We start from the raw sequence: 50,769 nt of genomic DNA on the forward strand, positions 1-50,769 counted from the left end.
TTAGTTAATAAATAGATAAATAATATGACGAAAATAAGGCGAAATTGATTGGAATAAGTTATATATAGATTAATAATACATCAAACCAAACAATGCTTAAACATTCATATTACCTTGACTGCTGAATGTCCTCGATAACCAAGCTTTTCCATATCCAAATTTTATTTGTTGAGACCTTTTTTCCTGTTAATCCAAGTACCATTTGAAATTCTGGAGATGCCAAAGTTGAGGCATCTTATCATAGAACACTCTTTTGTTACGTTTTATCCCATCCTTCTAACGTTATAAGATTTGTCCAAGAAAGTGATATATAAACACTTTGGCAAGTGCAAAATTTCAAATTTACTCAAGAGGCAATTAAACTGATCGTGAATACAAAAAGTATGCGTCTCTTTATCGCATATATATAGTTGCTGGGATGATCTGCGTCTTGACAATCTTTTTCATCTACCAAACCTTGAAGAACTACGAGTGACATCTGATAATGATATACCTCCAAAGAATATGGGAACTATGAGTTTCCAATCAGCCTTAGGATCTTAACTTTATGGTATGTTTGCTTGCCTTGGGATAAAATCATGACCATAATTGGGTCACTTCCAAATCTTCAAGTGCTCGAGATAATATTCCACAATCGTAGACCGTGTAGAGTGTAGATTTTCAACTTTACATTCAATTTTGTGTTATCGAACCAAACCATAAAAAATATTATTTTTCATTATAAATATTTATCCAATCAATTCATTTGACGAATATATATCCGTACGTAATTGTGTCACAAGAAACATACTATTATTATTATTATTATTATTATTATGCACAAGGATAGGGAGAGTTTGAAAAATGATCTTGGTCAACCAAATTTTTTGATTTATTACCTTTTTTCAAAAAAAATTTGCAAAATAACCTTCAAATACAAAGAAAATGCAAAAACAAAATAAAGGAAAAAAAATTGAGAAGGTTATATTTCCAAATCATGGTCAAACGGAGGTTATTTAGTTAAATAAATCCCACAAAACAAACAAAAAGGATATATACGTGAAATAAGTTCTCCCTCGATTAATATCGTTGAATTTCCAAGATTTAACTTGGGGCAGACTTACCCATAGATGTTGAAGTGACAATTTCTTATTTGTAGTTTTTATATTATATATATATATATAATTAAATGGATTAGCATTTTTACGAATAACAATACATTTTCTTAAAAAAAAATAATATTATCGAATTATTCTTCTCTCACATTTTGCGTGGTTCTGTAATTTTGTTACTTTTAAGGGTTGGGTTCTTTAAGTCGGGTTTATGGCCGCTCAGCCCAAATATACAAATTATTTAGGCCCAAACGTCACTCAACCCAATAAGACTCATATAAATCTGTTACCTTAATACACGGTTGACAAAATCTGTATTTCGAGCGATACTCGGGATGCCCAACAGCCCAAGTAGGATATATCTAATATTTGTACATAAAATTATTAATTATACGAACAATCAATTCATGATCCTACTATTGGTACTTCAAATTTCCAAAAAAAATAAAATAAAAAATAAAGTCAGTCATAAAAGTCTCTGCTTTCCATGCAAATCGACAAATTATACTCTAATCTACTAGTATTAGACTCGAATTAAGAAAATATCCGTTTAAGTATTTTTGTTACATCTATTAGTGCAATTTAAAACTCAAATTATTTAAAGACAATGGCTTCTGAAAAGAGTGATGCTATAGGTATAACGAAATTTGTACATCAAATCTTACAACACAAAAAATTCAATATAAGAATTTATTTTATCAAAATCTTACGATACATTAAATACAAAATCTCGTGATAAAATAGCAAAAGATCACGATATTATTATTGTAAATATCGTTGTACACGATATTTATTGTACATATATGTAGCATTTTTGTCTAAAAATACATGCTCTTAGAAACAAAGACAACATCAAATCCATCTTCACTCGCAATTTTCGTTGAAATAAAATGATGATCAGTTAGATCTCAAATTTACGAGAAACTTGGTCCGACTTTTTATCGGATCGAGTGGGGCGACGAGTTCGACCCACTCGTGACGTTGCTAGAACTTTCATGACACGATCTAGATGAAAAGTACCTAGCTATAGTAAGACTAAATGAATTGCCAAGATTTATGGTCGACATGTAGTTTGGTATGCTTGCAAGTGGTGCATGGAGGGAACATCAACCATGGAAACCTATCCCCTCAAGTCTTTTTATCTTTATTCAGTTTGAGGTTGACAATTTGACATTAATTATTCTACTTCACTACAGATTTTTTTAATTGATGTTGAAAGTTGAACATTAATGTTTCTTTCTTTAGACGAAACCTAGTAATTTACAAAGCATCGACATCTTTGGTCATATCCACGCCTATTTAGTACTAGATATCAACCCCAAATGGGATGGACCGAGATGTAGACCCCGGACGACCGTGGACATAGGGTCGACTCGTCGGAGGTGGGTGAAAATCAAACGTTGATCGGGACAAATACATTATTTCGATTTTTTTCACGAAATATAATTTTTATTTTGGAAGTCCAACATTGTAGTCATGTGTTTTTTTTAAAAAAAAAATAGAATAAATTAAAAGTATTCCAATTCGAACTTAAGACATGAGGTCGTTTTTGGTCCTTTGCCTATAATCTAGGGAATTGATTGGCGGGCTAAAGCGTTGGTAGTTAATCCCATACAATTTTTCAACTATTGAATAATTGAATTAGAGGGTCTTCTTTATTTAATTTTTGCGATAACCATTTTTGGACGAGCTAGATGATCATAAGCTCTTGTAACACAATCTTTGACCTTTTTGAGAGTTTATAAGATCTAAAAAAACTTTTGGTAAATTTTTTTTATAAGATGTTGAAAATACAATGTTTGACATCTAATATCATCTTAAATTTTATCACCCCAAAATATATCTTGTTGGAAAAAATGAGTTTTGAGACCCATTAACCTTTGAGAATTAATTGAGGATGATTCGTCTTATGAAATCCGAAATTGACTTAAGGATTAGAATCTACATTTAGAGAAGATATTTTAGAATATTAATTTGCTCAAAACATATTTGGAGTGAATGAGAAATAAATTATTTAATATTGATGTATAATTAAGACCCAATTGATTGTAAAGTATGAAAAATGAGAGTTGTCTCACATTGAAAGAATTTCATTCTATTCCTACATATGTAGCCAATTAATACATACGCATCCTCGCGAGAAGCTTTTATTTATGCTACTCAAAAATGAGCTTGATGATGTGGCAGGTTGCTGACGTGCATGGCACGTGGTACAGTCGATGTTTACGTTGCATTGATTGGATGATGTGGCAATCGAGTGTACGCCACTAGGACATGACATGGCAGCAGTTGATGGTCGTTTGGTCGAAGGACAAGATGAAGGGTTGTGATGGTTTGGTAGTTAGATGAAATCCGAACTGTTGGATGGCTAGATTGATCTATATCAAGGAGATTGAATCTGAGACGTTGGATTAGGTAGTTGTGATCTGATGCATCTAGAGTTGCATCCAAAGGGTGTGATCAATCCAAAGAGGTGCGATCTGGATCGTCCAATTCGAAATGAACGCATGAGATTAAATTTGATCAAGGGATATGATCTAATGGTTATGGCTCACCAAAAGAGACTGTGATCTACACCATTGGATTAAGATCTGACGTATCAGATTGAATATAAAGCCTAGAGACACAACTAATCGCGAAAAGACCTCTCTAATCTTTGGACATCTATAAATAGACCCTAAGTCATAATGGAAAATGTTAGACATTCTGGAACCAGAAATTAACGTTCATTTTGTCCACAACATATTTCTGCATAAAAAATTTTGTTCATCATTTTTCAAAAAGTTCAAAAATCATCTTAAAGTTCGCAGGGTTTTGTAATTTAGAGTGCTCCTATTACAAAATGAATTCGTTGTATCTTGGGACAAGAATTTCATATTTCATAAGCACCGTGTGTGGAAAAAAAAATCATATTAAGGACATAAAGTCTAACTCTAACATCAACTTTAGCTTTCTGTTGATGTCGTGTTTCAGTACGTGTTGCAACATATGCCAAGACACAAGTCAAACTGTTTTAATTTTGCACAGGATCCAAACCCAACATATCCAACAATGTCTATTTGTATTGCTTTCATATATCGTGTATATTTTTCTAATAATGATATTATATTTATTTTTTAAAAAATCTAGTAATACAAAAAATAAACGTTATTATCTTATATCACTCAACCTTTGAACAAATTTGTTTTAAAATAAGATATACAACTTACAATCTCCAGAATAAGCCATTTAAAACAAGTTTAACCAAACATCTTGCAACATTTTTCGCCTTAAATTTTCAAAATCATTATTACATTTTAGGAAAAATAACTCTTTTGGTCCAATAAATTATTCTTTTGACCTTTGGGTTTGGTTCCCTATTTTTCACTTTTTCGTCTTGATACAATAACTTCTGGATGTTTTTACAACCGAAATTGTAGTGATTCGTTCCGGATCACCTACTAATTAGAAATTTAAAACATGAAATTCACTTAAACACCTAAAAATAATCATAGTAAACTGCAGAAAATTAAATAAACACCAATCCGACAGTATACAACCAGAAATAAAACTGAAAACTTAATATGACAATTATACAATCCAATCGAATAAAATAAATGTCACAAATAAACTTAAACTAATCACCAGCAAGCTCTGCTCCAAAGCCCTGGTTACCGACCAACCACTGATCTAATACCTGGTCAATCTTTCAATTGTCCCATCGAATGAGATGTCCAAGAATAAAAATCGAGGATGTGAACAACACTTACTCGGTATGAGATCATGCGTATACAAATGTTATGTGATGCATGTATGCAAGTGAACGAGTACCAAAGATCCAAACTAAACAACTCTGCTCAGTCTGAAGACGCCATGGTATTTAACACTCCGCGTCGTGACACCGGGAGGTGACTCCCATACTAGAAAATATGTGGATACTATAATGGTGACCTGACCAGAGTAGTCATCAAGGCGATTAACGGGGTCCAACCATCCACTGAGAAGAGAGCTGAGCACCCTCACTAACCGGCCATGTCAAGGATATAAGATCAACATGATAATATATGAAACATAATTAGCATAACACAAACTATGCATATAAGAACATGTCATATAAAATATAAGACATAGAACATGCATATTCAACCAATATATATCGTATAGTATTTGCGTACCTCACTGACCTGCCTAGATGTACAAGCGTCTACAATTCATCATTGCGTATCAAATGAATATCATATCATTATTACTAGTCTAAAAGTTTTAAATAGTCTAATATATACTCCCAAATAATATTAAGGATCTCGAATTATACCAACGTCCATAGTAAGTCCGCTGATGTCGAAGGCCACAACTTCGGCACAGTTCCGCTACTACTTCTGTAGCACCACGCTATTGTTCGACCCTCGATTATATGACTAGAAACACTCAAAATATACATTGTATTTCGAGCACACCTCAAACACACACCAACCATGAGGATTCGGCCTATTTATAGACAGAGTTCGAAAGGTTCAAACCCTGGATCGGATGGTCCGATTCTGCATGTATGCCACGTCTCAGGACATTTATCTTCGGAAGCTTTGATCTCAACTTCAGAAAGTCTAATTACGATCGAAACTTCTGATCTCTTACTTCGGACGTTTCTATATTGCATGAATCTTACGTGTCAATAACCATTTGACACCTCACTATGCATGCAGTTCGGAAGATCCGAACTCCCCTTCGGAGGGTCCGAACTCGCCACTTGTCAAGCTTCTTTTGACAACGTTTAGAAAACTCAGCTGCTAGGGATGGTTCGAACTGTGTTCGAAAGTTCCAAACTCAACTTACTGCTTCCGAACCACTTTGGATGGATCCAAACTACTCGGGTCCCTGGACTTCACGGACCATTTTGGGACATCTTGAAATTGATTTCTCACGTGGTTTTCACATAATAAAATCCCTTAATTCATGTTTTATCATTTTAAACACGTTTAGATATTTTAATTACGAAAAAAGGAGTTCGGATTATTACAGAAATGCTCAATTTTCGCTTAAAAACGCTGAATAGATGATGGCTATAGCTGACATAGAAAAAAATTTGGAGACTTCTTGATTTTGAAGGGAAATTAATTTACTGGGTAGCAACTTAATATAAAAAAATGGAACAAATCAACAAATTTTACAAGTTTTATGCATTTCACTAGAAAAAAAAAAAAAAATCAACGATTGTGACCCAAAATGTGCTTTAGTCACTATCGAAACAACATTTTCTTACAAAATTTGGATATTCCGGTAGTAAATAAGCCAAAATAATCGAAATTGATAAGTTAATGAATCAAGATCGAAAATTGAAATGTTAGTAAAACAAAACCCAAAAAAGGACAAGTTAGGGGACTATAAAAATATTTTCTCATACATTTAATTGACTTATATTATATATATATATATATATATATATATATATATATATATATATATATATATATAAGTATATATTCCCAAAATAATGTCTATTTGCAATAATTTCCTGTTATCATGTTTCCTTTCTGTATGGTGATTTAAAAAAAGTTCTAATAGTACCCAACTTTATTAAGCTTTATTATTTTATTTCACGCAACATTTAATAGACTTTGTTTTAAAATAAGATCCACAACTTAAAAACCTTAGAACTTTTTGCCAAACATCGTCTAATAATATCATGATCACTAAGCTTTTCAACTCGTGTTTTCAAAATCACTAATATATATTATTTGACTTCTATATTTTTTTTGTCCAAGAAATCATTTTACTGAAATTAGAGGTTCTGCACTAGTGGATGCAATATTTTTTTGCATTCAATGAAGACGCTATAAATATGCGGCTCCTAAAGCAATGCCAATCTTGAAATGATATACTAGTATAACGTATTCATTTGACTTTATTAGCATGCATATGTCTAGAGAAGGTCAGCCAATCCATTCTTTTTGCATTATTATTATTATTTGTCAAATATTTGAAAGGGTTGACAATAAACTCAATTTCCATATATTAAATCAAGACAATAAAGATGGAGATATAGTTGGGGTTTGAATCAGTCTTTCCCTATTCTTGGTGCAAATTTTGTGCCTAATTAAAAACATTTGACTTTGACCTTTGCAATGTTATCATGAACTTTGATTGTTTTTTTTTTCTAGATCAATTTAACTAAGGTTTTATTCGATATAATAGGCTGAAAATGATAATAATAAAAAAAAAAAACGATTCGAATCGGAATTATAGATGCCGAGAAAATCGAGATAGATAAGTTTTTTTTTTCTCTGAACCGATGTTGCGTTTCAATTCGAAAAATCAGAAGATATGGTTGTCATTTCTAATCCGATTATTCAACTAAAACTTGTGTTGTTTTTCTCCCCACGTGCATGTTAATTATTATGTTATAAGATCGAGTTTGACTCGTTTATGTTCTTATTAAGTATCATTAACTATGTTAGGACAGATTTTATAATTGGCATTTTTACAAATTTTACGAATATTATATTGACTTTTATATCATAAAATAAAAAATAATAAATATTATATATGTTATCTAAATGGTGAAATGACATGTTTTGATAATTAATTAAAAAACGAAATATTAGTTATTAGAAATTAAATGTATGAAATATGAATTGTTGTAGTTCAACATACATTTAACAAAAATAAACTAGAAAATATGTAATCTTATTTTATAACTGCTGTAGAAATTAAATTTATGAAATTTACGAAATTGATTTTCAAATTGATCAATATCTTTGTATCATACAAACTAGCGGTTACGCACAGAAATGCATGTACAAAAATGAATGAACAGTTTTGAAAGATTGTGGGAGAACGTGTGTTAGTGTATTGGCTTTGGAAGAGTTTTCAAATTTACATTAATAACTCATAAAAATTATTTTTTTTTTATTGTTGATATGAAGGATTTATTTGGCAAATCACATAAAAATACCAAATATTGTTACTATCACCTCCTTTTACTTTATTAAATAGTAATAGATAGTAAGAAATAATAGAAAAAGTAAGTGAAAGGATATATAACTATATATCATATACACAATCGATATCGAACAACGAATAAACAAATTCAGGCGTTTGTGGCAGATACATTGTAGAAATTGGAAAAAAAAAAAATTAATATGGATCGACATCAATATCTAATCACCAGTTTTCTTCTATATACTGTGATAAAATTAAACCACTTGAACATTTGAATAAACAAATTTTTTTTAAAAGAAAATAACGTGATATTTTGTCACAATAATTTAATTTTCTCACAATAATTTAATTTTTAATAATGAAACGGTGGAGTTGACATGCTCACCATTTTAGTTTACATAGAAAATAGAAAGAAAAATAGAGGGTCCTCCAACATCGTTGGCGGACACTGGCACACTGCAAGTCTGCAACACATGAGTCTACTTTATTTTAGCAAACCAAATTGGCTTTTGGGTTAATTTTTCTAACACGATTTGAGCCTTTAAACTATGAATAAGTATAAATGTTGTTTGATATATAGTACTATTGAATAGAAGTATTTCATTCTATCACAAATTAAGAGAAGAAACAGATATTTGATGTGGGTGATGGAGCATTTACGGTTTCACCAAATAAACTCTATAGTTGATAGTAATTATACCATTTAATAAGCTCTATAGTTTATAGTAATTATACCATTTCAATCTTTTTAAATGGTTGATCACTTTCTTAATATGGACAATTATTATACGTGAATAATACCCCTCCCAATAAATCGTAATCCTTGCCATTCATGAAATTGAACACGTGATCTTGGTTCTAATATCAATTATAAAACTTAGAGTTTTTCGTTTGTCAAAAAATATAATTGATGATAAGAGTGCAATTCCAATATCATAAATTGTACAACAGTCCAAACACCACTGTTCGATTGTCCTACTAACATAAACAATTATTGTGCCCAGCACAATGTAACCAATGTTTGACTGTACGATGTAATTACACTGATCATGTTTCTAAGTATGTTCGGTGTCAATATATTAATGAAGCTTTTCTATACCAAAAAATAACAATTACCAAAACGTTTTGTTAGCTTGATGAAAGTGGACTAAAAGATTCAGCTTCGAAACATTGCCCCATTTTATTACACTTACATAAAAATAAATACATAAATTGAATTGAATTTTTTTGTTACGAAAAAAATATAAATTCTGGCCATCTAGTGCGCGAAACTTGCGCCCATCAAAAGTTTCTTGGGTCTAGTTTTCCCTAATTATTTGCACATATTGCGCTGGGTTTTCCTGGTGTAAGTGAGAGTTTACACTATAAATTATTCGAAAATGGTTCTCTTGTAAAAAATTAATTTTTTTAATATAAAATGTGAAATCTATACCATATATATATTCATACTATAATATACAAACTAACTTTTAGGTAGTGTTTGCAATCTATAAAAATAAGTGATTGTGAAAATTTTATTAATAAATTTGTTAAAAGAATATCCACAATCACTTATTTTTAAAGCTTGCAAACACTACCTTAGTTTCACTCGAAAGTTTTGGATAAATACGGATAATTTCATCTTACCTGTACAAGCACTACCCAAATGATGTATTTAAGGGTGAAGATTTATAAATATGTGTGGGATCCGCTGAAAAATATTCGACCCCACATATATTGATAAATTTCAACACTTAAATGTGCACTGAGACCGTGCCTATAAGTAGCAGGATCTCACTTATCAATAAATACCTAATACCTAATATCAAGTGTGGTACTAAGAAAAATGAGGTTACAAGCGAAACAAAAAAATACAAAACATCATTGACTTGAAAACTCGAATATATATATATATATATATATATATATATATATAGAGTTTTTCTATCCTGCCCACCCACAGTGCCCACCTAATGTGCCCACCATGAGGTGACACTCAACTATTGGACGCACAATTCATCACATCCAAAAATAGTAAAATCATAATCAAAATAAAACATAATATATAATTAAAAAGTTATATATTAAAAATAATTTTTTACATAATTTCTCAAAATAACTTCTTCAAAAATCAATATTATTTAAAATTTATTTTATTTACAATAAAAATTAATATTTTTGGCATGAAAAAAAAATATTTTCCATGATCGAGTTGAAATTCCATCTCACAAAATTATTTCGTGAGTCAATCTCACAATAGTTTTTATGTATAAATATTATGCTTACACAACACATCTGCATTGACAGCTAGTTACATATTAATAAGTATCAATCCCTTAATTTTGTAAATTTATTTTAAATTCACATACTTTCTTAAGTTATTATTATTATAATTATCGAAATATTTATTTATCCTTATCTAAACTTCTGAATCTAGAATACATTATATAAACAAACATTATTGTTAATTACAAATAAAAGTAAAAAAATCTCAACATTATTAATCAGATTGAAAGATCTATACATAAATGGTCGTGTACGTGAATTTTTAGTATCCAATGAATTTCGAACGCATAATATATACTTATATAAAAAGGTGACTTTTTTAAAAAAAAAATTTAATTTATCATTATTGTCATAATAATATTTTTTTAAAGAAAAATTTGAAATCGAATTTAGACTTTAAATCTCATGTAATCTGATTCAAGGTTGATTTCAACCAGTTTACACTTGGATGCAACATGGCCTGACCTTTTATTCTTTCTGTTTTCCGTTAATTTTAATAGCAAATTGGATCTTATCCTCTACGACTAAACCGCGTCGTAGAGTGGTGCCGTTGACTCAAGTCAACGTTGACCAAACAACAGCCATCTAACAATCGAATTCTCCTACTTCCTTACAGAGGGCCCCACTAGTGTTATTTAATGTCTTTTTTATAAAATATATATTTTTAATTAAATCAATTAATATAAAAAAATTAAAATTTTATTTTATAATAAATTTTTTTTGTATGGGTTGTTTTTTTTTATAAGATTATTAGTTCTTTAAAATCACTTTGTTATTATGATAGTTTTAGTTATTTTAGCGTGTAATCACAGTTACGTATATTTGAGTATTTAAAAATTAACATGAACCTAACACCAAAATTAATTATTTTAGTCGACCTCAAATCGAAAAGTAAACCTCTTCAAATTTAGACCACCAAACTAATAAAACGGTTATTTTGGTAACCCAGTTAGGTATCTCCAATTCATTACGCTATCTTGATGTAATACTAACTTCAAGATAGTGTAATTCCAACATCAAATACAAAATGCATTTCCAACTCATTCACTCTAAACTATACACTAAAAAGAATATTATCGAAATATTATCTATTATTTTATTCACATAAATTAATTTATTCCACTAAATATTTTTAAACACAATAATTAAATAGCATTAATATTTAAAATAATAATTGCATATAAATTTTCATTAGAAATATTAATGAATTAAAAAATTTAGCTAAATATATTCTAAGAATTATTTTAAAAAAATTAATTTTATTTTTTTTAATATGTGCGTCCTACTAAACGTAGTAGGACGCCTTTATAACTTCAGTTTTTTTATTAAAAAAAAATTGTTTTATTTAAAATATATCATAATATTTTTTATATAAGATTTTAATTAATATTTATATTTCAATATTATTTTTTTCTATAATTTAAAATGTATATTTAGTTATTTATTACATAAATAAAGTTTTTAACTAATTTATTTCATAAAATATTTATAAGCACAATAATTTATAAATTTATTATTATTCTATTAATTAATATAGTATTATAAAAAAATAATTAAGTGATGTAATTATCTATAAATATTTTTTAAAAAAATATTATACATTTATTGAAAATATAATCTGATTATTGAAATTTTAAATCAAAATATCTTAAAATTAACAATTACAACAAATATATTAAATTTAAATATATGATTTTTTTTTTTAAAAAAAAAGGAAACAAACCTATACAATTACAAAAGAAAATGAAAAAAAATTAAAAAAAATGCTACGTTATTGCTACGGTGTTACACCATTGTAGCATTCCTCTAACATAGCGCTAAGTATAATGGTGGGTTGGAGAAATGAATCCAACACCAAATTGGCGTTTTACACCAATTTGGTGTTGGGTTGGAGAAGTTCTTACTACTTTTGTAATATATTATTTTCGCATAGCCAAGTAGACCGTATACATCGAATTCGAGGGGAAGTTTTTAAGATATGTTTTGATTAAATTTTGGGTTAATTTGATATTTTTGTAAGATTTATTTGTTATATATATATATATAAAGAATTCAACAAATTTATATTTTATTATTCGATTTCACAAGTAGCCAAATAAATGCAATATATAATCAGACAAAAACTGGCCATACAAATCACCATACCCTCAATATTGTCTTATTGGTTTCAGACGAGCTATTGGATTTCTCGGGCTCCACATGAATTTAGACTAGGATCACACAGTAATTTACACAATCGAGGAATGGTTGACATCGAAAAAAAGATTGGAAAATGTTTATTTACATAACGAAAATTTATAAATAAACATTTTCACCCTCGAAGGACCTAAGGAAATTTTATAAATAAACATTTTTCAAAACCTATTTTTTTCGACATGTATTTAAACATATATATATATATATATATATTATCTTTCATGTTCCCAAGATTCCATGATCCGCTTTACTTATCTATTGTTCAATTTTTTATTATTTAAAATATTGATATGACATTGCATACGTAAACACGTATTCGATGTCGCATCAACATTACATAAAAAAAAAAAAAAAAGATCAAAATTAGAAAAAAAAAAATACAAATATGAATATATGGAACTAAAATTGAATATGATAACAAATATTTGGGGGTATGCTCTGAGAATTTGACCATGTTGTTCCCTCTTTCGGGTTCCTGCTTACTCATGCACATCCATCGATTTAACTCATCCATTAATCAATGGGTCTCTGACTCATGTGGGATGAGATCACTTTCGATGTCAACCCTTTTTTTTTTTTTTTGAATAAAGCAAGAGATAATATAATAACTACTTTTGGTATATTTATGTGAACTTCCATATTTACCCTTATTAACTACCACTAATTCAAATATATCCTTATAAAATACCGTTATTTTTATATATTATCAATTAATTTTCTCATAAATTGGTCAATTTATTTTATAATTTAAAATTATAATATATAAAAATCAAATTTTTTCAATCAAATTTTTTATTTCACAAAATATAATATTTTAAAATATAAATAATATACGTGTGCAAAGACGCTAGTGTTAATTAGTGAAGAAAGTTACAATTAATATGATAAACGAGTTTCCCTCAAAAAAAAAAAAAAGGTTATTTGCATCAATTATCCCTGTAAAATATTGAAAATGCACATTTCTCCCCTGTGAAATTTTAATAGTCATCTTCAACCCCGACCTTTTAAAAAATTAGCACATTCGCCCCTTCAAATGAGTGATTGTTGCGCACGCACCCCTCATGCGACTAGACAAGTATTTTGATATTTTTTTGCACCAAATACCTTTGTGAAATATTAAAAATGCATATTTGACCCCTGTGAAAATAATTTTTAAATTTATTCAACCCATAATACACAATTTTTATTAAAATGTAATTATAAAATATTTAGCAAACACTTTTCATTTTATTAATTTTATTTTTAATTTTTAATTTATTATGATTATATTATTTTCTAAAAAATATTATTATTTTATCTTGTTATCATTATTTTATTAAACTTTCTTCTTGTTCCCAACTTCTCCATTAAAAATGCATTCAAACGAGATTTAAATACCTAAAAGTACCAAAATATTAAATTAAAATGATAATTTCATGCATATTACTTTTCAATTTAGGATTATAGATTTTTGAACCAAAATCTAAATTTTTTAAAATGCATTGCAGAATTTGCATTAAATAATAATATAAAATATTTAATAAGATCTAATTATATAATATTTTTCAAACATTTTTAATTTTATTTTATTATATTTTTTATTTTAAATTTATAATTTTTAATTAATTTATTTCTAAAAAAAATTATTACTTTATCTCGTTATCATTATTTTATCAAATCATTTTGTGTTTTCAACTTTTCCATTAAATATGATTCATAAATAAGGATTTAAATATCTAAAAATACCAAAATATTTAACCAAATGATAAGTTCATGAATGTTACTATTTCGATTTAGAATTATATAAGCATATTATTTTATTATTATTTATTACAAATTGTGCAATGCATATTCTCGAAAAATTTAAATTTTGGTTCAATAATATATAATCCTAAATCGAAAAAGCAATATGTTTGAACTTATCGGTTTAGTTCAATATTTTGGTATTTGAAATTATTTAAATACTTGTTTATGAATGCATGTTTAATGGAAAATTTGGAAATACGAAATGAGTTTAATAAAATAATGATAACAGGATAAAATAATAATTTTTTTAGAAAATAATTAATTAATGATAATACATTTAAAATAAAAAATAATAAAACAAAAAATATTTGCTAAATATTTATAATAGGATTTTATTAAAAATTATGTATTATGGGTTGAATAGATTTAAAAATTATTTTTACAGGGATCAAAAATGCATATTTAATATTTTACAGAGGTATTTTGTGCAAAAAAAATATCAAAATCTTTGCCTAATCACATGAGGGGCGCGTGCGCAACAATCACTCATCTGAAGGGGCGAGTGTGCTAATTTTTTAAAAGGTAAGAGTTGAAGATGCCTATTAAAATTTCAAAGGGGAGAAGTGTGCAATTTCAATATTTCACAGGGGTTTTTGGTACAAATAACTCAAAAAAAAAATATGATAAACGATTTAAAGAGCACAATTAGGCACAAAAAAAATGCATAAGTAACTCTCTCCTTGAAGGACACAAGATTTTCATGTGGTTCAAAACATTACCTTTTGTGTCAAAAAAAATTACCTTTTGTATTTACCTACGTACATATATATATATATGCACACATACATATTTATTTCTTTTATAAAATAAAAAAACGTGGTTTTTTTTTAAATGCTTATATTAATCGAAATACGAATGTATTGAGTTCAAACATTTTAAATAAAAACTTGATAGGGTTTTTTTTTATTTAAACTAAGTAAAAGGACATTTGTGTAAATTGAACATGGATATTTTGGGAGATTCTATCTGGGGATGAATAAACCATTATAAACATCATAAAGAGTAATAAAGACCTGATTATGTAATCATATATTCATATTATCGAGAAAGACATATTAGATGTGATACCATGTCCCCATATGGTTAAAAGGAATTAAAATTACTAAAGCGATGACAAATACGAAATAATTATTACATGAGTTTATTGTGTAATAGGATTGATTTATTTAAGTTTGGACTCGATGCATGATAAAATACCATCAAAGGCTCAGAGCCATGTTTCAGCAGGATTAACTCAGAGATAATTGCCATGTAGTGCAAAGTAATACATATCTGTGCATATGAGCTACCTCTTGAACTTACCAGACAAAGTGCTACATTTACGAGAGTCACCTCTTGCTGCAGAACCCACCTCTCGAATCTCAATTTGACAGATCAATGATTTACAAAATTGATTCAAAAGACATACAATCACTTAACAGTTTCGTTGAGACTTCATCCTCGTCGAATTACAAAGTTCAATACTTGGGAATACAGTAAAAATGATTGAGATAGTACGTTTGCTTTTTTAATTTTAAACTGAATTCTTGAAACATAGTTTTTTTTCCTTTCCTATATATGTCTCTCAATTGTTTCATCAAACTCATTTTTATTTTTTTTTATAACTTGCAAGCTCTCAAACAGACTCAGCTAGGGGTGCAAACGAACCAAACCGATTCGTGAGCTTTACGAGCCCGCTCGATAAATATTTGATTCGTATTCGAGCTTATCAAACTCGAGCTGAATTCGAATATGTTCGAACTCTTTTTCGAGCCGAACTCGAGCCAAAATTATTCTGTTCGATAGTTCGCGAGCTTTAATATTTAATTAATATAATATATGTATTTATATAATAAATATATACATTCGAACATTTCGAGCTTTTTAAACCATAATATCCGAGCAATAGTTCACAAATAGGTTGAATGTTCAAACCGAACTCGAACTCGAACTTCATTTCGAGCCGAGCTCGAGCCAAAATATTTGAAATTATCGAGCTTGAACTCGAATATATTCTTATGGAGCCGAATTCGAACCTTAAAATTTTACCATTATTCGATTCGTTTGCACCCCTAAACTCAGTCAATCTCTCGAAATTTTTTTAAACACATACGTGAATGAATTATAACTTCACGAAATTCACCTTTATTGGTCTTCTCATTTATTTCCACTATGTATAAAAAAATTAAATAAATACGTTCCCATTACTTTTTATGTTGTTTTTCAAATTCTCCAACTAAAATATTTATGTATCTTTAGTTTTTGGTTTTGGTTTTGGTTTTTTTTTTATATAAAACATATTTGTGAAAAGATCACAAAGTTTTTTTTCTTCGAGCCAAAAAGATCACAAAGTTAATGGGGGAAGAAAGTGGTATTTTTATTACACGTGTTCAATTAATCTCTTATCCACGTCGGAATATGTCGGCTCGATCGACGTCCATCGCCGACAAAAGATGCCAAATGGCCACCCCTTAATTGATTACGTGTGAATTCACACTCTCCTTTGACCACTTCAAGATTCTTGCTTCCTATTCCTACACATTACTATTTTACACACAAACACACCCATATTTAAATTAATTAATTGGGATGTAACACTTATTTATTACATTAGTTTATTGAAATTACAGCTTCCATATATTATGATAAAATAACTGGTGCTTAAAATACATCATAATTTTAATTGGGATATAAAATTTATTTTGTTACGTACATTCTTTTATTTAATTTACAGCTTCCATATGTTATGATAAACTAACTGGTGCTTAAAATATATCATAGTCCACTATAAATTAAATATAACCATCCAATAAAAGTAAATATTTCGAAAAACAAAGCCGCGTAAATATAATATTATATTTATTGGATTTTAATATATTATTCTCTAGGAAAAAAGTAAACAGCTCAAGAAATTATGGAATGACATTATATTAAATAAATTTATCAAGAAAAAAAATCATGATTTTTTTTAAAAAAAATTCACTGCCGAAATAATTAATATATGTAAATTTTAATGTCATATTTTCAAAAATTAAATTATAAGCCACTGAAATATTATGAGAAGATTCTATTAAATGTGTGGAGCTTTTTTTTTATTAAGTATTTACAAGTCAACGATATATTTGACTGTGTTTGTTTTTTTTTTTTTTTTGTCCTTTCTGTTTTTTTGAAATAAAATAATAATGTCAAAGATTTGAACAACTTCCAACATGGCTATATTATAAAGTCATTGGGAGACCTCTGCTTCTTGCCAACTTTCCAGATTTAGTGAACGAGCAATCTACTTCTTCTTCTGCTCAGTTAGGCTTGCTTTGGATAAATTCAATGAAATATAGCAATATATATACAGCTTCTCATTGATATATTTAAGCAAAGATATATACATATATATTACATGTGTGTATTCAAGGTGGCGAATCCAAGAGAGAACTTGAGGGGGAGGGGTGAAAATGGCGAGAGAGATGAATTGTTTGAAAGTGGAAACAGGTTGGATTTTATGCCTATGCTTTCTGGGCTGAGCAGAGACCAAGAAACGTCGGCTATGGTTGCGGCTTTGGCTCGTGTGGTAGCCGGTGACAATGATGGGGCGTTGGCGGATGGGGGCGGTGGAGGAGGCCACGTTAGCAGCCGCAGCGGCGGTGCTGGCTCTTCATCTGCATCCAAAAGGGGCCGTGAGGAGCTCAGCAGTATTGATGCGGATGAGTTTTCGGATTCTATTTGTACGGTTCACGGGGAATACAGAGATTTTTTAGCTGCGAGTTCAAATATGGCTGCAGCCTCAGGTAATTACATTGAATGGATTGATTTCATTATTATATATATTACACGAAACAAATTAAAACATTCCTTAAAAAACCCGAATCAAATTTAATTCATTTTTCATGTTCCATGATCTCTAAAGTTGACAAGCAATGTTGCTTGTATAATAATTTTTTGCATGGTGTGGAAATTATTTATAAGAACCTGCTATCAAGTCTCCTGTAGGCTGTAACAATGCAAAATGAGGTTGCAGTTCCAAAACCTGGAAAGAAAGTTACATATTTTTTATCTGTAACAATGTGTTACGGTTCCTAGATCACACGATTAAGAATTATTTCATACCAACATTCAATCAAACAGTAGCTAGATAGAAAAAAAATGAAATGATTCAAAAAAAATCATGCTGATCTAAAGTGTGAATGAACCACATAGATCTATCTACAAGATTACTGTCATTAAAGAACTGCATCATCACTCGTGCTTTCGCATATTTTAACATGAATTTATGGGATTTTAGACGATGATTTTCGCTAAATCAATCGGTTTGGTTGCTAACAAATGATCACAAATTGCGCGCAGAAGCGAAGGCTAACAGACCAATTATCAGCACAATCATAACATCGACGGAGGCAACGGGAGCAGTATATGCATACACTCCCACATATAAATACAGCCATCACCACGGAACCAGCGCCAACGAATCGTCGTCAAGAATAGTAAGCAGCAGCAGAAGATACAGAGGGGTGAGGCAGAGGCCTTGGGGAAAATGGGCTGCCGAAATAAGGGATCCATACAAAGCCGCAAGGGTCTGGCTCGGCACATTCGACACTGCGGAGGAGGCTGCTACGGCCTACGACGAGGCAGCCCTCCGATTCCGAGGAAACAAGGCGAAACTCAACTTCCCAGAAAATGTCAGCCGGATTATTCAAGAACCACCTCCTGATCATAGTAGTCAAACGAAGATTTTTGGATTTTCGGGTTCGTTTGATCAGCCGATTCCTCATTTTCAGAGGCAAGTTAATGTTGTTAATATGCATGATAGCTCTTCATCGAGCACTTCGCAGTCTTCTTGCTCCTCGGGTATGTTGAATCTTGATGCATCGGATGGAAGCTGCAACTTGCTGAATGAATGGATATTGCCGCATCCTTCTGGCCTAACGGCTCCAGATTTTCAGAACGGGTTTCCCAATTATCCTACGTTTTATCCAGCGGATGAGCCGCCGTCAGAGGATGGGGATATCAAGGCGGAAGGTGGCTGGAGTGGTGGAGGCGGAGCTTATTTTTCTTCGACCTCTCGTCGGAGTTCATCTGGTTGATTGTATGTCAGCTAGTTTTTTATTTACCGATTATTTTTAAAAACACTTGAAATTGTTTTGTGTTTGAATATTTTTCAGCTGTGTGCCAGTGTGGCATTTGATCGATTTTAAAGCGAGAAAGTTATATATATACATATACTCACACATATGTATATAATCTAATATTCTATTTTATATGATAAAATTTTGAATTGTGTAGTTACTTTGTGTCATTTTTGGTTCTTCCGTCCTTAGGTTTTTCCCATTTAATTATTTGAATTCCATGTCCCGATGCTTCCTCTTGTCATCTCAAAATATCAAAATAAAGATTTATTGGATAATGATTAATTAACGATTTTGGTAAATGCATATCATTTATTATATATAAATAATAGTGGAATGTGTCGGCCCACCAATAACTCACTTTTTGGTGGGTTAAGAGTGGGCCGAGCTAAAATCCCGACGGGCTGAAAATCATCAAATCAACTTAACCTAACTCAAAGTGTGTGGCTGATTAAGAAGACCGACCCGCGGGTTGACGTACTATAAATAAATATAAATAAAAATCATTATAATTAATTATAAATTTCATAAATAAATAAATATTAATAAAAACATATTAATAAAAGTTTTAATTATTGATTTCAAATGTGTAAATTTTATATAAAATAATTGATACAATAGAAATTATGGATGCAAACGAACCGAATCGATCCGAATAATGGTAAAATTTTGTTGCTTGAATTCGACTCGATAAGAGTATATTCGAGATCGATTCGAAACTCGATAATTTTAAATATTTTGGCTCGACTTTGGCTCGAAATAAAGTTCGAGTTTGTGTTCGGCTCGAAACATTCGAACCTATTCATGAATATTGCTTGGATATTAAGGCACCGATGTTTTGTAAAGAGGCAAGATGCTAATCGATGCAACAAATACACACGCGCGCGGCCGGCTCGGCTCGGTCTTATGATAAATTATTCTTTTTGGATAAAATTTGGTTCAAGATATGTATTCCACCTATGCCACTGTTGGGGATAGAAAATTATTCATGGGAAACTCTGCAACGTCTGAAGTTGTGGGAGTGGGAAACGTGGTGTTGAAGATGACCTCGGGAAAAGAGGTGACGCTCAAGAATGTGCTGCATGTGCCAGACATTAGGAAGAACTTAATTTTGGGTTCTCTCTTGAGCAAGGCATACTTTAGAATGGTGTTTGAGTCTGATAAATTTGTATTAACAAAATTCGGTGTATTTGTTGGTAAAGGGTACCAAGATAATGGTCTCTTTAAATTGAATATAATGAATGTTATCCACCCTGAGGCGAAGAATAAAGTTGTTGGTTCTGCTTACTTGCTTGAAAGCTATGAATTATGGCATGAACGATTAGGACATGTTAACTTCAATACGTTGCAACGACTTGCAAATTTAAATGTAATACATACGTTAAAAAAAAATCCACAAAACAAGTGTGAGATTTGTGTTGAAGCGAAAATGATTAAAGCTCCATTTCATAATGTCACAAGAAGTACTACGCCACTTGAATTAATACATACTGATGTATGTTATTTAAAAATGGTACAAACACGAGCTAAAAATAAGTACTTTATAACATTCATTGATGATTGCACCAGATTTTGTTACGTATATTTATTGAAAAGCAAAGATGAAGCAATTGAATCTTTCAAGATATATAAGACTGAGATCGAAAATCAACGAAGTTCAAAAATTAAAATAATTCGAAGTGATTGAGGTGGAGAGTATGTGGCTTCTTTTGAAGAATTTTGCTCAACGTCGGGCATCATTCATCAAACGACAACCCCTTACTCACCTCAATCCAATGGCGTTGCAGAACGCAAAAATCGAACATTAAAGGAAATGATGAACGTGTTGTTAATAAATTCTGTCTTACCTCAAAATATGTGGGCTGAAGCGATTCTCTCAGCAACTCACATTCTAAACAAGATTCCAATCAAAGAAAAATATGAAACACCGTTAGAACAGTGGAAAGGTCGTAAACCTTCTTATCAATACCTCAAAGTGTGGGGGTGTTTGGCGAAAGTAGAAGTACCTAAGCCAAAACAAATAAAAATTGGACCTAAAACGGTTGACTGTATATTTATTGGTTATGCATACAATAGTAGTGCATATCGATTTTTAGTACATAAGTCAACAATTCTTGATGTACATGAAGGCACAATTATGGAGTCAAGGAATGCTGTATTCTTTGAAAATATCTTTCCATGTAAAGAAAGGAAAGAAATTAGTTCGAACAAGCGAACTCATGAAAACACAACTGAAACTCCACAAAACAACGAGGAACCATGACGCAGCAAGCGTGTTAGAGATGAAAAGTCGTTTGGTCCTGATTTTCTAACATACATGTTAGATAATGAACCAAGAACTCTTCAAGAGGCTTTATCAAATCTTGAGGCTCCTTTTTGGAAGGAAGCCATACAAAATGAAATAGATTCCATCATGCATAATCATACGTGGGAGTTGGTTGATCTCCCTCTGGGATGTAAACCTTTGGGATCTAAGTGGATTCTTAAAAGGAAATACAAAGAATATGGATCTATAGATAAATATAAAGCTCGACTAGTGGTTCAAGGTTTTAGACAAAAGGAGGGATATGATTTCTTCGATACCTACTCTCCGGTTTCTAGAATAACATCCATCCGTGTTCTCATAGCTATTGAAGCATTGCATGATCTTAAAATACATCAAATGGATGTTAAAACAGCGTTTTTGAATGGAGAGTTGGAAGAAGAAATATATATAAAACAACCAGAAGTGTTTGTTGTACCCGAAAAAAAACAAAAGGTCTGTAAACTTGTCAAGTCATTGTATGGACTTAAACAAGCACCTAAACAGTGACATCAAAAGTTTGACACTGCTATGTTGTCAAATGGTTTCACAATAAATGAATGTGATAAATGTGTCTACATTAAAGGTAATACAAATGCATATGTAATTGTTTGCCTTTATGTAGATGACATGTTAATCATGTGAAGTGTGGGAACCCGGGTTGCTAATCTTATCTTAGGGCAATTTATTATAAATAACAATGAATCAAGTATTCAAAAGAAATAAAGAACCAAGAGCTAAATTTTTTTTTTTAAAAAGCTACAGTACCTCGCTCGATCGGGGAAACTTGCCCGATCGAGCGAGCTCAAATTGTAAACTCTCGGTCCAAAATATTTTTGGCCTCGCTCGATCGGTGAAAGTCACCCGATCGAGCGGGCAAGAAATTCGATTTCTCTGTTTTGCATATTACAGGGCTCGCTCGATCGGTGAACTTCACCCGATCGAGCGGGCTTCAATTTATGGAAATTCTGCTGCTAACATTTTGCTGTCAAAGTTGAAACAATAAAAACATCTAATCTTGTACAAGATACAAAATAATATACATGCTATCTAACAACATCTTATAAGCTTCCATACACAAGATACACAACTAACATGTAGTCAACAACAATATACAATGTTCTTGTATCATTTCTAGTATGGTTCATCAACTCGAAATACAAGACATTCTGCTACAACCCGAGTTCTCACGTGCTACAACTTTATCTCGAGCTATCACTGTCTCTTCCGACTAGCTCCTGCCCTACCTATTGTCATGCAACATACAAAACAAAGCAATAACCGGATACCTCCGGTGAGAATAAAATCCCAGTATAAACAACATAAAGCGCGAGATAATAAACGTGAATGCAATACATATGGCAAAAGAGGCTATCAAGCTCATATCAATAGGATATAAGTTCTTGGGATCCCGAGGAAATAAAATCTTCAACTAACACCCACTCACCCAATCGAGGTAAAGTCAAATACCTTATTTCCTCTGACTTTGGTGCAACCATAGTGAGTCTTCTGGCTCTGGAAGTAATTTTACATTCCGTGCCACTCAACTACAGCCCTCCAAACGTCATATGCACTCTAGGCCTTTCAACCCTCTGTGCTTTTTGGGCTAGAGTTCAAGATGAATGCAACATATTCTGTATGCATTAAATGCTATAAAACACCTTGAACACTTAATCAAATAAGCAAGCAAAGCAATCAAAACATCTAATCACAAAAAAACACATAAACAATTAAGTATGTGATTAACAAGGGAATACTCGAAACAATAGCTATTTCGAGCGTTCTATCCCATCTGGATTAGCTGTCATTTATACCTTTCAATAGTACATCTGAAAGTCCTTCAAATCTGCAATGACATCAATGATAAATCATATCAAAAGGCTGCTCAACTTTCAACTCAATTTCAAATGCAAATTCTAGCAAACCTTGCTTCAAATCCTTCTCGGTTCGAATCAGAGATCTCGAGTTCGGAAAATTCGATATAGAGCTGAGAAATGACATGTAGATGAACTAAAAAGATCAGATGCAACTCAAACCATGCATCTTTCAATCAACAATATCAAAGTCTTGACATTTTTTTTGAATCGACGGCACAACGGCTAAAAATCGGCAATCCAAACAATATCACAATCGATCCAACAATCCATATAACTTATCATCTCTAACATATCATCACACATAACTCGAAAATCATCATAATCAGATATGATAGGGTTCGAATTTTTCTTGCTAAAATCATATAAAATCCGAACGACAGTCTGTTTCCGAACCGTCTGCGAATACGTAACCAGCACTAGCTAAAGCACATATATAATCAAAAAGAAGAACAACCCATATTCAACGTAAAAATAAAGTCTGAGAAAAGTAAATGAAACTTGTACCAAAACGAAGGTCTCGGAGCGATGATCGCAGATATATATTTATCTGGAATTTCTGACAACCGGAACGCACAAAATCGAAGCTTTTTAAGAGACAAAAATGAAGTTTTAGGGTTTCAGCCATTCTTCCTTTTCTTTTCTACTCATTCACGTGTAAATTTGCTGAATAAGGTATAAGTGTAGATAAATATTAGCCAAATTGCAGTTTAGTCCCTGAACTTTTGGCTATTTGCAATTCAGTCCCCGAAAAAGAGATTTAATTCAATTTCAATCCTTATTCATTTAAGAATATTAGAATTTAATTCTAAACTCTAAATATTTCCAAATTAAATATTCTCGGATTAAAATTAAATAATCCCGGGCCTTACATTTCTCCCCCACCAAGGCATGAGTTCGTCCTCGAAATCATAAGCAAGCTGTATAGATAATCTGTATACACATAAGAGAATGAAATAACATAAAGCAGAATAAGAACTCACATCAATGAAACAACTCTGGAAATCTCTGTCTCATATCAGACTCAGTCTCCCAAGTCGCTTCTTCAGTGTCATGTCGACTTCACTAAACTTTGACTAGTTGAATTGTCTTGTTTCTGAGCTGTTTATCTTTGCGATCAAGAATCTGAATAGGTTGCTCAAAATAACTGAGAGTCTCGTCAAGTTCAGCTTCATCAGGCTGAAGAATATGTGAAGGATCAGGCTGATACTTCCGTAGCATGAAGACATGGAATACATCATGAATACCAGACAAAGATGGAGGAAGAGCGAGTCGATAAGCAAGATTGCCTATCTTCTCGATAATCTCATACGGACCGATAAAACGCGGAGATAACTTTCCTATCTTGCCAAATCTAACTGTACCTCTAAACGGAGAAATCTTCAAAAAAACTCTTTCTCCCTGATCAAAAGATAGAGGTCGTCGTCTGATATTCGCATATTTTACTTGTCTGTCCTGAGCTGTTTTCATTATTTTTTGAATAAACTTCACTTTTTCAGTCATTTTTTTGATCATATCTGGCCCAACATCAGGAATTTCTGAGATATCATCCCAATACAACGGTGATCTGCATTTCTTTCCGTACAGTGCTTCAAAAGGAGCCATCTCAATGCTCGTCTGATAGCTATTATTATAAGAAAATTCTACAAGTGGTAATGAATCTTGCCAACTAGTACCAAAATCTAGTACTACAGCTCTCAACATATCCTCAAGTGTCTGGATAGTCCGCTCTGACTGTCCATTTGTTTGAGGATGATAAGCTGTACTCAGATGCAATTGAGTTCCAAGAGATTGTTGCAAGCTATGCCAAAAGTGTGATGTAAATCTAGGGTCTCGATCTGAAACAATATATTTAGGCACACCATGTAATCTTACCACTTCTCTGACGTAGATTTCTGCCATCTGATCATGTATGTACGTCATTCTGTACGGAATAAAACATGCTGATTTCGTCAAACGATCAATAATCACCCAAATGGCATCGTACCCTCTGGATGAACGTGGTAACTGTGTGACAAAATCCATGAAAATATGATCTCATTTCCATTCTGGAACTGATAGACTCTGCAATAGACCACCTGGTTTCTTTTTTTCCGCTTTTACCTGTTGGCAATTCAAACATTTAGATACAAAATCTGTGATATTTGCTTTCATCTGTTTCCACCAATACCGTGTTTTCAGATCATTATACATTTTCCTGCCACCAGGATGAATACTGAATCGACTGCTGTGAGCCTCTTTCAATATTTGCTGTTTCAAGTCTGAAACATCTGGAACAACAAGTCTGTTATTCACATATAAAACATCATCAGCACTGACCTTATATTCAGATTGATGTCCAGATCTGACCATAGCAATCGAATTCTGAATATTCGGATCCTCTTTCTGTGCTTCTTTGATTCTTATCAAAAGTTCTGGCTCAACTTTCATAGCATAAACACGGATAGGTTGCATATTTGTTTCAAATACTAGTCCAAAAATACAACAATCTTCTACCAATTGAGATACACCTATCGTAGACAAAGATAAGAAACATACCTTTCTACTCAAGGCGTCTGTAGCTGCATTAGATTTTTCTGGATAATATTTGATCTCACAATCGAAATCTTTCAGTAAATCAAGCCATCTACGTTGTCTCATATTCAATTCTGATTGCGAAAACAGATATTTCAAACTTTTATGATCAGAAAAGATGTCAAACTTCTCACCATAAAGATAATGTCGCCATATTTTCAATGCAAATACAATAGCGGCAAGCTCCAAATCATGGATAGAATACCGAGTCTCATGTGACTTCAACTATCTTGATGCATAAGCAATAACATGTCCTCACTGCATAAGCACACAACCCAGACCCTTGTGAGAAGCATCACAATATACAAAAAAATCACCCGTACCTGATAGAATTGTCAAGACAGGTGCACTTATAAGCCTCTTCTTTAACTCCAAGAAACTAGTTTCACAGGCTTCAGTCCAGACATACGGTTTATTTTTCTGAGTCAATTGCATAATAGGCTTTGCAATGCTAGAGAAATCTTTGATAAAGCGTCTATAATAACCTGCCAAGCTCATAAAACTCCGTATTTCTGGCACTGATGTAGGTCTAGGCCAATTCAATACAGCCTCTACCTTGCTTGGATTCACTGAAATCCCATCACCTAAAATAATATGCCCAAAAAACACAAATTTCTGCAACCAAAATTCACATTTCGATAACTTGGCATATAATTTCTCATTTCTCAATGTCTGTAAAATGATTCTGAGATGTTCAACATGATCATGCACATTCTTGGATTATATCAAGATATCATCAATGAAGATAATGACAAAATCATCTAAATATTTCTGAAATACCTGATTCATCAATCCCATAAATACTGTAGGAGCATTGGTTAAACCAAAAGGCATGACGATAAATTCATAATGTCCATACCTTGTTCTGAAAACAGTTTTAGGAATATCTTCATCTCGTACTCTCAGCTGATGATATCCAGATCGCAAATCAATCTTAGAGTAGATAGCTGAACCCTGTAGTTGGTCAAACAAATCATCTATTCTAGGCAGTGGATATTTATTCTTGATCGTTACCTTGTTCAATTGACGATAATCAATACATAAGCGCATTGAACCATCTTTCTTTCGTACAAATAGTACTGAAACGCCCCAAGGTGAAACGCTCAGTCTAATGTACCATTTGGCCAATAAATCTTCCAGTTGATCCTTCAACTCCTTCAATTCAATAGGTGACATTCTATAAGGAGCTTTGGATATTGGTTGAGTACCTGACATTAAATCAATACTGAAATCTATCTCTCGGACTGGAGGTAAACCAGGAATTTCATCAGGAAATACATCAGCAAATTCATGCACAACTGGAATATCTGTTACTGCTGGACTGGATTTCAATACATCAACTGCATAAATCAAAAATCCTTCCGCCCCTCTCTGCAATAAACGGGTCATAGATAACACAGATATCAAAGGGATCTTGGCTCGAGAACCCTTACCGTAAAATTTCCATTCAGATGCCATTTCTGGTCTAAATCTGACCACTTTCTGGAAACAATCTACAGTCGCCCTGTACTTGGTTAACATGTCTATACCAATAATACAATCGAAATCTGATAATCCAAGTACTATACAATCTATATCAATCACATTCCCGTCATATTGCAAAGCACAATTTTGAATCATTCGAACAGAGATAATACCTTCACCCAAAGGTGAAGAAATAGAAACAACAGTAGGCAATGACTCACATGATAAAGAATGCATCATAACAAATTGTTCAGAGATGAATGTATGTGATGCACCTGTATCTATCAAAACATAGGCAGGATAACCATAAATAGAGCAGTTACCTGCTATGACATCGTCAGGTGCTGTCTGTGCCTGTTCCTCAGTAAGTGCAAATACTTGAGCCTGTTGCCTAGGAGGTTGAGTAACAGTCCGGCTTCCTCCTGCTTTGGTCTGTTGCTGAGGCTGGAATGAATTCACTGATTGTCTTTCTGCCTGAGGTACTGGTCGAGAAGAACTTTCACCAATAGCTCGTTGAGGACACACCTTGGCATAGTGACCTGGTTGGCGACAAATATTACAATTCCCTGATACACCTCTACATTGATCAATAGCATGTCGTCCACCACACTTCCCGCAAATAACTCCTGACTCACCAGTTCTCTGCCCTATACCAAACTGTCTCTGTCCACTAGGACTGGAAGAACCACTACCTGTTTTCTTGAGCTGTTTACCTTTTGGCCTGAATCTTGAATCCTTTCTGCCACTGCTTCCTCCCTCAAATCTGGGAGATGATTGCTGAAACTGTGGCGGATTCTGTGGAATTGATGCTGATATAGGCTGTGGAAATGGCTGGGGAATATACGTGTTCCTCATTGTCTCAATATACCTGCTTCTGCGCCCTTAGCTTTGTTCAAAGCGTCAGCAAAAGTATTGGGTCGTCCACTGTTCACAAAAGTAAACACATCTGGATTGAGGCCATTGATAAACTGATCTGCCATTGCTTCATCAGTAGCTGCTATATGTGGTGCAAACTTCAAAAGACTTGAAAATTTGGCCACATATTCCTCGATATTCAAATTACCTTGCCTTAAATTGGAAAATTCAGCACCCTTATCCTTCCTGTAGGAGACTGGAAAGAAACATTGATAAAACTTGGTTTTAAAGATAGTCCATGTGATAATCGTACCTCGTTGTTCCAATGCCCGTTTTGTTGTAATCCACCAACTTTTGGCAACTTCGTGAAGTTGATGTATCACTAATCGGACACGACGATCATCAGTATAGTCGAGTGACTCAAACAACTGTTCTATGTCTTCAAGCCAGTTTTCACAATCCACTGAGTTTTCCGTTCCTTTCAATTTTGGCGGTTTGAATGACTGAAATCGCTTCAACAAAGTCTCCATTGGTGTAGCAGTAGGATCCATAGGGTCAGCAGATGTACTACCCTGTGCATTCTGAATTTCAACAACTGGCGGTGGTACTACTGCTGGTTCAGCTTGAGGAACCGCTAATGGATATCTAGTGGCCGGTGCTTTACGAGGAGGCATATCTGATTGTCAAACAGATTAGTGCATAAACAATATCATATGCAGCAATTTATTTCATCCTTCTCTGATAAGCATTCTCATGCATTCTCATGAGAATTCAGGTTCTGACTGAGGATAATCTGGAATACAATTGCATATATAGCATGCAGTAGCAATAAAAGCACATAACCATGCAGTAACATAATTATTGCAATATAAAGCATGCTAGCATATAATGCACGTAATCAGATACAACTTGTAATCTCATGCAATATCAAACAATCAGACAGACTCAATCTACCCCACTCATCAACTTCTAACTGAATCCAGAAACTTACGCTTTGATACCACCTGTTGTGGGGACCCGGGTTGCTAATCTTATCTTAGGGAAATTTATTATAAATAATAATGAATCAAGTACTCAAAAGAAATAAAGAACCAAGAGCTAAAAAAAATTTAATTTTTTTTTAAAAGCTACAGTACCTCGCTTGATCGGGAAACTTGCCCGATCGAGCGAGCTCAAATTGTAAACTCTCGGTCCAAAATATTTTTGGCCTCGCTCGATCGGTGAAAGTCACCCGATCGAGCAGGCAAGAAATTTGATTTCTCTATTTTGCATATTACAGGGCTCGCTTGATCGGTGAACTTCACCCGATCGAGCGGGCTTCAATTTCTGGAAATTCTGCTGCTAACATTTTGCTGTCAAAGTTGAAACAATAAAAACATCTAGTCTTGTACAAGTTACAAAAGAATATACATGCTATCTAACAACATCTTATAAGCTTCCATACACAAGATACACAACTAACATGTAGTCAACAACAATATACAATGTTCTTGTATCATTTCTAGTATGGTTCATCAACTCGAAATACAAGATATTCTGCTACAACCCGATTTCTCACGTGTTACAACTTTATCTCGAGCTATCACTGTCTCTTCTGACTAGCTCCTGCCCCACCTATTTCCATGCATACATACAAAATAAAGCAATAGCCGGATACCTCCGGTGAGAATAAAATCCCAGTATAAACAACATAAAGCGCGAGATAATAAACGTGAATGCAATGCATATGGCAAAAGAGGCTATCAAGCTGATATCAATAGGATATAAGTTCTTGGGATCCCGAGGAAATAAAATCTTCAACTAACACCCACTCACCCAATCGAGGTGAAGTCAAATACTTTATTTCCTTTGACTTTGGTGCAACCATAGTGAGTCTTCTGGCTCTGGAAGTAATTCTACATTCTGTGCCACTCAACTACAGCCCTTCAAACGTCATATGCACTCTAGGCCTTTCAACCCTCTGTGCTTTTTGGGCTAGAGTTCAAGATGAATGCAACATATTCTGTATGTATTAAATGCTATAAAACACCTTGAACACTTAATCAAATAAGAAAGCAAAGCAATCAAAACATCTAATTACAAAAAAACACATAAACAACTAAGTATGTGATTAACAAGGGAATACTCGAAACAATAGCTATTTCGAGCGTTCTATCCCATATGGATTAGCTGTCATTTATACCTTTCGATAGTACGTCTGAAAGTCCTTCAAATCTGCAATGACATCAATGATAAATCATATCAAAAGGCTGCTTAACTTTCAACTCAATTTCAAATGCAAATGCTAGCAAACCTTGCTTCAAATCCTTCTCGGTTCTAATCAGAGATCTCGAGTTCGGCAAATTCGATATAGAGCTGAGAAATGACATGTAGATGAACTAACAAGATCAGATGCAACTCAAACCATGCATCTTTCAATCAACAATATCAAACTCGACATTTTTTTTGAATCGACGGCATAACGGCTAAAAACCGGCAATCCAATCAATATCACAATCGATCCAACAATCCATATAACTCATCATCTCTAACATATCATCACACATAACTCAAAAATCATCATAATCAGATATGATAGGGTTCGAATTTTTCTTGCTAAAATTGTATAAAATCCAAACGACAGCCTGTTTCCGAACCGTTTGCGAATACGTAACCAGCACTAGCTGAAGCACATATATAATCAAAAATAAGAACAACCCATCTTCAACATAAAAATAAAGTATGAGAAAATTAAATGAAACTTGTACCAAAATGAAGGTCTCGGAGCGGTGATCGCAGATATATATTTATCTGGAATTTTTGACAACCGAAACGCACAAAATCGAAGCTTTTTAAGAGACAAAAATGAAGTTTTGGGGTTTCAGCCGTTCTTCCTTTTCTTTTCTACTCATTCACGTGTAAATTGGCTGAATAAGGTATAAGTGTAGATAAATATTAGCCAAATTGCAATTTAGTCCCTGAACTTTTGGCTATTTGCAATTCAGTCCCCAAAAAAGCGATTTAATTCAATTTCAATCCTTATTCATTTAGGAATATTAGAGTTTAATTCTTAACTCTAAATATTCCCAAATTAAATATTTTCGGATTAAAATTAAATAATTCCGGGCCTTACAGGATGCAACCATGAATTGATTGTGAAAACCAAGAAAATGTTGAGAAAACATTTTGATATGAATGATTTGGGATTGTGTGATATAATTCTAGGGATTAAAGTCTCTAGAATTCCTGCTGGAATTATGTTATCCCAAACTCATTATGTCGAAAAGGTTCTTGAACGATTTAATGCCACAAATCGTCCTCCGGCTAGAACACCTATGGAGTTAAGTACACATTTAGCCAAAAATACAGGAGAACATGTTTCACAAGTGGAATATGCAAGGGTGATAGGAAGTTTAATGTACTTAACTAACTGTACCCGTCCTGATCTTGCATATACTTTAAACAAACTTATTTGATTCACAAGTAATCCAAGTGAGGATCATTGAAAAGCACTAATGAGAGTGCTTGGATATTTGAAATACACTTCTAGTTATGGAATAGTGTATACAAAATATCCTGCAGTCCTAGAAGGATATTGTGATGCAAATTGGATTTCTGACACGAAAGACTACAAGTTTACGAGTGGATATGTGTTCACTATCGGTGGAGGAGCGGTGTCATGGAGATCCTCTAAACAAACTTGTATAGCTCAGTCGACTATGGAGTCCGAGTTCATTGCTCTAGATAAAGCTGGAGAAGAAGCCGAGTGGCTTCGAAACTTTCTAGAAGATATTCCATGTTGGAATAAACCGGTGTCTTCCATTACGATTCATTGTGACAGTCAGTCAGCAATAGGAAGAGCACAAATTAGTATGTACAATGGTAAATCTCGACATATTCGTCGGAGACACAATACCATAAGACAATTGATCTCGAATGGGGTAATTTCGGTTGACTATGTGAAGTCAAAGGAAAACCTTGCGGATCCGCTTACAAAAAGTATAAATATAGATCAAATGTACAAACTACTTGGAGAAATGAATTTAAAATCCACAAATTGAAATATTTATAGTGGTAACCCAACCTTGAGAATTGAAGATCCCAAAACCTTGGTTTAATGGGACAACTAAGTTATAAATATTAGTTTGAGTGCTTGGAATTGTTACTTGCTCATTCCTGAAATATCCAAGTATAAATGACCTGCAAAATGTGGTGAGGTTAAGTTTTATTTTAATGATTCCTATACCTATGAGGTGGAGTAACGCAGGATACTCTTGATAGGAGATCACCTATATAAGTGCAAAGTATTGGCCGCTTTGATTGTAACACTATGAATCTAAGATATGGTCCAGGGCCGAAATGGACACAACGTGAGAACAAAATATGTTAGAGTATTGTTATATAAGTACTATTGTCTTGGTTTACACAAACGATTGACTAGTTCAAGACATCACGTCACTATGCAACTAGTAAATCCGATAGTATTTTACTAAGGTAGGTTCAAAGCTCAAGCTACCTATCCTGATGTAACAATAACTTAAAAATGATTTTCTAGTGAGAATGCTAATATACGTGAAATTCATTCATGTGGGGGATTGTTGGAAATTGTTATTGAATGAATTGTGAAAATAATGGGCTTGAAAAGCTTGTCCCAAAAGGCTTGAAAAGTTTGTCCCAAGTGTTATAAATAATTTGAATTTGGTGAAATAAATTGGAGGAAAATGGGGAATTGGTTGTCCCACATTGGAACAACTCCAATTTGTTGCTCACCTTATATAATCCAACTTAGGATTATGGGATTGGGCCCTTAGGGCACCGATGTTTTGTAAAGGGGCAAGACGCTAATCGATGCAACAAACACACACGCGCGCGGCCAACCGGCGAGGCGAGGTCTTATGATAAATTATTCTTTTTGGATAAAATTTGGTTCAAGAATAATATTTTATTATTTTTGTGAGTGCGATCGATCGGTTAAAAACAACCGACCGAGCACAGCCCTCCTCTGCCGAGACAGAATGTTTCATAAAAGTTGGGCGCTCGGTCCGCTAAATTTAACCGACCGAGCGCACCATGGTTTGAGCGAGACAGAATGTCTGTCAGAAGAGGGGCGCTCGATCGGTCAAAAATAACCGACCGCGCGTGCCTTCTATAGACTGAAAAGTCACGACTATTTCTGGGCTTTTTCTGTCATGGGTTGCATCCTTACGCCTTATAACATGTTGTTTCGTGTATAAGTCTATATATACGGTAGTTATAACACAGAAAAGAGATACAGAACATCTGATAACGTGTATACATCAGATTTCTGCAAAATCTTCCTTCTCTCTCACAAAAGAAAAAGTTGATACATATTTTAGTTCGACGAAGATCGAGATATTTGTTGTGCTGCTATATCTCGATTGTATAGTCGTTGTATCTTAGAGACGATTGCCGCCAACGTTGAGCACTATTAACGGGCAATTTCGTCTTGCGGATAGAGAGTTTCTCTCGCCTCGATTTTGTTCGTCTTTGTTGTTGCTGTTGTTGTTGTTGACGCACTAATTTTCAAAATTCGAAGTACACACTTCTAACAGTTTTTAAAATGCATGTATTTCAAAATCTTTAACATGAACATCATCTTTAATTCAATTGGATGTCTAATTGATCACAAATAAAACGTCGTTATCACTAGTAAAAATAATATGGGCGGGCCGGTATTGTATATTATTGGTTTGATTCATAATACAAGTCCAAAACCCTTTGCTTGTACAAGTTAAAACGGACATAATTTATACAATTTTATAAAATTCAATTTTTGTTTCAGCTATTAGGGACCGATGCTAATTAGTAATTTCCTACTTCCATGAATTTAGCACATTTTGTGTTTTCGTCGTTTAATTAGTCAAAACATTGTCTCAGTTCAATAAGGTTTTTTTTTTTTATTCTTTAAGATATTGCTATCATGACACTAAATATTACTTAATGTCGAGAGTTAATTATATAATTCAATGAGAAAATTTTAATTAATATACTTTTTGAAAAAAGACAATTTATAGAATTAATAAAAAAATTTGATAATTTTAAAAACCAAAAATGTAAAATAGGATAATTTACATTGCTGTTTTTTTTTTTTTTGTTGCAATTTCTTCCATTTCCATACAAATGTCGTAGACTCGTATTTGTTTTTGGTTGATGAAATTCGCTGTCGCTAGATCTAGACTTGAAGTTTGGTTACATGTGGAAGTACGGTGTCGAGGAGTGAATTCTCTCTTCTTACAAAAAAAAAAAAAATAGAATTGTTAAAAGGACTTGATCGATATTAAGAATTTATAAACAATTAATATTTTCTAGCTAATATATAGATTTTAAGAATTATTGGTAGGTATCATTTATCCACGATTTTCCATAATAAATACCAAATTAAAGCCTAATAAGATTGGCTCTCATTGGTTATCAAAATTTATTTTCTTCATGTAGCATAGTTTGGTACATAGGATAGGATAAGTATATGATATATAATATAAAAATAATTAAGGATAAGTAAAATGATAGGACACTATATATAGTGAATATTTGGTATGATTTTAATTAATAAAAATGATTAAATTTATATATTCAATTTTAATGACAAAATTAACCCGACTATAATGTAGAGGAGAATGAAGCGTGTTTAGAGTTTAGATGTTTTTATATGTGGAGGGTAATCATGTCTTTTTGTAGTATTTTTTTAGTTGTATTAAATTTATCATACCAAATCAAAGGGATACATAGTCACATTGTCAAATCATTTATCAAGGGTCCATTGACTTATCATGAGTTTTTTAAAAATGTACCAAGCATAGAATGAAGAAGGATAATTTATTAATCACTCTTTTATCATGTGTACCAAACTATGCCTAAAAATAAATTTTAACTTGAGTTTGGTATTGTGAAATTGCCATGTGCTTGTAGAATGATTGCATTGTGGATTTTACCTAAAAATTGTACGTTTTTCAATGATATGATAATTTATAGCCTGAAAAAGGTGAGGAAGATATAAGACATCAACGGTGATATGAAAATAGAAAAGAAATGAAGCAACATTTTCGATTTGAACCTTACTCATATTTACTTCTAGTGTAAACAAATTGAATCGAACCGATTATGTTAAAAAAATTGATTTTTTTTTTGTTTTTGTTTTTGGCCTCAACTTGTACTCTAACTTAATATTCATGAGTAATTCATATTGTTGCTAAAAAAACCTTTTTCATGTAATTTTTGGAATGTTGTGTCCGAGCATTAACAACAGAAAATAAATAAATAACTATTTAATCTTTAAAAAATATATATATTGTTAGAAATTTCAAGAAGTTACACCAAAAGGCGAAAAATCGGTTACTCTAGCGTACATAGTCTTTATTAAATGGTATGGATCATATCAAAACAAAAACTCTTATGAGTTAAGACAAATTTTTTATATAGGTTATCAATTAAAAAGTATTATAATTTATGCTAAAAATATTATTTATTATTATAAATATAGATAAAATTAACACATCTCATAGATGAAACCGTCTCACATATATATTACTCTTATATCAATTCCAAGTGCTATCACATGAAACGCTATATTTCCATAATATCCGGTTGATTTTTTTCAGCATATACCAACGAATACCAAGAAATAACACCCCTTGCTTTCTGTCTCTCTCTTTGATCCCATTTTTCTGAACCAACGGAATCCGATCAATTTTCATTCATTTCTATCCCCATGACTTCTAGCTACCCTCATTTCCCTCGAGAAAAGATGACACCCTTTTGACAAAATATCATCGACCCAGCTGATTGATTCATATCAGAAGCTCTAACTAACTCATCATCACAAAGATTAACACGCGCAGACATGAAAATTATGTCGGAGATCTGGAGGGTGGCGATATTAACATGGATCGTAGTTTTCGTGGTTGCGCATATCGTTGTGATAGAGGGGGTTGGCGTAAACTGGGGCACTCAAGCCTCCCAAAATCTGCACCCTAGCATGATCGTCCAAATGCTCAAGGACAACAAGATTGGCAAGGTCAAGCTATTCGATTCGGATCATTGGACGGTCAAGTATTTCGCGGGTACGGGCATTGAGGTGATGCTTGGGATCCCAAACAATCAGTTGGCTTATTTTGCAGATAGCTATGACAATGCTAAGGATTGGGTCAAGAATAATCTCACAACACATTTGTATGATGGAGGAGTCAATATCAAGTAAGAGTTAATTATTAATTAATTCCATGTATTCATTTGTATATATACACACACATGCATGCATGCACTGATGCACATATATATATTTGATCATGCATTGAATTAATATGCACGACAGGTATGTTGCGGTAGGAAATGAGCCCTTCTTATCATCCTACAATGGCTCAAACTTGGAGACCACATTCCCAGCTCTGAAAAACATTCAGAAAGCCATAAACGATGAGAGGCTAGGTGACAAAATCAAAGCAACGATCCCACAAAACGGTGACGTTTATGACTCCGGTTCGGGCGGCCCTTCGGCCGGCCAATTCCGGTCTGATATAAGGGACCTAATGACACAGATCGTCACTTTCCTGCAAGACAACAACTCTCCTTTCCTAGTCAACATCTACCCTTTCCTCAGCTTGTATCAGAACCCCGATTTCCCTGTCGAATTTGCATTTTTCGACGGTCGGGCGACCCCTGTCCAAGACGAAGGAATCTCCTACACAAACATGTTCGACGCAAATCTGGACACCCTGGTATGGTCCCTGAAAAAAGCAGGAGGTCCTAAGGTGAAAATCATCATCGGAGAAATCGGGTGGCCCACCGATGGAAACAAGAATGCGAATCTTCAAATGGCCAAGAGATTCTACGATGGGTTCTTCAAGAAAATGGCTACCAAGAAAGGCACCCCACTCTACCCTGGAGACATTCAATACTATCTTTTCAGCCTCACCGATGAGAACCAAAAGAGCATTGCACCGGGGGACTTTGAGCGTCATTGGGGGCTGTTTAGGTACGACGGAAAACCCAAGTTTCCCATGGATATCACCGGACAAGGACAAGATAAAATGATGGTGGGTGCAAAGAATGTCAAGTACTTGGAAACACAGTGGTGTGTGTTCAATAGTGATATCAAGATCTTGGACAGGGTCCCTGCAAATGTGGACTATGCGTGCTCTAGATCAGATTGCACATCGCTACAAGTAGACTCGTCTTGCAAGGGCTTGCCTAATGTGGTTCACATTTCTTATGCGTTCAACATGTATTTCCAGATGAATAATCAAGACGTGGAGACATGCAATTTCGAAGGATTGGCAAAGATAGCGAAGACAAATTACTCAACACCACAATGTTATTTCCCCATAGCCATAGAGACCAGTGGATGGAGGCCCAGGGTGCGGCAAACTGGAGCGGTCATTTTTTCGGGGATTTCGAGTTTGCTGCTAGTTTTGTACACAACTCTTACCTAGGATATATAAAAACATGTAACATGAACGAATTCGAGCACTGTTTGCACACACCTTGTAGCAATGGTCCCAGACAGAGAAACACCTCAAAAATCAATTATGTCATATATTACACCTCCTCTGTTCCCATGGGGAAAAACCAAAAAGGAAAGCCAGTCAAACTTAGAACATATAATATAATAATATATTTTAAAAAAAAAGAGTAAAATGGTGTATTGTTCAAATTAATTATCCTTAAATTTAATTCATTCATTGTCTCAAATTGATGTTTGTGTCCTTAAGTTTAATTCTCTCTCACACATACACATATATATGACTTTTTAACTGTCCAACAATATTTTCACACCTCGTTCCCGATCACTAAAATCCGGTATCGGGTTTTTACAGAATTTTAATTGTTTTTTTTATTTTTGCATAATTAAAACACGGTACCGAGTTTTAGTGGTCGGAAACGATTTAAGCATCATTGGTTGAGCAACTATATATATATATAGTTGAATTACGTATGATCCAAATTGCATCTTTGTTTAATTTATTATCTTAAATGGGTGGTTGTAATTATTTTATTATATTAAAAAAGATCAGCAGAATTGTGTATTGTCCAAACAGTGCTTATACATGATTTATTGTCTTAAATTGGTATTCGTATTTAACATTAGATAGAATGAAAAACTTAAAACTTTTGTTGTCATCCTTTGAAACCTAAGTAATTAAAAATAATAATTGATAGCATAAAAATAATTAAAATAATGATAACAATGTTATCAATATTTTATTTTAAAAAATGATTGCATTTACAGAAATATGTTATTATTAAAATTTAAAATTTACAATCTCAGACGTCGAATTTTTATTTAAAATTTACAATCTCAGATATCGAGTTTTTATTTAATAATATTTAGATAACTACATTATTTTTTATTCAAATAAAAAATATAATAATATTAACTAAAATAATTAGCTATGCAAAATAACATACTGATAATTATAGTTGTCAAAGTGGGTTGGGCAGATTGGTTTAGCCCGTCTCATCTCGCTACATAGGCGGGTTGGGTTGACAAATTTCCAATCCGTCTAAATAGTGGGCTGTCCCGCCAAGTGGTGGGTTGTGGTGGGTTGCGGGCCAACTCGTCCCAACCCGCCAAATATAACTAAAACTTGGCGGGGTCGGCCCGTTCCGCATCGTCAAATAGGTGGGTTGGATTGATAATTTCTCAACCCGCCTAAATGGTGGGCCGGATCGCCCCGTCCCGCCAACTTGCATGTTCTGATGGATTGCGGGTTGGTTTACCGGTCCGTTTTGACAACTTTACTGATAATATGAATAACGTTATAAATAATTTTATTAAATAATAAAGATAATAAATTAAATTTACCAAAATATCTAAAACATATAAAATTTAGTATTATAATTTATTTGTGGAGATTTGAAATTTAATTACATAAAAATATTTACTTATATAAAAATATTAATATAATTGCGATAATGTTATAAAATTTTTTATTTAAAGATAATATATATATATATATATTAAAAAAACTTGAAGAATTTTTAAAATTTATAATATATCTTCATGTCAAAAAATTATTTAAAAATATTATTTACAATTGTGTAATTATAAGCTTTTAATACAAATATGCTAGTTTAAAGAATGATTGAAAATACGAAAAAACAAATCAATTTTATTCAACTGTTAACCAAAATTTTAAATTATATTTAGTGAAAAATTACTGTTTTTCAATTATATGGGCCAACAAAATTTTTTGATTTTCATAATAATTTTATATAAAAAGAACTCATTTTGGTTTTGATTTAAAACTATTGTAAAAATTAGTGACTTAAAAGTATTCGTACTTTGTTCGGTCAAAAAACAAAAAAATTCAAAGGATAAAATAGATAATTAAATAATGCAAATATAAAAATATATTTGAAGATATGAGAGAGTGAGATAATGAAGAGAGAAGACGTGCGCAAGAGAAAGAAAAAGAGAAAGTTTGTGCGTTAATTATAAGTTTTAAAAATTTATCGAAATCTTTGTGTTGGATCAAATAAAATTGTTAATAACTTATAATTTTACTTTAATAACTTTATGCTTTAATGTTTGTATGCTAATAAATTCAATTGAGTTATTAAAATTTTATTCAAATTTTGAATATCAATAGACTTTTGTAAAATTTTAAAAGTCAAAATCGAATACATTTGACTTTTTAAAACTCTAAAAAAAATTATTTTGAATACAACTAGATTTTTATAGATAATACAAAAGTCTGTATTGAATACCCGTAAATTTTTAAATCTACAAAAAGTAATTAAAAATAATTAAATTTTCTATATCGAATATGCCTTTAAAATAATTCGACGTGTTCACAATCATATAATCTTCATATAAAACAAGTATAACTACATTAAAGAAAACATCAATTAAACTGAAAATAAATCATCCTCGTGGTACAAGGCTTGCAGTACTAAAACTTTTGGTTGATTTAATTGCACAAATTGTGTTAAGATCAATATAAATTTTTTCATAAGGTACACAACTATGCTAAACTATAGATTCTTAATAATAATAAAAAGGAACATTCATTTAATTATTGTGTATACATTCTCTTTGGAAACTACGTTGAAAAGGACAAATAAAATTTTTCGTCGGTTTTTCAATTGGGCATATATAATTTAAAAGTCCGGAAAAAAAATCATTTATGCCTTGAGCCCATCTGGGCCCCCTTTTCGATCAGAACTCAGTATCTCATAACTTAGATCATGAGTTCAAGTCACAAGTAACTTGTATTTTCACATTTGGAAAGAAATAAGGAGTTTTAAAAATTTTACTAAAAGGATTTCAAATGTTCTTAATCAGATATCCAACAGCTGATTCGACATATTTCTATGATCAATCTCTAAATATTGATACCCGTAAACAAAGTTTGCGTAAAATAATGTCATTCAAACTACGTTTACATACAGAATAGTTGTTTATAGTTATTTGTAACATGCTCAATCACATTTCTGCAGCAAAAGATTTACCACACCCACAGGTCTGAGTGGCATTTGGATTCTTAAAATTAAATCCTCCTCCAATTAGTGCATCGCTGTAGTCCAGTTGCATACCGAAAATAAAAAGAAGACTCTTTGGATCACAAACTGCATGGTCGAGCATAGAAGAAGAATATCAGCAACACCGAGCACAGAAGATGAAAAACGAAACCACGTTATGCCATTTCACAGCTAATACAACATCATAGAGACAGCTAATTGAATGAAAATTTCGTGCTCATGCAAGAACAATTATGGCCAAATAGCCATCGTTTTTATTTTATAAGGTAATCCTTGACTGGATCATTTTCAAAGTTTGTTTTCTCATGAAGCATGATAAACAACAATATCAAAGATGATAAAGCTAGATGGAAAAGAAAGGATCAATTTTTACATCATGTTATCAGAAGGAATCATTTGCACCTATATATTAATAAAAGGAATCCTCTGTTTAAATTTGTTTTTTCTGCATTGCGGATTGAGAATTTTGGGGCCAAATGGATTTCCTTGCCTTTATGTTTGATCCGGTAAATAAATCAATCAAAATGGCCTCAAGTAATCAACATATCAACAAATCGGAAAGCAGTCACATTTGAGTCCTCCAAATGTATCGATGCAAGCATGAATGAGTTAGCATGGCATTTGAATATTTATGCTTTTGATTAGTACCCTCACATGAACACATTAACCACTTTTATTATATTATGAATTGAGATTGACAAAAGGGTATCCCTGCAAATATTCCAATACATGACAAAAGTGTTCAGATCACAAGTTTAGAAACCATGCAGTGATGCAGATATTGCCCAAAAACACTTTTATACATGCTACTAACCTTCGTTTTAAATCATTCAAATAAAGAAGTGGCTAAAAAATATTTTGAATGTGAATAGAACATGCACAATACCTATACTGAAACCATCATACTCCATTACAGAATCATCAGTTCTAGTGTTCTCTTTGCTTTCAAATTCCATAGTATATGACATTCCAGAACATCCGCCTTGTTTGACACCAATTCTTAGACGCAGATCTTCATTCCTGTCTGATCTCATCTTATTTAAATGCTTTAGAGCATTGTCGGTCAAAGCAATAGCAGGTGCCGTACCACCGCTAACAGGTGGTGCTACAACAAAGACAAAAGGTAACAGATAATACCCAAAAAAAAAGGTATATTTCTCGAAATTCAATTCAAGCAGGATAGCAAAGAATGATTTATTCCTGAAGCATTATTTGAAAGGTCATTCAATCCAAGAAAACTTAGTAGAATCAAATTACAGTTGCTTCCAAAACATTTCAGGTGCGCGGAACGCACCACTAAGATTATTTTCACTTTTGTGTATTCTCACCATCGCAAATAAAGAGGGGAAATTTCAATATTTTTGCGCATGCATGTGTCCTTGACATGGAAATGAGTGGAACAAAATTATTTGACGCAAATGAGGTTTGAAACATGGAAAAATGATTTTTCATACTTCATAGTCTTCTTTATGTGATTATATTTCGACCAAATGCTAGGCCCTGTTCAATTATTTGGTTCTTTAAGCTTTTAGAAGTGAAAAGAATCTTCATCTTTCAGGGGAAAATCATATCAAGTTTCAAAAATTTAAATTCGAATTCTCGTTAAAAATTAGAAAGCTTCAGCGCAGTCCATGTCAAGATCTCGAAGGAATCATTGCAGCAAGATTTAGAAGAGCCAAGCTTTTCATCCATGGAAAAATTGTTGAAGAACTGGTACAATTGTACTACAACTAACATTTCAATCCCTAATTCACACAAAATATATCAAACAACGGAAAGACATAGTATTTGGGAGAGTTCGAAGCACTTATCAGCTTTTCCTACCAAAATTCTAGAAGAACTCCTAAAAACTACCTTAATACATATAAAATATTTTTACCGTAGCTCTGAACTTTTATAAAGCTAAAATAACCTCACATATCTTTCAATACCCTTACCCTGGCTCTCCTCACCGGTCACCGCTCCTAAAAATTACAACTTTGTCTCTAAGCATTGAATCTTCTTTGTTCTTGTATCAACCACACTCGGAGTTTTCTTTACGAAAATTTAAAATTATCCCACAAAATCAAAGCTTGACACTCCAATGAATTTCGATAATCAAACCCCAAAAAAAATTGCGTAAATGTTTAAAGAGATTACCTTCCACAGAGGCTGCCCGAATGGATAAAAGGGGTTTCTTGCCATTGAGAAACACTGGCGAATATTGAAAAGACACGTTAGAAATCGATGAAAACAAAGATCTTTGCATCGAAACAGAAGATTTTGACAGCCCAGAAACAGATTGCGGGGAGCAGAAAGATCCAGAGAAAGCCATATTTTCTTGGGTTCCAACACCTCGCACGAAGGGAAATGAAACTCTAGCCCGCAGTGTAGAGACCAAAATCAAGAATCGAAGGAAGAAATTCTTGAGATGTATTTTGACCAAGTTAGGTGTGACGTAGAATGTTGACAGGCTTTTTTTTTTAATTATTTTCTTTTCCATTTTTTAAAAAAATTGAGGCTTATTTCTCTTATTCATTCATATAAAATAATAACAATAATAATATTTAAAATTTATAATAATGGTAGCCACAAGAAACAAGATATTTTTTTCAATAAAAAAAAAAAGAAAAGAAAAGAAACAAGATATTTTTTGCTCCACAATATTTTCGTTGTTTTTCAAGTTCCGTAAATCTGATTCATTTTCAAAATAATAATAAGATATATATATCATCTTTTGAAATTAAATTTTCCACCAATTAAGTTACCAAATTAGGCCTTTTTAAAGTAAAGTAAAAATACGTTCAATTCTTTTATTTGTCAATTGTCATTAACAACATTTCTCAGAAGTACAGAAATATGTTCAGTTTTTCTCTCAAAAAAATATGTTATTGAACAAATGAAAATGAGTAATTGTTATGCTATAATATTTGACAAAATCGAATAATTTATTTTTAAATACAAAAATTGCTTATAAAATTTTGTTACCCATATTATGAACAATAAATCAACAAAAAAACTTTTCAAATTAAAGTAATCAAGAATTAACTTCGATTAAAAATGTTATAGGGCATATTAAAAGGGCAAGCTATGTTGTATATTGACCAATGTTCTAAAAAGCTTGATTAAGTTTCGCTTAATCTCACTTAAGCTTGAAACTTCTCTAAAACGCTTAGCTTCGGCCAAAAGCGGTAAAAAAAAAAGTCAGACATAGGTTGACCATGTAAAGTGTCATAAATACGCTTAAATGTGATTTTTCTAAAAATCAAAATTGATAATAAGATGAAAATAAATCATAAATTAGCGTTTTTATTATTGAGTGATTGTTAGCAAGGTTAAAAATGTATAATATTATATGGTCAAGTGTAGCGGTGATGTGAATGCAGTACATATTGAGGGATTTTACAGCTAATGTTTTAAATTAGACCAATTAATTTAGTTTATGTCGATGACACGAGATATGAAATGAATGATAAAATAAATTGAATTAGAAGCTCACAAAGAATTAATGCATTACACTTGATTTGTTTGAGATGACTAAAATTATAGTTTAAATTAAACACGATTTTTTACGCTTAAGCAAACACTTAAGCTCACAGTAATCACGCTTAAACTTAAAAATCTTGAAGTTTGGCTTTCACGCTTCGACATGCTTCACGTTTTTTAGAACCTTGATATTGACAATTAGATCACACGGATTTGAAAAATATTATCGCATTCAAAACATCTATATCACGAGTAGTATTTATGTAATTATTTCAAATATTTGTTAACATATTATTGTTGTACTATATTATTTATGGTGTATTTATGTACTATTTATCATATTTGTTATTTGCGAATCGAATTTTACAGTTATTGTAACAAGAGTAACCATATTTTATCTCTGGCTTCAGGTCCAGTCAAACTCAAGTACGGCTCTGTTGGGTCGAGTCGGGAGGTCATCCTGAACTCGGTTCATTGTCTTCTCTATACATGATAAACGTGTATACAAAAAAATTTCAAAATTTTACAAAATTAATTAAAATAAATATATATATAATTGGTTTTAAAATCATTTTGGTTTTTTATAATAATTAACAAATGTTTGATGGCAATAATATTAAAAATAAAAACAAAAATTGGTGAAAAGTGTTATAACATAAATAACTAAATGTAAAATGGACTTGGTTACGATTGGAGAAGGATATGGATCAGATGAATTGAAGAAGCATTAAATGGGCATTGCTAGAGCGGAGTTGAAAGTGGTATTCAGACTTCAGAGCACGGCAGACCTGCCCAGTCTCTCTTTCTCTTATACACAATTTTTTTTTTTTTTAGAGATCTTATACACAATTATTATTACATCTAATTAACTATATATGAAAAATTCAATATTAATTAATTAAATCCCGGGTCAATTCCGACACTTTTTTTCTTTACAACCTCAGAATCGTATATATAATTAGAAAGTCATTCTCAACCTAGTACCATATGCACATTGTGTATGAGTTTTCACATAATAGTCATACATCATGCACGGATCAATTGATGAAGTTATGATGACTTCGAAATGAAATAAACATGAGATGCATAAAAAAATGAGTAATATTAAATGCACACTTTAGTGTACACTTAGGTTTATATCTTTCTTTGTTAATTAAAAAATTTATTTGATCAACGAGATATTTATTTTTTATTATAGGTAGTTTTGTATTTAACAAAAAAAATTGTAAAAAAATTGTAAGTTGGTGTAAATCAAGGTGTACATCTAGCATTTTTTTAAAAAAAATATGTCGACTTATCTTCATCAAGTGAACCAAACGATGCATAAAATTGGATAGGTAATGAAACGACCCTAACTCTTTAATTATTAAATAAATATGCGGAATTTTTTTTTTATATACTTACTAAATAAAATATGTACATATATGCCCATACATATACGCACTGAATAAAAAGATTTAAAATAAATAAATAAATAAATAAATAACTTAAATAAAAATGCATTCTTTAATAAAATAAATATCTGAGTCAAATATTGAATTAAAATACTGCATAAATAAAATGATTAAAGTTTGCATGCACTGAAAATATTTAAATAAAATATTCCAAACCACAATCCCTGAAAAATAATAAAAATATTTAACGTGCTGAAATATTCAAAACATGCAATGTGACTCAGACATCTATCACGGTCACGGGGTCACTGCATGTCCGCTCATATGTCCTCGCCGCCGGTAGGAGCTACATCCTCCTCTACGTACTCATCTGCACCATACCAGTGTAGTGAGCCTAGAGGCCCAACATGCTAACATAACAAGGGTTTAAAATAATTTAAATCAATTTAATACTAATACATAACATATACATGAATGAGCATGCTTAAAAATATCATAACATATCATAATTTAAATTAACTTAAATAACATAATACATAAATATTGTTGAGCAAATTATTTTCTATCGCATGGTTGTATCCGTAGTGTAACCTTAAATCATACATTAAATACTGATCAGCGTGAAAACCAACGTACGTGGCGGTGACGAATCACCTCTTAAATTGGCAGTAAACTGCCCTTCAATAGTTCACATATGGGGACGAATCCCCCTCAAATCTCAAATTGTCACACTACTTCAACTTCCAATATAAAATATTTTCTTATTGCTCAACCTTAAACATTTAATCGTACATAAAATTATTTCATGAATGCATGTACTTAAATAATATGTGTGTCCTTCATATATATTTAATTTAATTTCATACTAACATATACATATTAAAATAACTTCAATGCATAAAAATAATTAAATATATAATCAGGACACATGCAATTTCTCATGGATTGTACTGGACTGCTGGCCCTAACACTCAAGCCCAATTACTTAAATCTGACCCATTAACACTGAGACTGGCCCATTAACATACTTAAACCCAATAAAATTATTCTAAGCCCAATTAAATAATTCAAGCCCATTAACAACCAATTCTGGCCCAATGGGCCCAAAAGCCCAAAGACTGGCCCAATAACTTTCATGGGCCCTAAAGCCCATAAAAATTAGTTGGCTCACTTAATTAAATTAATTAAGCCCAAATAATTAAGTTCAACCCAAAATAATTAAATGGAGCCCAATTAAATTTTGAGATTTAATTAGGCCCATTAAACCCTTAATTAAACTAAAAACTTAAAAATAAAAATACCCGAGTCCAACTAACTTAACCCGGACCCGGACCCAACTAACTTAACCCATGACCCTCTGACTTGACCCGGACCACCAAACCCGACCCGAACCCAACTGAAAACCCTAGCCCGAACCCAATCTGCCCCTCCCTCGTTCCTCTCGGCCCGCCGCGAGCAGCAGCCCTTCTAGGGCTGCTGCCGCCCTGCTCCGGCCACACCTGTCCAGAGCCCCGCCGCCCAGACGTAGCCCACGTCTGGGCGGTTCGAACCTAGCCCCTGACCCCGACCCATGCACCCCACAGGACCGAACCCGATCCCCTTCCCACAAAACCCTATTCTGCGACTCCTCTTGGCCGATCTGCAGCAGTTGGTTCCCTGGGCTCGTTTGGCTCGAGCCATTCAAGCCATTCGAGTCCAGAAACACCTAGGACACCCTAAGGACCCTGGCCAGCAGCTAGAACGCACCCATGGCATCAAAACGTGAACATGAATCATTCAAACCACACTACAATGCTCGACTCCATGAAAGCCGATGTGTTCTGAAAAATCTTTAAAGATTTAGATGCATACATCATACACACACCATAATAACTGATAGGTACGAAAATTCAGAAGAAAAACATGCCTAGCACCGAAGTTTGAAGAAAAACAGGCGCGTGGGACGATTCCGGGACGACGGGGCGACGACGACAAGCTTTGGACCTTCAAAAACGTGGCTATGGTGTTCTTCCTTGGGGCTGCTCGGTTGAGGAGGAGGATGAACAGTAGGGTGGCGACTGTGTGTGTGAGTGATCGGGTGAGGGGTGGCTTTGGGTAGATTAGGTTTTGATTTTTAATTAATAAAAATAGGTTTTAGGTAATTAAGAATAATTAAAAGTTTTAAATATAAAATATAAAATTTTAAAACTCCAAATAAAATTTAAAATCTGATAACTTAAATTAAAAATATAAAAATCCCGAAATTACAATTTAAGGGAATTTTAAAAATAATTAAAAGTCATTAAAATGACTAAATTTGGATAAAAATGGACTCCTAAAATTATATAAAATTAAATACTAAAATTTTTGAGGTAATAAAACTCAAAATAATATTTTTGGGCTCTTAAAAAGCTCATGAAATAAATTGGATAGAAAATTGTCATCTCGTCCGTCCACGGTCCCGTCTACGCGATAAAATAATTAAATACTAAAAATCCTAAAAATCACTAATTATGGGTTAAATGCTTAAAAAATAAATTAAATCATGCACAAATAATTAACATAATTATTTAACCTATAAATCACAATTTTAAATAATTAAATACCCTAATTATGCATGCGGATTTACGTATTTAAAATACCGGGTGTTACAATTCTCCCCCCCTTAAATTGAATTTCGTCCTCGAAATTTAAAGTACTTACCCGAACAACTCCGGGAAACGAGTCCTCATCTCTGCCTCGGTCTCCCAAGTAGCTTCCTCCTCTGAGTGATTCAGCCATTGGACTCTGACCATCGGAATGACTCGCGTCCTAAGTCTCCGCTCCTCCCTAGCCAAGATCCGTATAGGCCTCTCCTCAAATGCTAACTCCGGTGTCAACTGAAGAGGCTCAAAATCCAACACATGCGACGGGTTGGAGACATACCTCCGAAGCATGGATACATGGAAAATGTTGTGCACCGCTGCAAGCCTTTGCGGCAAAGCTAAACGGTAGGCCAACGTGCCAACTCTCTTTAGGATCTCGAATGGCCCTATATACCTCGGATTAAGCTTGCCTCTCCGGCCAAATCGCACTACTCCCTTCATAGGTGACACCTTCAGGAATACGTGATCACCTACAGCGAACTCCAAATCTCGTCGTCTGGTATCTGCATAACTCTTCTGACGACTCTGAGCAGTCCTCATCCGATCTCGAATCTGAGTCATAATGTCAGCTGTCTGCTGCACAATCTCAGGACCAAGTAAAATCCTCTCACCAATCTCATCCCAATGCACAGGAGATCTGCATCTCCTCCCATACAATGCTGCATAAGGAGCCATACCTATAGACGACTGAAAACTGTTGTTATAGGTAAACTCCACTAATGGCAGTCTAGTCTCCCACGAGCCCTGAAAATCGATGACACAAGCTCTCAGAAGATCCTCGAGAACCTGAATCACTCTCTCAGACTGACCAACTGTCTGGGGATGGAATGCTGTGCTGAACAAAAGTCTAGTCCCCATAGCTGTGTGCAGACTCTTCCAAAACGCGGATGTGAATCTCGGATCTCTGTCTGACACAATTGACACTGGTATGCCATGCAACCTAACAATCTCCTTGATGTAAAGCTCTGCATACTGTGTCAATGAGTAAGTAGTCTTCACCGGCAAGAAATGAGCTGACTTGGTGAGTCAATCCACAATCACCCAAATCGCTGTGCAACCTCTGGCACTCCTCGGTAAGCCAACCACAAAGTCCATCGTAATATTCTCCCATTTTCATTCCGGAATAGGAAGAGGTCTAAGAAGTCATGCTGGACGCTGATGCTCTACCTTGACTTGCTGACAAGTCAAGCACTCTGACACCACTCTCCCGATGTCTCTCTTCATTCCGGGCCACCAATACAATAGCTGCAAATCTCTGTACATCTTCGTACTTCCGGGGTGAATTAAGTACGGAGATGTGTGAGCCTCTGCTAAAATCTCAGCTCTCAACTGATCGACGTTCGGTACCCACATCCTACCATGGTACTGAACAATGCCATCCACCACTGTATACAAGAGGTTACCCCTAGCCTCATCTCTCTGTCTCCATCGCTGCAACTCCTCATCAGTAGACTGTCCATCCCTGATCCGATCTCGCAGAACTGGCTGCACCGTTAACACTGACAAGCTCGGTGCATGACCACTCGGATAACACTCCAAGTCAAATCTCTGAATCTCGCTCTGTAGTGGTAACTGTACGGTCAAACATGAGACCACTGACGACTTTCGACTCAAAGCATCTGCTACTACATTAGCTTTACCCGGATGGTAGCTAATGTCACAGTCATAATCCTTCACCAACTCCAACCATCTCCGTTGCCTCATGTTCAACTCCTTCTGGGTGAAGAAGTACTTGAGGCTCTTGTGATCAGTGAAAATCTTGCACTTCTCGCCATACAGATAGTGCCTCCAGATTTTCAAAGCGAAAACCACTGCTGCTAACTCCAAGTCATGCGTCGGGTAATTTTGCTCATGAACCTTCAGCTGCCTCGACGCATACGCGATAACCTTACCACACTGCATAAGTACTGCGCCTAAACCCAGCTTAGACGCGTCGGTGTACACCACTAACTCCTCATGTGGTACTGTCACCGCTAACACTGGTGCAGTAGTGAGTGCTTCCTTCAACTGATCGAAGCTCCTCTGACAGTTTGAACTCCAGATAAACTTCGCATTCTTCTTGGTTAAGGAAGTCAAGGGCACTGCAATGGAGGAAAAACCCTTGATGAACTTCCTATAGTATCCTGCCAAACCCAAGAAACTGCGAATCTCCGAAGCATTCTTCGGAATACCCCAATTCTGCACTGCCTCAACCTTCGACTGATCCACTGCAATCCCATCTCTCGAAATAATGTGGCCAAGAAATGCCACCTGCTCAAGCCAAAACTCGCACTTGCTGAACTTGGCATACAAACGATGCTCCCTCAAAGTCTGCAAGACTGTCTGCATATGCTGTCTATGCTCCTCAATGCTCTTAGAGTAGATCAATATATCATCAATGAAGACT

At 33.2% G+C, this 50,769-nt stretch overlaps 3 protein-coding genes across 3 annotated transcripts; 2 read left to right on the forward strand and 1 right to left on the reverse strand.

The window, feature by feature from the left end:
- The first annotated feature begins 17,491 nt into the window (after nt 1–17,491).
- On the forward strand, nt 17,492–19,525 carry LOC140866244 (ethylene-responsive transcription factor ABR1-like). The gene is made up of 2 exons (XM_073271191.1): nt 17,492–18,016; nt 18,573–19,525. The coding sequence occupies exons 1-2, from the start codon at nt 17,629–17,631 to the stop codon at nt 19,307–19,309; spliced, it is 1,125 nt and encodes a 374-aa protein (XP_073127292.1). The 5' UTR covers nt 17,492–17,628; the 3' UTR covers nt 19,310–19,525.
- A 16,578-nt stretch (nt 19,526–36,103) lies between these two features.
- Nucleotides 36,104–38,021, forward strand: LOC140866628 (glucan endo-1,3-beta-glucosidase 8-like). Its single transcript, XM_073271658.1, has 2 exons — nt 36,104–36,613; nt 36,732–38,021. The coding sequence occupies exons 1-2, from the start codon at nt 36,261–36,263 to the stop codon at nt 37,846–37,848; spliced, it is 1,470 nt and encodes a 489-aa protein (XP_073127759.1). The 5' UTR covers nt 36,104–36,260; the 3' UTR covers nt 37,849–38,021.
- Nucleotides 38,022–40,750: 2,729 nt separating this feature from the next.
- Nucleotides 40,751–43,308, reverse strand: LOC140864763 (iron-sulfur assembly protein IscA, chloroplastic). The gene is made up of 3 exons (XM_073269109.1): nt 43,040–43,308; nt 41,787–42,005; nt 40,751–40,987 (listed from the first exon to the last, which is right to left on the reverse strand). Exons 1-3 carry the CDS (start codon nt 43,212–43,214, stop codon nt 40,845–40,847), a joined length of 537 nt encoding a protein of 178 aa, XP_073125210.1. The 5' UTR covers nt 43,215–43,308; the 3' UTR covers nt 40,751–40,844.
- Between the last annotated feature and the right edge of the window lie 7,461 nt (nt 43,309–50,769).

This window comes from Henckelia pumila, chromosome 4, assembly GCF_033568475.1.
Source record: "Henckelia pumila isolate YLH828 chromosome 4, ASM3356847v2, whole genome shotgun sequence".
In the NCBI taxonomy this organism is placed as follows: Eukaryota; Viridiplantae; Streptophyta; class Magnoliopsida; order Lamiales; family Gesneriaceae; genus Henckelia; species Henckelia pumila.

Coding starts and splice junctions, on each gene's coding strand:
- LOC140866628 (XM_073271658.1), top strand. CDS start 36,261: ATGAAAATTATGTCGGAGATCTGGAGGGTGGCGATATTAACATGGATC. Junction 36,614..36,731: donor GATGGAGGAGTCAATATCAA/GTAAGAGTTAAT, acceptor TATGCACGACAG/GTATGTTGCGGTAGGAAATG.
- LOC140866244 (XM_073271191.1), top strand. CDS start 17,629: ATGTGTGTATTCAAGGTGGCGAATCCAAGAGAGAACTTGAGGGGGAGG. Junction 18,017..18,572: donor AAATATGGCTGCAGCCTCAG/GTAATTACATTG, acceptor AATTGCGCGCAG/AAGCGAAGGCTAACAGACCA.
- LOC140864763 (XM_073269109.1), bottom strand. CDS start 43,214: ATGGCTTTCTCTGGATCTTTCTGCTCCCCGCAATCTGTTTCTGGGCTG. Junction 42,006..43,039: donor TCGGGCAGCCTCTGTGGAAG/GTAATCTCTTTA, acceptor TCTTTGTTGTAG/CACCACCTGTTAGCGGTGGT. Junction 40,988..41,786: donor GTATGATGGTTTCAGTATAG/GTATTGTGCATG, acceptor TCGACCATGCAG/TTTGTGATCCAAAGAGTCTT.